Source organism: Ochotona curzoniae, unplaced genomic scaffold (assembly GCF_017591425.1).
Source record: "Ochotona curzoniae isolate NIBS_2020 unplaced genomic scaffold, NIBS_Ocur_1.0 contig_2692, whole genome shotgun sequence".
In the NCBI taxonomy this organism is placed as follows: Eukaryota; Metazoa; Chordata; class Mammalia; order Lagomorpha; family Ochotonidae; genus Ochotona; species Ochotona curzoniae.
This window is the reverse complement of record NW_024465556.1, coordinates 6,377,968-6,450,056: the sequence shown is the minus strand read 5'-3', so window position 1 is coordinate 6,450,056 and position 72,089 is coordinate 6,377,968. Positions and strand designations below refer to the sequence as shown.

The 72,089-nt window shown below is 35.8% G+C and overlaps 2 pseudogenes; one reads left to right on the top strand and one right to left on the bottom strand.

Moving 5' to 3' along the window:
* The first annotated feature begins 29,136 nt into the window (after positions 1 to 29,136).
* LOC121153454 lies at positions 29,137 to 30,497 on the top strand (annotated as a pseudogene).
* A 10,144-nt stretch (positions 30,498 to 40,641) lies between these two features.
* On the bottom strand, positions 40,642 to 58,968 carry LOC121153453 (annotated as a pseudogene).
* Positions 58,969 to 72,089: the final 13,121 nt, after the last annotated feature.

Here is a 72,089-nt window from a genome sequence, read left to right as displayed (position 1 = left end):
CAAATCTCACGGACCTGGCATCCACTGTGCAGTCAGGCTAAGGACACAGGGCAGGCTCCCAGGGTCCCACTGTACCCCCTGTCCCTGGGGCTCATGAACCCAACCTCCACCAAGTAGGTGGGCCAAGGACCCAGTCTAGGAAACCTAGGCCCTAATGGGCCCCTAGCCGCCAGGGTTCACAGACCTGGTCCCTACCAAACAGGTGGTACAAGGATCCAGGCACTGAGACCAGGGCCTTGCCAGACTGTCTACCCTCAAGCCTCATGGAACCAGTACCCATCATGCAGGCAGGCCCAGGGCCCAGATCAGGCAACCTGGACCCTGCCAGACCCCCAACCCTTGGGCTCATGGACGTATCACCCAAACTGCAGCTGGATCAAGGACCTAGGCCAGGTAACTCAGATTCTGCCAGACCTCTCACCCTGGGGGCTCACAGTCCCAACACCTACATCCCTCCAAATAGCTTAGTCTCAGCACACCTGCTTACCTGCTAGAAAACTGGCAATGTCCATGGACGTCCCCTGGAAGTCATTAATCACCTGGACATGAACGCTCAGGTCTCTCATGCCCCTTCCCGTGCCAAACACCTTATAGGCCCACAACCTTAAGTTGCCAGAGCTTATCTCCAGATGGCCAGATGGCAGCTGGTATGGTGGGAGCTCCCATTTGAAAGCCTAGCTTGATCCAAGATGGAGCCATCCGCATTTAAGCAGTTAGTGAAGCGAAATTTCCAGGTCAGGGAACTAAACCACACCCAAACTATGTGCTGCTAGTGGGGTGGAAGCTCCTGTTTGCATGCCCAGCCTGACCCAAGATGGCACCAGCAGCCCAAATATATTTTTATCAAGTAAAATCCTGCTTGATATTTCTGGAGGTTATAATTTGATAGATAAAATAAAATGGTTTAATTAATTTTACTGCTCTTTTATTTGTTCGTTTTTATTATTTATGAAGGAGAGTATTATGAGACATCAAGCATTATGATGTTTGCAGTAGAAGTGGGTAAATAAGGGTTAAAACGGCACAGGGGTTAAAATGCTGTTTCATATGTCTACGTTTTATGTCTCAGCGCCTGGATTTAGATCCCACCTCCTGTTTGATCACAGCTTCCTATCAGTGTACATCCTTTGAGGCAATAGGTGAATTGCTCAAGTACTGAGATCTGTGACACCCACATGGGGCAGCTGGATTACAATCCTGGCTTCTGGCTTCATTCTGGCCAAGCCATAGCTATTAGATGCATTTAGGGAGTGAATCATTTGACGGAAGATCTCCATCTCTGCTTCTGTCTCTGTTTCTGTACCTTTTATGTAAAAATAATTTGAATAGTAATAGTAATAATAGTAATAATAACATTGGCATACTGCTACTATTAATAATAAAACTTAATAACTGCTTGTGAACAAGCAGTTAAGAGCCAGAGTGTTACAGCAAACCTTTAAATCTCTAATCTCATGCATATAATGATGATAGAGAAGGCAAACTTACAAAGCATTATTGCATCTGCTGGAGCCAAAGAAACCTTGCTGCTGCATCTGAGGCTGGAAGCTCCTCCACAAAGCAGCGTATCAGGCCCCTCCCCTTATCTTTCAGCAGGCATTTCTCTTAACACTACTTGTGGCCAATCTTTTAGGATACAACTGGTTTAGAAAAGTCCTTAAAATCACCAGTCACAGGATCTTTCCAAGATGGAAAAATGCCTCATCATTAATGTTAAAAAAAACAAATCAGTTATTTTTATGGCATATGAGAATTAAATTCCTCATGAATTCTGAGAGCTAAATATGGGAACAATCTTCACAAAAGCAAACAATACTTTGTCTTATTGAACACATGCTGCTTTTATTTTCTTCATATATCTGCAAGTTATTTTTCTCTCTGAAATTAGCACCTATAAGCTTTAGGTATAGTGCCCTATATATTACATGGTAGTAGTAGTTCCTGATCCTTTTATTATTGACAATTAATTTGACAGTTACTGGTAACATTGGTATATAAGTAATTTTTTATTTATTAAAGTGGAACCCTCCCCCCCCATGTGCAGTCATGTTGAAGTGGTACTGCATTCCCTTGCTTTGTTTCCTAATGGAGTGATCCACAGGAAAGCAGCTTCTAGTGGATGATACCCTTGACAGTGCTACTGAATGCTACATCCTAACAGGGTCACTCTGAGTGGAGAGGGAAGATGCAAGATATGATGTAGGACTTTCTTGGCTCACTGAACTTAATCAGGATAACTCTCTCAGGTCATTTGCCAAACTACTGATAACATTCAAACTATTTTGCATGGATCGATTCATTTAACTTTCATACCAACCCTAAAGGCTGGCTTTTCTTATTACCTCCCTGCAAACATGATGAAGCAGGAGATGCTAATAAGTGGCCTGAAGTTTCAGGACAGCAGAGCTACCAAATTTCACAGCTAAGATTCAAATGTAGGTATTCTGGCTCCAAGATCTATGCTTTTTAATTGTGATTCTGTAAGAAATCAGTTTCATTATAACCTAAGTTAAAAGCCATTAATGATTTTTAATCTATTTTAATATAAAAAAAGTTGGAAGTCAGTGGAAATACATGGCATATAGAAAGATTGTTTTAAAACATCTTATATAGCCTGCTAGTGAAGAAAAGACCAATTTTTAAACATTTTGGGCTTTTGTCTCATTTAAAATGCCAAATGGTTTTTGAGGTGACCAACTAGAGATAATTTCATTAATAAGTAATTTGTAATTTGCTTAGCAAGTTGCTGAAGCATTGTTTTTGCAGTGACTTTTAAGGAAGTTTCAAGAAAAGTGAACCAGTACACAGAAGCAGTGACTACAAATAGACATAGTGCTTTATTTTGAATTTGTGAGCATTTTCCGGATTCTGGTAATATGCCAGTGTAAACAGTTTCCGTGATCAGTTATTTAGGATGGGGTAAAGGGAGGATATAAAAATTTCTCTATTTTCTATACTCTTTAAGAACAAAAACTAGTTAGAAATATCTCTCAATAAGTTCTCTAATGCTCGTGTCACGTCCAAATCATAATGCATAAAAAATGCACCCAATGGAGTGAAAGGAAAGCCAGAAATACAATTTAAGAATTGGCAGAACTCTGATCTTCTTTTCTTGAGACCCCTGTTATTATAAATTCAAAGGCAGTAGTCTGTTGCACAGTGACTCATTCCTTAGTTTGGAGTTGGCATTGCAATATTCTCATTAGTGTTGCATAAATAGAAATATATTCCTTTTTGCTTTACTGAATCAAATGCTCAATATCTGGAGACTTGAAAAGAGCTAAAGGAATAACATGTAGCTCTCTATAATACATACATAAGAATATTTGAAAGTTAGAATCCTAGCCTATATTTTAAAAAAGTGAAAGAATTATCTTCATTTTACTTGAAAGACAGACATATAATAATCTCCCATACATTTTTTCACTCCGTAAATATCTACACCAGCCCAAAGCAACCAGGATTTCAAACTGAATCCAGGTCTCCATGTGGGTGACAGGGATCGAACTACTTGAGCCCTTGCTGCTGCCTTCCAGGTACATGTCATCAGAAAGCTAGATTGAAAGCAAAAGAGCCAGTACTCAAAGCAAGCACTCCAGGATCACATAGGAGTGTCCCAGTTGGCATCCTAACTGAAGTGCCAATTGCTAGTTATGAATTGGGGCTAACTAGCTCTCCAGCAGTAAGTAACATCTCTTTGATGTTAGCTTTCCATAAGCCTGATTTTGCCCCCCTGAGAGATTTTCTCCTGGAGATCCCTGGCAAAATACAAAGAAGTTTAGATTTTTCTAGGACCACCTACTAGCTTAAGCGAATAACTTTAATATGTCTATTCTATTGTTGGAAACACTGACAGTTATTTATCTAGTTAAGGCATGTATTGTATCTGAATGTAACTTTACATTTATGGCTTTGTAATTTCGAAATTTTGGTTCTTTGAGCACTCACATGTTTTTAACAATTTGGCGAGGCAGTGTCTCTCTTCAGGGTAAAGATAGGTTTATTAACTGTCCTATGTAGTTTAAACAGCATATTCATCTGAAACAAAGTTTATGCAAATTTATTTGTAGATAAGCATAGTTAAATTGCCTAACCTCTGGGTTCTTAAGCTAGATCACAGAGCTGCTACGTATGTAGCCCTATTTTTTTTCTTAATATTATGTTCTTGAGTAATAGGGGCAGCGGAATCTGGCCCAAATGTGAAACTGTTATTTGTTGTTACTTATGTAGGCAGAAGTGATTCTTTATGGCTTTGGAGCATGAGAATTTCTTTCTATCCATGCTTTTTGTTTTTCTGGAGAGGTCAAACTTGGTTATTTAATCTTGTTCCATAAATATAATGACCACCTGTATTAGATTTAGGTTCTCTTCTTATCCATTGTTGCTACTACAGAATGAGTCAAGTTGTATGATTAAAGTATGTTAATACTAGTATGTCTTTATGCATATATTCTAAAGTTTGAACACTGTTTTTTTTGCACATTAAATTCCCTTCAGTTACCTAAGGCAGTAGGACTTCTGTGCATTGATTCTGATGGTCTTCTTATAGTACCAAGCTGTAAGTCAGACATTAATTTCACTTGGATTGAATAGTATATATTGAATATATTATATCTGAGAACATAAATTGTTATTTTTAGTCCCTTCAGAGTCTTTTTTAAAGATTTATTTTAATTTTTATTGGAAAGCCAGATAAACAGAGTGGAGAGACAGAGAGAAAGATCTTCCATCTAATGATTCACTCCCCAAATGACCAGAACAGCTGGAGCTGAGCCAATCAAAAGACAGGAGCCAGGAGCCAGAAGTCAGGAGCTTATTTTGGGTCTCCCACATGCAGGATCCCAAGGCTTTGGATCTTCCTCGACTGCTTTCCCAGGCCATTAGCAGGGAGCTGGATGGAAGCTGAACTGCTGGGATTAGAACCAGCACCCATATGGGGATCTTTGCGCATGCAAGACAAGGACTTTAGTCTCTAAGCCATTGCCTTTTTTTTTTTTTTTTGTATTCCTGGGATAGTATTCATGACATCTATTTTTAAAAATAAATTGTTTGTAGTTATGTTATTTGGTTTAGCTATAAATATTTAATATTTTAATGTTTTGTTACATTCATCTTATGTGAATATTATACACATACATGTATCTATTCTGTTTTTATTGAAAAGAAGGGTATTAATATTACCAAGTGAGGGATTCATAATCTCAGTTATAATGTGTGGGAACAAAGTGCATTTTCTTATGCGTGTTGTATGATCTGGTGGTCAATGTCTTTAGTTGTACACCACATGGTATGACATCAGTGCAATTTCTATATTATCTTTGTATTAACTTCCAGTTGAAGTCAGAGGACAAACACTGCACTCAGTTTTGTCATGCTATGAGTGCTTGGGAAGTGAATAAGCAAACAGAAGATCTCTCTCTCTTACCTAACACTTTGTTAGTATGTCTTTTAAATTAAAAAAATAATAATAAACTGTCCTTAGAAGAGCTATAATAATGCTGAGATAATTGGGAAATATAGACAGCATGGTGCAAAGTAAGGTTCTTAGGAGGGTGATAGGGATAAAATATGTAAATATGCAATGAATCTGGATTTGGTAGGCATTTAATATCATTGCTAATACTTGAATATTATGATTAATGAAAAAATTATTATCCATAGGCTGTGAGAGTTTCTGGTCCACAAGGAGTAACATTATGAACAGCCTCCCAAGTTATAAAATCGCTCAGTTGTCAGTAGAGCTTGTGTACCTCTAACCTTCAAGGGAGCAATTTGGTACCAGCCCCAACTCACATTCAGACATCAAAGTTAACTGCTTATGGATTTGATTGTAGAAACATTTGCCAAAAACACAGACTGAATAAAATTGCTTACTGCAATATGGTGAGTAGCCAAAGCTTAATATAATGTATATAAATAGTTCTAAGCATTTAGTTACCAATATCTCCATGGGAAATGGGAAAAAAGACAAGATAATCAGATGTGCAAAAGACATAAAACATATTCTCAACATTGCTAATGAGTAGCAACTATCTATTGAAATATTACTGGGTATTTTCCTTACTGTATTGTCATTTCTAATCATTTTTATGTTTAATGTAGATGATTATATGTATAAAGGGCAAAAATGATCATTTGCTCATAGTGGGCATTTAGATCCCTGGTAAAGTAGCAAGCACTGGTTAGGGCACCTGCATCGCACAGCTGCTCTGTCTGGGTTCAGCCCCCTCCTCCAGCTCCTGTTTCCAACTCTGTATGGAAGCAGTAGCAGTCAAATACTTGGTTTCCTGCCAGCGATGGGGGAGACATGGATTGTTTCTAGCTCCCAACTTCTTCCATGCAAGCTGTTGAGGGATTCATATAGTAGATCAAAGAGTGTCCCCCACCCCTCTCATTTTCTCCCACTTTCATTATGTATATATAATGTCTATATAGTATACTTTTCTATATACATTTTACATATATATACTTATCTCACTATCTCTCTGTCTGTAAAATAAATTTTTAAACAAATGATTTGTGTGGTCCTAGAGGGCTGCTAGTGAAATAAATATAAAAATGTGTATACTTTGCAAGCCAAGATCACAGTACTCACAATCTATCTTCAGGACATAATAAACAAATAAACAATCACAGCTGTTGAAGCATGTTCACTGCATCATATTATAGATTACAAAACATGCTGAAAATCAGCTAGTGAATAAAATATTAATTTTGTTAAATCAGTTTCAACAAAACCCCAAGCATGTAAAGCATTACATAATTTTATACTGAGACACAAGGGAATTTTGTTTAACAACAAGCAGTTTACAAATACGTACAAGACAGTGTCATTTTTAAAAAAATAATATTTGAACATCCAAGCCTATTGTGGATGATGCTCATCACTCATTGATCTGTTGCTGTGATGTAACAGAGGAAATGCTATGTGATGATTCCAAAGATGGGGATCTGTACACTTACAGTCAGTTCATCTTCAATGGATATGCTTGGGCCCTGTTGTCTTTATATGAGACGGCTGGATATCATTGTGGTTTTTTTTTTAAAGAATATTAATGTTAGCAATTCAAAAGTGTAAATTTCTTGTTTTCGAAAATCAGAGGAGCATGAACAGATTCATTTCTCCGATATTTTCTTACCAATAATTATTTAAAACAGAATAAAATGTTAAGAATAGTAAAGTGAAAGGTGTCTTTATATTAGTTCTTTAAAATCTTTTAGGGCTAATAAACTGGAGATTCATAGGTCTTACCAAATTACAGCTTAAACTGACAACATTAGTAAAAATTACTCAAATTTCTCAGGCCTCAGAGGGTCTTAGCACATCTCTTTCTTCCCAAATTGCATATCCAAGTGGATTACATAGATCCTTTTATACCTCAGAGGATGCTGTCACATTGTTATCTTCGAGGAATAGCTGTTCTTTGCACTAAACATCATGTTGCCTGAATGTACCACTGCCACCTCTCCTGGTGATGTCCAGTTCCAGAATATGCACAATGTGTAAGAGCACAGAGAATGAATTGTGTGTGGTGTGGGAAAATCGAAAGAGCATGCACGTACAGTGAATACTCACTAGGAAAGAAATAGGAAAAAAGAACTCAGGAAATTGCTTAATTGTTCACAGGTATCAACTATCTTGCAAGGATTAGAGAATAGTGCTTCCCTATTGCGTAATCATCAAGCTCATGACATAGACTGTATTCTGCTGGTAAAATAGGAGCATACGTGAGGAGTTTCACTTTCAGACAAAACCTTAGGAGTTAGCTTAACTGTATTGATTTCTTTTTTAAAGAATAACCCTGTCTCAAAGGGAGACTCTGAGCCAGTTCATAAAAGATGTCACAAGCCATAGGACCTCATTGGTTTAACTGACTTGAGGGTGATGAAGGATTATTTATATTTAGAGTAATTTGATCTGTTCTATTACAGTAGGTTTTAGATTCAGTCTGACCTTAATTCAAGTTACATCTCAAATATATGGTTATTGTAATTTTGGAAATGTTGCTTATTTTCTTTCAGCATTAGTTTGCTTTCAATAAAGAGATGATAAATACCTATTTTATAGATATTTCTCTGGGAAAATTTGAAGTACCCATTACATAAATTATGAAATACCCATTAAATAAATTATGCACACTGAATAGTATCTTTCATTTTACTTCACAAAGATACTTACCAAGGATTTCTTTTTGTCTTCCTGTTATTTATTCGAAGAGCAAGAAAAGAAATAGAAAGAGGAAGAAAGAGACAAAAAGATCTGTCATTGCCTGATTCATTCCTGAAATACCTGTAACAACCAGTCCTAGACTAGACCAACACCAGAGGCTAGGGAATCAATTTTGGCAGTACATTCTCTTTTAGATATAGAAAGCATTCAGGATGAATATGTTTTCTAAGTTACAGTAAGTGGGCAGGGTAGAGGAGAGAAAAATATGAACCATGGAACAGTAAAAGTGAGCACATTGTTGACCACTCATTCTGAAGAGCTAAAATTTATATATTCTAATGCATGGCTGTATCCTTTCTTGTGGCCTGGTAGATCATAGAGTCTTGCATAAAATAAAGAAAGTCGTTGGTTCCTAAAGTACTAGTTTTTAGAGTTTTGAGTTGCCAAATGAGAAATTACATCTCTACCATATAGGAGAGACCTTGCAGAGGAATCCCTTGAAATTCCTGTCCTCATCGTCCCCATGAAGGCACCCAATATGTGTATAGTGAAGCCATTTGGTAACTGAACCCTCTGTCCCTCTTTACTGTATCTGACAGAGCTAAATGGCCCAGCCAAACCCTTCCCAAAGCCTTGATCAAAATTGTGATCCAGCATTAAATGGTATTTTAGCCCACTGAGCTTTGAGATAGCTTGTTACATAGCAAAAAATAACCAAGACATGTGCTGAAATATGTTTCTCAGGTAAGAAAGAATCTTAAAATTATCTTGGTTTTCTTTTCATAAAACTCTATCTGCACATTGCTCTTGAAACTATCCCTGCTTTCTACATGTGCATTAGTATGTGCAGCTGTCCTACCCTTAATGCAGTCCTCACATATTCTTTTCTTTGTGGAAGCCTTCTTTTGTTAACATGCAGGGAGAAACAATATAGCTTAAGCATAATAGTTCCATCAATAATAAATGTAATTATATTTAGTTGTGGTATGAGAACTCTATCATAAAGCACCTGAATGTGCTCTGCTTAGTTACCAATAGACACAGTAATTATTCAATAACTATTATAAAGAGATAAAATTATAGAGTGTTTATGTGAATCCTTTATTCCCAATGATAATGTACCACAAAAAAGCAATTAAAACTCTGTAGAATATGAAATTTGTGAACATCATTATATTCAACCAGTATGAAACTATGTAAATTATTCATACATGATTTCTTAACAATTTCTTATCAAAGGAGTTAATCACTCCTTTGGATTTTCCAGAATGGTCAGAACTCTAAAAGTGTTTATTACAGTGAACATTTCAGATCTCCAGATTGTTCCAGCCTGAGAACACAGATTTTATTATCAAGCACTTTCTCATTTTAAGAAAGAAATAATGGTACACTGAGGCACATCATTGCTCTTTGAGTTGTGGAAATTGAAAACCTTGCATTTAAATCTCCCTTGTCTGTTCAAAACAAAGTTTCAGTGGTTCAATCAACAATGACTGTTGAGAATTTCAAATATCCCAGACCAATTTTGTATTCTACTTCATGGTTTCCAAAAATCAACAGTTTGCAAGTCTAAGAAAACAGTCTTTCAAAATCTATTTTTATTATAAATAGAAAATAGCCAAATGAATGTAGAAAGAACTCTAGTTTTTACACAAACAATAAAGAGGCAAGTTAATTTACCTGTGGTCCCTGTACAGGCAGCAGGTTTTGGTTTGCATGTACTATCAAGTATTATTATTAGTTTAAGCATCAAATTTGGTAGTGATAGAATTAGATATAAGTGAAACAATATAATTATTTTCCTTCTTGAATACTCTTTCAGTTACAAGACATTTTATTCTATTAGTATATGCTCTGATTAATTTATGTTGACAACAACTCACACAATGACTTATAACTTAGGTTTGAACTAAGTAGCTCTTGAACTTAAGAATGTTTCTACTCATTCAGCTAGGTTCTATTGTAATAATCTCTGGATTCTTTGCTGTGTTATGTTGTGTGAGGGCCATTGTATGGAAGAAAGAACTTAAGTCAATGTTTTTATTCATATGCCTCTTTTAAAATATAAACTATTATACATGGCTGGATGAAAAGAGATGTTTTAAGCTCACATAAATTATATGGTTGGTAGCAGTTTTATGTTGAGAATCAATCAAGGGGATAAACACTTTACCCAAATAAGTGATGATAAAAATTTAAGGCCAACTTTCTGGTAATATTCACAGAATGTCAAAATAGAAGGAACAACAACAACAAAGAATAAGGGGTAAGACAAGACAGAAGGAAGCAGGGGGAGAGGAGAAGAAGAAAAAAATGAGACAATAGGTCAGGAACAAGGAGGAAGAGGAGAGTTGGGGAAGGAAGCAAAGAAGGGTGTGAGAAGGGAAAAAAATGAGGAAGAGAAAGGGGAATGGGGAAAGGAAAAGATAGAGAGGAGGAGAATAAGAAGATGAGGAGAAGAAAAATGTATAGCACATGGTGGGTGGTATGAGTACTTGGGCACCTGCCACCCACATGGGAGAAGCCAGCTGATCACACCCAGCCTTTGCAGCCAATTAGGGGAGTGAGTCAGTGGGTGGAAGATCTCACTCTTTGTGTTCTGTAACTCTGCCTTTCAAATGAGAAAATACATGTATTTTTATAAAAAGTATTTTCAGCAACTATTTTCCTCTTGATTCCTTAATATTCAGAACTCTTTATTAGTTTTTCCTAATAAAAATGTCTTGCCACTTGTAAAGTACAAGTAAAACTCCTATGAAGTAAAGCGAAGATCTGAGGGATTGTTACAGTGTCTTCAAGAAGCTAAAGATGGATCTGGTACATAGCCTAGTGGCTAACATCCTCACCTTGCATCTGCTCTGCCGTGGTCCCATATGGGCACCGGTTCATATCCTGGCTGCTCCACTTCACTTCCAGCTCCCTGTTTGTGGCCTGAGAAAGTATTATTGGACAATCCAAAGCCTTGGAACCCTGCACCCACATAAAAGATGAGGAAGAAGTTTGGCTGCTGGCTTTGGATCAGCTCAACTTCAGCCATTGTGGTTACTTGGGGGAATGAACCAGTGAATGGGGAACCTTTGTCTCTCCTTTTCTCTGTGAATCTGCCTTTTCAAAATACATACATAAATAAATTTCTTTTAAACAAAGTATACAGGCTTTATAAATATCCAAATGTTTTACTGGTCACCACCTATAGCCTTTTTGTGGTAGAAAACTTCTGCTGTTTTATTTTTCTGTATATGTCATGAGATGTGAAATAAAGGAGCTTAGCACAAACAGTGTCCTTAGGTATTGTAGATACATTTTTTTTTTTGCAAGTCACACTGAAGCAAAAAGTACAGCTTGATTCCAAGAGTGACTAGTTACCAAAAACTGCAAAAAGGGAGTAACTAGTATAATTATGGAAAAAATTAGACATGAAGAAAGAAAAACTTATACAATTTGATGGAAATATTTGTAATTGACCTGGATGATGGAATGCACCATTCTTCTCCAAATTAGTAGCTTCATTCCTTAATTGAATAATGCAGTGTGGAATACATGTCTATAAAAATCATAATGACATTTGTTTCACAACGTCAAGATCCCTGGGGAGAATTGTTAAAAATGACAGTCAGGAAACATTTTCCTGTTTGTTCAGATATAGCTATGATAATGAAGTATCTTTGGAGGTGATCGGGAAAATGATCTTTGATCAAATAGTGATTTGTCATGCTAAGGTTTTTATACATATTGGAAGATTTTGAGTATTAATATGAAGCTCTGAAGATAAAAGAAGGACAGCATAGGATAGTAATGAAGCAGACATGGAGGTAAGGCATGCAGAGGCATTCTGGAAAAGGCAGCAAGGAGGGCATTGTGATTGAAAGGATAAGTGGTTCTGAAGAGTGGGAGATGGAACCTGAGACTCCCAGGATGGCTTTCTAGTTGCTGGCTTTTGTAACTGTGAGACTGATTCACAAAGGAAAGAAATGTAGGCCAAGAAGCAGATTTCGGGGGTGACTGCATGATGAGTTAAATCTGGACATATTTCAATTAACATCACAACAGGACATTTGGAACCCAACCTTCCAGAAGACTTGAATATTTTTAGCAAAGGAGAGGCGTAAATAATCATGTACCAAATGGTTTGCCAAAAGATGTGAATAAATAGACCATGTCATATAAAAAAGGAATGTTTGTTTCAATTTCATGATCATTAGGGGGAGCCCCAGTACCTTTAATGTTTCCTGAGCTTATGTGCAAATCATAAATCTTAGAACAGTCTGAAAAAATAAAATGTCTTACCAACAAAGTTAGCATTTTATAAAAATCAGCTGCATATAAGACTCAAGTGTTCCGGCTGTGTCATGAGATAGGCTCAAAATATGTCTTTTAGCTTGCCAGGTGCACCTACTGTTTCTTTTCCTGGAGTATATAATGAAAGTAAGTGTCCTGACAACATTAAGTACACTACATCTCTTTTGAAATACCCAGGGACTTCTCAAGATATAAATCAAAGAATAAAAAAAAATTCCCTCCAGTGTCACTGCTTCTCTACCTACCTCAGGATGAGGAAGCCTTGCGGAGAGAGAGGGGAAAAAAATGAAGCTGTTGATTGTTCTTTCCATTCTGTTGGCCTAGCATTGTTTAGATATGAGGCCAGCATGAATGGAACACCAATGCTTTACTAATCCTGATAGCCAAATTACAACTTGGATCTGATTTTTTTTTCTTTTTGGCTAATAAAATTATGTAGGAGAATATGCTGTAGTAATTAATATTTGAGTCTTTCACTGTTTATCTCCTGTAGTCAAAAGCAGCAGTTTTGACTTGGATACCTACCAATCCCAATAAATAGAATTGTGTATTGAGGAAATCACGAACTGCTGCATAACCATTTACATTTTAAATGAGCCCTTTGATATGCTGGCAATCCAATCTAATGATTACAACCAAGGACTTGGACAGCCATTAAGTCTGCAAGTAAGATAGAACCATGCATGGGTAGTCAGCTTGGTATCATGATTCTGGGGAGCATGCAAGGCGACACCCCTCAAAAAATTGAGAGGTACACAACAGTTGTAAATGCAGGAGTGTTTATTTAATACAGGCACTGCTTAGGCACTTGGAACCAGGACCAAAGGAGAAGTGGACTCCTGAAAAGTTGATCCCCTTCACAAGTTTTGTTAGATGCAAACTACACAGGCATGTTTCATTATAATAAGTTGCCTTCTGCCTGTTTTTAGAAGCATCTCTGCTTATAGGTAGATAGGTTTGTTTCCTAGAGCTTCCTTAACAAGTATCATAGTAGGGTAAATTAAACAATGGAAATTTACTTCCCCATAATTTTGAAGGCTGGAAGTGTTAGTAGATTTGGTGTCTCTTGAGGTCTCTCTCCTTGGTCCCCACATAGCATGTCCCAGTGACATTTCAACAGGGAGCTGAATCAAAGTGGAGCATCTGGGACACAGACTGGCACCGATGTGGGATGCTGACATTGCAGGTGGCAGCCCATTTCACTCTGCTATAATGCCTTCACTAATTTTTTATTTTTTTACAAAAATGTTACTTTGAGTATGGAGACATTGAAAAATGGGACATCTAGAGAAGGAAAGAAGTGGGATAAATATGTGCAGCATGCATTAATCACTACAAAAGAAATGCCTGAAGTTACATTTTTAAATGGTTAAAGATTTATTTGTTTTTATTCAAAAGGCAGAACTGCAGAGAGAGAGAGAAGAAAATGCAGATGGGCCGTAAGAGCTTTAATTTGCTGGTTCATTTCCCCAGTGTTCACCATGGCTGGGATTGGGAAAGGCTTAACCCAGAACCCAGGAAATGCATCTGAGTCTCCCATGTGGGTGGCAGTTGCCCAAGGACTTGTGTCATCTTCAGCTACTTTCCTAGGCATATTATCAGGGAGCTGCCTTGGAAGTGGAGCAGTTGGTACTTGAACCATGACTCACACGGGAAGCTGCTGTCATAGGAGGCAGCTAAATAGACAGTGCCATAAAGCAGCTCCAGTGTTTGACATTTTAATTGTAGACTCTTGGGATTGTGTCTTCTTTGATAAATGTTAACTGTTTAAAAAGAAATATAATACATTCAGGATCACTGAATTCATTTATATGCCAATTAATTCTAAGGGTTTCATTTATTAATCTATTGCCACAGTTACTATTGAATAAGAAGAGGCATAGGACATCAGTCAATTAATAGAAATTTTGGATAAATTTATACCTGACTCTGACACACTTCATACAAGATTCTTAACTTCTTTAATCCTGATTTCCACTGACCAAAAGGCCAGTGTTAAAAGTATTAAAGATGCCCAGCACTCACAAATATAAGCATTGTGATGACAATTTGATTTTTGTAAGATTCAAGTCACATTTGCCTTATTCCTATCATTAACTTAAAAATTATTCCTTTCTATGACTCTTTTTTGGGTCAGTATATACATTAGCCTAGCCAATATTAAAGGTTCTTTTTTCTTTTTTGCTAAATCAAGGAATATGTACAACTATGAAAATATCATAGCATTTAATTATCAGTTCTGTGTAAAATCATGACTCATCTTAAAACTGCAATTCACAAAATCTCTCCAGGATGCAATGGCCTTGAATGCTAATGTCTTTTCACAAATGTTTTGTTGTAAGAGCTTTAATATTTGAGAACAGGGATAAAATTCTAGATTTATGTGAGGTGTATTACTTTATGGCAAATATCTTCTTTATATATATAGTATGCTTTGCTTTATTTAAGTCTGTGATAATTACCTGTTCACATGAGTACTTTATGTGAGTCTTTTCTACTTTTGATGTGCCAAGTTTTTCTGAATTTCGGCCAAATGGCCTAGGCAGCAGTCTGAATTAGCAAGCTTTATGGCTTTCAACTTTCTTAATATACCCTTTTCTTGATTCACATGAATTATGTCTTGCCTTTTATTTGCTCCAGTATTTCAATAATATCACATGTAGTATAATGTTATATAGTTATATATGTAAAGAAAATTAAATTTGTAGTAGTAAAAATATATAAAAGTAAAATGTACAGGGAATTTAGAGATCAACTTTGCTCAACCTCCTTACTCAGAGGAGGAAAATCTGATCTATTTATTTATTTCTATTGGAAGGGCAGTATTGTGTGTGGGGGGTCTTTTGTCCAGCAGACCCCGAGACCACCGAGACATGAGGCGATAGGGCTCCTGTGCAGCAGAAACACTGGAGACGAAATGGTGGTGAAGGATGCTTGTTTATTTTAGAGAAGTCACAAGCTTATATAGATTAGGAAAAGGGGGCAGACAAAAGGGCAGTCCCAACAGTAATTACACCCAAGAATAACACTGTGACAGGCTAGTAGGTATGTCTATCACTTTGGAAACCTCCAATGAAGTTAAAGGTCAGGAAGCACAGGAAGCTGTGTCTCAGGGCAAACTCCTTGGAAAGCAGGATAAATGTAACATTTGACTTTCTAGAGCTGTTTACAAAGGACGTCCTGGCACAGTTTGTTAAAGGGACGGGGAAGAGAGACTGGGGTGTAGCCCCTTGCTCTTGCTGCATGCCCCATGAACAGGCTATTTGGGGTCTCTGTTAGCTGAGACTCTTGTCAGAGGTTCTCCCAGTCTGTTGTGTGCCCATGGCCTCCCATGTGGGCTAGGCAGGTGGAAATCCAGGGATGATCTTTAGACAAAGAGGAAGAGAGACAGAGAAAAAGTCCATTTGCTGGCTTACTCCCCAAGTGGCCCTAAAGCCTGGAGTTGAGCCAGTCTGAAGCCAGGAGCCAGGAGCGAGGATCCAGGAGCTTCTTTCAGGTCTCCCACACAGGTCCAGGATCCCAAGGCAGGAACCAGCGTCCATATGGGATCCTGGCACATGTATGGTAAGTACTTTAGCCATTAGGCTACCATGTGAGGCCCCCAAAATAAATCTTGTTTTAAGAAATGTTTTAAGAATGATGTTACCTATAATATAAGCCAAATAATAAACAGGAGTTTAGATATAGGATTCCAAATTGAACAGCCCATGTATTCATGAGATTCTCTTGTTAGGAAAATGATGAAGCTGAAAACTCTTTATAGAAAATTCCAACTGTACTTCAAACCTTGACATTAAAATTTCCATTTTGTTTGAATCTCAATTCAGTCTTCTGAATTGTTCCATGTCATGTTTTCTTGAGCTTCATCTCCTATTCAGTTGGAGTACAAAGAAAAGACAATAATGGTGACAAAAATAGCAGCATGGGTATTTTTCATTAAGTTTGCTCTGCTGTGCATTGAAGTATTTTGGTCCTTAAGGGAAGATTCTGTTTTCATATTAGTTTAAATTAATTAAGGCTTAGAAAGTCGAAATGCTTGGCCTATAGTGATATCATTAGTCAAAGATCCAATATCTTCTCCAGTCTATTGAAACACAAAGATTTCTCTGAAGACAACAGTGAAATTGCGGTAAGCCTCTAATACATATTACTCACATCAGAGGATTATAACTGTATTGTGGGACCCATAAAATAAAAATGGATACAAAGTGAGTAAAATTTTCATAGAGTTCTTGAGACCACTTAAAAGAAATGACAAAGGATGATATATTTTCCATAAATTAAAAAAATAATAATTTGAGAGACTTTTTTTTTGTTTGACCAGTAAAGGGATTAAAAAATGGAAATTTACAGGAAACATGCAAGAAGTTTCTACTTCCAATTCCTGAGAGCACATAGAAATGATAACAACTGAATGGCAGTGAAGCCATCATCCATCTGATTCTGAAATTGTTTCTTTTCATATTGAAATCAATCAGTGAACTCAGAATAGCAAACTAAGATTCAGGAGACATGCAGAGGTTTGGGAACAAAAAGTGGCTAAAAATAAAGATGAGTGTAATGTAAAATAAAGGGCATTTCTCTGCGGTACAGTCTGACCTTGCAACAACCATTATCATGCTTATAACATCTGCATTAAATTTTCCTGTGCTTCCTTAAATGTAATTCATTTGACCTTAATTGAGAGGTTTCATGACCTAAAAGAGAAATATTTGATATTAAGTTGTGTCCACGGTTTAGGGAAATACAACTGTCCATTTCCTTTCCATTTTAGTTAATGCTTGATTTAAATATTCTGTTTAATTCAGTGAGGGAAATTAACCATCCAAAACAGTTCTCTCATACATATTAAACTGGTGCCAACCATGTTCCCAAAGCGTGTGTTTGCAGCGTGCCCTTGTATTTATTATTATTTTTAATACAGTCTGACCTTGTGAGAACTGTTTTGTTGTTGTTAATTGAACTTCTCAAAAAGTCCTACTTAGTCTCTCTAACTAGATTGTTAACTGCTTGGGAAAAAGATGTCATTGTGTTTTTATTTTCTATAGTTGTTATTAAAGTCTTAGCATTAGCATTGAGTCACTAAACAAAATTTGTTATATTTATAATGTAAAATGCTAGACACTTACAAATAAATGAATAATTTCGTCTCGGAATATCAAAATACAAAGCACAAAATAATTGGTTCTAAATAATGTAACGCTTACTTTGTGGCTTTCAATCTTATTTTAGATAGGGAAAAAGATAAAGGAAAACAATTTGGATGAGTTTTTGGTTCAGTTTCCTTTGATTCAAAGTTTGTAGATTTTATAGAGAAATATATCAATTGTGCTTATTTTATCAATGACTTTTTGTATAATATTATTTATTTGGAGTTCTAACAAACTCTAATTCAACCTTCACATATCTTGTATCATATTGTGTGTGGTCAGGAGATGGGGACAGAAATTACTTAAAGAATAAAATACATATGTATTTATGTGTGTATATTTATATAATCATATATATGACTATTAATCATGACACATGCCATAAATAAGTAGAATTCTACAGTAGATATTGACAGGGAAAACCAGTGTTAGGCAAGATGGCAAGAGGAGGTGACGCTTGAATTGTTAGTCTGTGGTCATGGCTCTTACAGAGCCATGTGATGAGTAGTGATGCATATTTCACAATTCATTTTGCATTTTATGTAGAGAACAGATTAGTGTGAATTAAAATTAGAAATGTAACTATGGTTTTGGAAATTATCATAAGCTAACAAATCCCTGGTGACCCTAGGTATTAAAATACAATGAGTTTGCAGTAGGTTTGGAGGGAGGGACCTTTGCTGTAGCCTCAAGAGATAAAGGTAACCATGCAGTGATTCTTGTTTTTGATTTCCCAATGTGTTTAAGATCCTTTCTCTGCTATCTAGTCTATGCAAAAATAAGTTTGGGAAATGAAATTTATTAAATTGTAACATATTTTTATTGATGTATGTGTTTATTTTTGGAAAGTCAGATTTATAGAGAGAAGAGAAACAGAGAGAAAAATCTTCCATCTGTTGGCTCACTCCCAAGTGGCTGCAATGGCCGGAGATGAGCTGATCTGAAGCCAGGAGTCTCTTCCAAGTCTTCCACATGGGTGCAGGGTCCCAAGGCTTTAGGCTGTTCTCCACTGCTTTCCCAGGCCATAAGCATAGAGCTGGAAAGAAGTTAGAGTAGCCAGGATGCAAATTGGTACCCATATGGGACTACAATGGATGCACGGCAAGGACTTTAACTTCTATGGTTATGTTTGGCATAAAGTCGTAGTAAACTATGCATTCGTAATCCGAAAATGAATAGTTGGACATCACCAGGTCAAATAATACCGATATTTGGATTCTAATGCCAAAACTGGCTATAACAGCTATTTCCATTTGGATGTCAGTCTTGAACCTCTTTCCTGTCTCTCATTTGTTTTTTAGTCTGTAGCACTTTTGTGTTTTCAATAACTACATAAGATACATTTTTCTATTTCTGACAGTCGATAGATACTATACTGAATAATAGTGCATTGCCCTGAGACTGCAACAGTTCATCCTGGCCTCTTGAACCTGAAATTCTCTTAAAAGGTGTAGAGAAAAACGAGAGGATAGATTGTGTTTACACATGCAGCACCAAGTTTCTTTTCTTTTTCAGACTCAGTTTTTACTTGTCTGATAACCTTTGTCCTCTTTAGTCACATCTTTATTCAATAGTGGGTGACAGGAAGGAAGATATCCCTTAGATCCCATAGTTACTTCGGAAAAGAAGCAGTAACAGTGACATATCAGGTTACTGGAGTTTGTTTTCTTTTTTATGTGCCAAATCAAATAAAGTCAAGCACCTTTTATTGTGTCATGCTACTGGTAACAGAATAAATGTCTACTTAGCTTTCTATTTAAAAAAAAAACATGATAATGCAAGAAAGACAAAGCAAACAAATCACACAAGTATGAGAAAATTGATTTCTCTTCTCTCCAAATTCCAACCCCTAGGGAGATTTTCTTTGCTTCATGTAATAGAACATGAATTAATACACTGCCTTCTTACCTGAACATCTCTTTTGAGACCAGTGACTAGCTTTAAATCAGATTGCCTTAACCCTGAGAACAGAATGTGTGAAATTGCAAGCTGAAGGAAGATTTAATGTTTATATATAAGACTAAATTCCATTCCCTTCTTCTAGGAGTTATATATTATCATAGTAGATCCCACATAGATTGTTTAATATTGCTTTCATCTTTTTAAGAAAGATTTATTTATTTTTATTGAAAAGGAAAACCTACAGTGAGAAAGATCTTCAGTCCGCTGGTTCGCTCCCAAAGTGACTGCAATGGCCAGATCTAAAGACGATCCAAAGCCAGCAGCCAGAAGTTTCTTTCAGGACTCCAATGTGGGTTCCAAGGCATTGGGCCATTTTCTATTGCTTTCCCACCTATAAGCTGGGAGTTGGATGGGAAGTGGAGCAGCTGAGATGAGAAACCAGCATCCATATGGAATCCCAGTGCATGCAAGGTTGTTAAGTCACACAGATTACATAGCTCTCTGTTCAAAAAAGTAACCAAAATAAGAGAATTCTCTATTGGAATGAATAGACAGCATGGAGATAACTTGAGAACTCAGTAATATTTGTAATATTTATTATGCACTGAAGAGTTTCAGTGGCACAACTATTCTATTTCTGTGGAAACAGCCTAGAGCACATGACATGTACTGACTTACGCAGTTTGTCCTAGAGGCATTTAGATAATAGAATATTCTTGATTAATGCTCTGTCCCTCATACTCTACCTATCACTATAAAATATACATGCTATGTCCTGAAGCATATATAAGTTCACTTTATAAAATATGTTTATGTCCAATTGCTAAATGACATTTAAAGCTTTGGTTGAATTTTTGTGATAATTTTAACTATCATGTGCATGTTGCTCCTAAAGCAGCTTATTTTTTTTACATTGTTCAACATTTTGAATTAAAATTTTTGATCATGTAAGAATTAGAAATACTTAGAATTATATTTTCTGCTTAAGCAACATATAGTATATTTTAATGGATCTTTCCACTGTGAAGCATTCAGACAATATACAGAAATTATTTTTTTTTGCTGGCAGATAAAAGATTAAGCTTGGTGCCTGTTTGAACTAAGAAGATTTTTTTTTTTTATGTTTGAAATGTGTGCTAAAGTTTCTTAGGAACATAGAAAATTCTAAGAATTGTTCCTACCAAACTAGTCACAGTTGGTTAATACAGAGGAAAAACATCAGGGCTCACTTGAGAGCTGTGGATTATGTTCTTGTATTCTTGTTTCCAACCCTAGTTTTTCACTATACTAATCACTCTATGTTATGCAGAAGTAAACAATAGGAATGCCCTTGGGTTTTCTCCCCTCTTTTTTACCCTGTTTTCTCTATTCCTGTTTATTGTATTTTTTCTGTTTGTGTGTATGTGTGTCTCTCCTTCAAAAAAATTACAAATTGTAGTCACTAACCAGCACAACCATATGCATTATTTTATGGTTGTGTTGCTTACTAAATGGACACTTGGAACATTATTTATTATCTATACCTGGAGATTCTACTGTAGTATTTTCTGGACATTGAATTTGCATAGTACTGTGAAGTTATGTCAGTGGATACCGTAAATGTATCTCTTATGGCATCTTTTTACTTTAAATCTCTGAGGAAATATTTATTTGAAATTGACATAACTCTTATGGACTTTTTAATAGCTCCTTAAAGGTTAATGTTAAGGGTTTGAAGAAAGGACAAAGGCTCTTGTGTAAAAACTATTGAATTTAAGATAGTATTAGGTAAGTATCCTTTATGTAGTTCTAGAATTTGATTATCCCAAGCAGGTCCAAAATACTCACTGATTTAAAAATGAATAACAGGGCCCAGCATGGTGGCCTAGTGGCTAAAGTCCTCACCTTGAACACGCCTGGGATCACATATGGGCTCTGGTTCTAATCCTGGCAGCCCTGTTTCACATCTAGCTCTCTACTTATGGCCTGGGAAAGCAGTTGAGGACAGCCCAAAGCCTTGGGACCCTGCACCCATGTGGGAGAGCCAGAAGAGCTCCTGGCTCCCAGCTTTGGATTGGCACAGCACTGGCCGTTGCGGTCACTTGGGGAGTGAATCATCGGATGGAAGATCTTCTCTGTCTCTCCTCCTCTCTGTATATCTGTCTTTGCAATAAAAATAAATAAATCATTTACAAAAAAGAAATAGAAATGAATAACAGGATATAATACCCTGAGCATAGGCAAAATCAAAGAAAAAAAAAGAAACAAATAAATTGCATTTCACCAAAGTTAAAAATACTTGTGTATTTAAGAACATTACCAACAATATGCAGAGATAACATAAGTAAGTTTTTGAAAATAAATACTTGATATGTGATGAAGAACTACTATTTAGAAATTATAGAGGACTCTTACAGCTAAACACTGAAACTGAAACAACTCAATTTGAACATAGGCATAGGACATCAGCAAATATTTCTCCAAAGAATAGATATAATGGTCAATCAATGTATAAAAAGTTTCTCAATATCATTAACCACTAGTTACATGTAATTTGAAATCACAGCAAGATACCTCATTATGTTCATTAGGGTAATTGTTATAAAATGAGAATTAATTGGTATTGGCATTATAAAGGGGGATTGGGGCCCTAGTACCCATAGTATATTATTGGTATGCAAAATGGTGTGGCTACTTTGGAAAACTATGGCAGTTTACAGAAAGCTGACCAGAGTTACCATATTACCTAGCACTTTAACATATTCTTGCACACAAATACTTACAGCAGTATTTTTATAACTTATTTTACATTTTGTTAATGAACAAATTTCACAATAGAGATTTAGGAACATAGTGATATATATTCACCCTCTTCGTTCCTTCCTTCTTCAAATTTTTTAAAGATTTATTTTAGTTTTATCTGAAAGACAGTTACAAAGAGAAGAAGAAACAAGGAGAGACAGAGAGAGAGTGAGAGAAAAATATTCCACCCACTGGCTCATTGTCCAAATGGCCGCAATGGCCAGAGCTTGGCTGGTCTGAAGCTAATAGCCTCCCCTGAGTCCAGGGCAAGGGTAAAGTGTTAGAAGACTTTGGACCATCCTCTGATGCTTTGGTAGGCCAGAAGCAGAGAGTTGAATTGGAAATGGAGCAGCTATCATGCCTACATGGATACATGGGGTGCCGACACCTCAGGTGGAAGTTTAGCCAGTAGGCACTGATTCCTATATATATATATATATTAATTTAGAAATACGTGCTTCAATTTTGCTTTGTAATAACTGGCTCAATATTTCAACAAGATTTCAACAAGATTTCAACACATAAAAAGCAAGAAATTACCAATATTATTCCTCAAGAGTATAAACAAAAGCTATAAACCTATAAACGATATTCAACTCTCAATAGCCAATAGTTGGCAACAGTTTAGATGTTCATGCACAGATTTTTGGATAAACAAAGTATGGCATATGCTTCTGGCAAAATGTAATTTAGTTTTAAAAGCACTGAAATTTTTGTTCCCTTTTCAAGAAACAATCTTGAAAATGTGCTCAATGTACTAAGTAAAACACAAAAGGAAAGATGTGTGATTCCACTTTTATGAAGTACTGACAAGGCGCAAACTCATATTTGTTATTTACAGCAACTCATAGGAATAACAGCAGTTCCCAAAGGCTGGGAATGAACAGTTCTTAGCGGGTGTGCAGTTTGTGTTTAGGATGATGGGAGATTTCTGCAAATGGATGGTGATCATGATGCATTGCTGTAAATGTGCAACACTGTCAATGAAGATATGTTTAACAGTGGCAGTGTAGTACATTTTGTTATGCTTTTTTTTTTTCCAACTTTGGTTGCTGTAACACAATATCTGAGACTGGGTAGCTCACACATAGACATTAGTCTCACAGCTGTGAGTCCTGGGAAGCTCAAGGAAAGGTGCCTGCCACTATAATTCTTGTTGAGAGCTCTACCCTGGCCTGCACACAGCTATCTCCTTGCATTGTAGAAAGAGGACTTCTGTCTTTGTTCCTATAAAGGCATGCATCCTGTTATGACATCTGTGTCATCATGATATCATCCAGTTACCAACCAAAGGCCTTATTTCCAGATACTATCACACTGGGCGTTGGGACTCCAGGATGTGAATTCTATGATGACATTTATGTGAGCCCATAGAATGTATATGTTATCACAATCTAAGCTAAAATAGCAGATGTCATATTTTACACTCTTTCCAATATAGATTTTATTAAAAAAGTTTGTCTTCAAGCTCTGTGGAGATACCTTTCAATATTTTATTAAGCATGTAAGAGTTTTTGACTACTGTCTTTCATTAAGTCCTGTTGGTCACCTATTTCAAGTTCAGGTTTTTCGCCTTATATTCAAGGATAGGAACGAACTCTGTCTGAACAATGACAATAAACGTTGTATAAATGAGAACTATCATGTGTTCTATTCCAATTCACACACTCATTATAATCAGCATTGATTTTAGGTTGACTATTCCTAAGAAGATATACAGATGCATGCTTTTGTGCAACTGTTTTTTTGTTTGTGCGTGTGTACTACTTTTTTTGAAGAGATGCTATCTGTACAAGAGAGTTATGATTTTTAATATTAATATTTGTCAGACTGCATGAAGAAAATCAGAATTTGTTTTTTGCAATTTAAAACTCAGGCTTTTTAAGAGGAACACAGATTCTACATAACTTTTCCATTAATTAAAAGAGTACATTTGCTTTCAATTTGGAATACATTGAAAGACTTAAAAATAGAGAAAACTATGGAGTGTTCTAAGTCCTATTTTCTGTCATTGATTTGCCCTGTAGTTTGGAGTTGAAATTGTAACATATCTGGACCATTTCTCTCCTTTAAAAAAAATGTTTAAAAAATTATTTTCCATGAATCATTTTTGTAAGTGTAGGATTCCTCTCCTGCCCTCCCTTTTCTTCCTACCCCCCCCACTGTTCTCAATGTTATTACTTGAATATAGTCCTTTAGTAATGGGTATAAGTTGAAAATGTTGCTATTTGGGTACCTCATGGCATTAAAGAGATAAATACAGAAAATCCAGTAACATTGTCAAAGTATATTTAAATGTTTCACAGGGAATCCTCCTTTTATTAAGGAGTAGAGATGTCTACTGTGACATATCTTTACTTCCATGTAGGCTAGTCTTCATAATACAGTTTATCTGTGAGACCATATGCATGTACTCCTCTGATGGGCATCTGGGTTGTTTCCATCTCTTCCTTATTGTTGATTGTTCTGCTGTAAATATAAGGATGCAGATCACTTTCTCATAGGTAAATTTCATTGCCTTTGAATATATTTTCAGGAATGGGAGAGCTGGGTCATACAATAGATCAATTTTCAGTTCTCTGAGCACTCTCCACACTGACTTCCACAGGTTGCACTGGCCTTCACTTCCACTAACAGTGGAGTAGGCTACTCTTTTCCCCACATCCACCCAGCAGATTTTGTTAGATTTCTGAATGTAGGTAAATCTAATTAGAGTTAGGTGGAATCTCAATATGGTTTTTGTTTGTAGTTCCCTAATAGGTATAGATCCTGAGCATTTTTTTATGTCTATTCATCATTTGATTTTGTTCTTTGGAAAAGTATCTGCTCATTTTCTTACCCCATTTCTTCATAGGGTTGTTTATTTGGCTGTTATTGAGTTTCTGAAGAGCTTTGTAAATACTAGATATTAATTCCTTATTTGGTGTGTAGTGTACAAAGACTTCCCATTCTGTCAGTTGCCTCTGCTCTTTGTTGATTGCTTTCTTTTCTGTACATTGGCTTGTTAGCTTGGTATAATCCCAGTTGCTTGTTTTGGCTTTTACTGCCTGTGCTTTTAGTGATTTTTATAAGACATCTTTAACTGCTGCTATCCAATTGTCCCAACATCATTTGTTGAAAAGATCAACATTTTTCCCTGGGTTACCAATTTTCAGTTCTCTTGCCAAAGGTTAGTTGGCTGTACATGTGTGGGCTTCCTTCTGTGGTTTCTATTCTGCTCTATTGATCTTCTCCATTTCTGTTACAGTACCAGATCACTTTGATTATTACTGCCATATTGTATATCTTGGGATCTGGAATTGTGATTCCTCCAGCTTTATTTTTCTTCTTCAGGATAGCTTTAGCTATTCATGCTTTCTTGTGTCTTCAGAGGAATTTTTGTGTCATCTTTTCTATTTCGGAGAACAGTGTTGTTGGGATTTTGTTTGGAATTTCATTGAATCTGTGGACTGTTTTCTGTCCACAGAAATGTGGACAATTTGATGATGTTGATCCTGTTGATTAGGAATATGCCAAATTTCTCCATCTTTTAATGCCTTCTTTTATTTATTGTTTTAATGTTTTGTGGTTTTCATCATAGAGAGCTTCCATGTCTTTTGTAGGTTTATTGCCCTAAGTGACTTACAAGCTCATCTGAATGACTGGCTATGACACTGTTTCAATAAACCTTTGTTTACAAAGTCCCTACCAGATAATATTTGACCATTATGCTACAGTTTACTAACTCCTGGTTTTGAAAGTAGCTAATAATTTTGAAGTCATTATTATATCTTGGAATCAAAAAGAAAAATAAAATGGATGATATTCTTTATGAAAATAAGAATGTTAAATTACAGAAGAGTAGCACAGTTACATTTGTCTCCCTTATATCCTGAGCTAAAAAATAAATTAGGATCATGATATAATTGCCCATAAAATCCTTGAAAGTCTGTTACATACAAAATTCGGCTGTACAGAGAGGAATATACATAATAATTAAGTTTGCTATTCACACTGGGCAAATTTAAAAACTCATTTCTATTCAGGAGGAACAAATAGAATATTTAAAACATGTAGATTAGCTGGATAAATCAAGGATATTTATGTTCACACTATTTTTTTTTACAACACTTACAGTTCGTTCCTACTACCTAGACACTTCATTACTTTAAGTTGCAGAAGCAAGAGAGGGTATTTACTAGTCCAGACATTTTGTTAATATATTCAATTGCATTGTATTATTTAATTAACACAGTAATAACAGTACAAGGTTCGGGATACTATGTTTGTTTTTGAAATGAGGAGGCCATCTAAATTGGCTCTTAATGCAAATATGTACAAGCAGTTTCAAAAGAAAAATCTTTAATTTCAGTGTCCTCCGGATCCTTATAATGCTCTGTGGGGGATTGGTTGCCGTCTGAATTACTGTGTTGTAGTACAGACATTGTGGTCAAGGCTGCCTTGTTCATTAAAGCCCACACTGGCTCCTGCTTTCATTTCCTCTCTCCCTCACCATTTTTTTCAAACTTGCATCCAAATAAGCTATTGGTACACAAGTGTTTGTCGCCTTTTTCAAACTTGCATCCAAATAAGCTATTGGTACACACGTGTTTGTCGCAGGGTGCACTCTAAGCAAAGATACTCTAAATAAGATACACAGCTTCTAAGTAGCTTATCTGTAAACTCTCCCAGACTCCTTACCAAAATGTCCTAGAAGTCCCCCGAAGTGCTTCTTTAATAAAGTTTACAATTCAACATCCATTGCTTAAACTTACCTGCTAATTATCCTTCTAAGATATTTTGAAACCATTTTGTTGATTTTCCCTTTTCTGCCCTACTGTAAACATAAACGACATAATACATTTGAGTATTCCACATATACTCACACATATACATATATTCATATGTACCCTGTCAGTCATTCATCTGTCCTTTTGTCATTCTCCTTCATAACAGCCATGGAGCGGCTGGGGACACTGTATCTGATACAAGTCAGTTCATGTCAGTGGAGATTTAACTCAGTGGTATTGCATGAATCAAGGGAGCTTTCTTCTCCTTGATAGTGGAGCATACATTTTAACCTCAGTTAAAACAAAGTTTCTTTTCTGCTTTTTTTAAAGATGAAGTTTTAATAGAACTGTGTAGTTCATATTTAAACTATTTATAGAAAAGTAAACAAAAAAATTGTAAGAGAAAATTACGTATGTATCCCATGTTTTAAATATGTAGTCATGAATGCTGCTTTAGAACAACTCTGCGTTGTGATTAAAGAGTATATTCTGCCAGATCATTTGCTGATAAAGTTCTGACTTTAATCATCTTGAGTAAAATATAAAATTTGGAAGAATTTAATGTAACAAATAAAGACAAAACTACTTAAACTTGAAAGCAAATGTAACTCAGTAAATTTTCTCAGTAAATTTTCCAATTTTCTATGTTAAAAGCAAAGTTTCCAGGCAGCACAACTTGATAGGCAATTACTTGCCAAACTGAAGACTCAAAGTACTAGATCAGCCTGAAAGAAACCTGAAGCTTTTCTAAGTTCCCAGCCCTCTCAGACCTCACACCTGCTCTAGGATTCTTATTATCACTTTAGTTGTTTGGTTGTTATTTTGTTTTGTTTTTAATTTAGGCAATAGTGAATTAAACACAGAAACAAATTAGAAGTTGAGTAATGGAATGTAGCAGTTTGGGAAAAGCTTGTCTCAAGAAAATGCAGGTTAAAGCTGAGGAAGTGACAAGCAGTTGCCAGGCAGTGAAGACACCAGTGAAGATGCCTGGCTTACACGTGACTGCCTGGGTTCTAGGCCTGGCTCCAGCCTTCTGCTCTACCTTCCTACTAATGCAAACGCTGGAAGGTAGCAGGTGATCACTCAAGGAATTTGGATTCTCCTGCCTTTGTGAGAGACCAAGACTGAATTCCCAACACCTTTGGCCTGGCCCAGCTCTAGATGATATTGGACATTTTGGGAGTTAATGAGTAAATAGGAATTCGATATCTCAGTCCCTCTCTTTTCCTCTCAAATAAATTAATTAAAAAGAATTGGAGCATGAGGCTTTTTTTCTTTGTTTGCATTCTGTCTCTTAGAAGCAGTGTAGCTTCTGTCCCTTTTAGAGAGAATTATCAAAATATCATCTGCACTGAAGCATAAGAAATGAGGAAGAGTTTTAATAGCTGTTTGAAATTTTTTTTTTAAATTCCATGGTGTGTTCCATTTTATTTCACTAATGTCAGATGTTCCCATTTTAAAATTAAATTGGTGCCATGTTTTTTACCTTAGCTTTCAGTTTTGAAGAAAGTTTTTGCTCAATAAAAAGTTCCCAAAAGGTATAGTTAGAACCTAAAGAATTCAAACTTATTAGAAGTAGAGTAGTCTTCTTGCAGAAGCAATTGAGGCATCTTTGCTTAAGAGACTTGCTTTTGGGAATCAGTCAAAATTGTGTTTGAAAATTACAAATGTAAGAAATAGAAAAGCTTTTTAAAGCCTTAATTCCATTACATGTATGGTACATATGGTAAAAAAAACAGTCCCATGAGCAAGGCACACCCATGAGTATTAACAAATTTTGTCCTGATTTATATATTTATATATAATATATAATATATTTATATATAACATATATATAACATATATATATAATATATTTATATATAACATATATAAATACAGACACACATATATGTGTGTGTATACATACATACATACACATTCTGCTCTGGAAGCCAGAGAAGCAGAAGCAGAGTTCCCATTTGTTGATGTACTCTTCAAATATCCATTATGTGTGGGACTGGGCCAGCCTAAACTGGGGAACTGGGAACTTCCTCAGTGTCTCCAACATGCATGACACCGCCTCATGTACTTGAGTGATCACCTGCCCCCTGGGATACACGAGGGCAGAAAAGCTGAACCCAGGAGCAGATCCAGAGGGCTCAACCATAGACACTCTGATGTTACAGGCAAGTTAAGTGACATTTTAATTGCCACAGAAAATGCCCATTGAGTTGAAGGTTGGGGAGGGAGGAGGGTGACAAGAAGGTGGTGGAAAGAACTATGGTTTGTGGTTTGCGTGGACAATAGCAAGTACATGCAGAATTAGGACTTCCTGGCCACCTGACTGTAGGCCCAGCAGGACACCATCAACATCTTGTGCCATTCATAGACCTGCAGCAAGCCAGAGAACAGCGTGAGCCTCAACATGCTGGCCAATGACTATGGTGTGCTGACCACGCTCATCACTGACATCTGTCTTGTCCTCTCCAAGCTCCACACCTTGCATCCCAAGGGCAAGATCACCTTCTGTACTGGCAACCCCATGTCCCTCCTGGCCCTGAAGCACCAGCACTGGCAGGACAAGAATCATAAGATGCACATTGGGAGCTCGGTAGAGGATAAGGAGAAGGATCTGGTGAAGCTGACTAAGCACCTCAAGAAGGTAAAAGTCAGTGTTGACACTGTCAATTTTCATTAAGATGAAGTGAACACAGAAAAGCTGACAGCCTTTGTAAACACACTGAATGGCAAAGATGGAACTGATTCTCACCTGGTGACAATGCAACCTGGACCCAGCCTGGACTACAGGCTCATCATCTCTCCGTTCTTGGTTGGGGAAGGTGACGTCATGCTGGGCCTGGAAGCCGGTGATTTTGAGTGTGGAGTGGATCTCAGTGCTGACCCTGAGCTGGCACTGGCCCTGCACGTCTCTATGGAAGAAAAAGAGGCCCAGTGGGCAGTGCCTGCCTATAATGTAGAGGCTGGTATAGCCATGGCTGGGGCTGAAGACTCGGATAACGCCCTGCTGAAGATGACCATAAGCCAGCAGGAGTTCAGCTGCTCCGGCTCCTGGACCAGAGCAACATGACAGAAGAGGAGCAGATCACGTACGCCATGCAGATGTCTCTGCAGGGCACAGAGTTTGGCCAGGCCGAGTCAGCGGACCTGGATGCCAGCTCAGCCATGGACACGTCTGATCTGGCTAAGGAGAAGGATGATTACGACGTGATGCATGGCCCCGAGTTCCTTCCGAGCATCCTGGAGAACCTTCCAGGAGTGGATCCTAACAGTGAAGCCATTCGAAATGTCATGGGCTCCCTAGCCTCCCAGGCCACCAAGAGTGGCAAGAAAGACAAGAAGGAGGACAAGAAGTGAGACTCAAGGAGCAGGGTGGCCAGTTTCCCAGGTTGGGATAGGATATAGCGCTAAAAAGATTGTAGCCTTAATAAAACTCATCATATTAAAAGAAAAAAATAGCTACCCATCACTGATGCAAATTTTAACTGAATCAGTATTGAGCAGTGACCATGACCTTTATCACAGGCAAGCTAATCTTAAACATTTTATTTACATTGAAAAAGGCACATAAGATTGGGAACAAGGACCATAGACAATTGTGTATATTATGTTTAGCATTGTTAACTTATTCTGCTTTCATCTTATGTACTCCCCTCTTTTGTAATTCAATAATTATATAAAAGGAAAATGGTTTTCTAAGAGAAAACTTGGGAATTTTTCTATCACTTATTGATTTCATACAATGCCAGCCTTCTCACTATGTATTCTTCATATGTTATATTCTTTGCTATTAAAATTTCCAGGGAACAAGTAAATAATGTGTAAAGGAAAACAGTCAATGGAGATGCTGTGGGTTTGAACAAGGCACCACATACTGTTTTGAACTGCAAAATCATATATCTGGTTCAGCCTATCAATCAAGGCGTTTGTTTTAATTTTGTTTTGTTTTGTTTTCCCCGAAGGAGCTAGGAAAAGTGAATTGACCAAGGTAAAGAAAAGTTAGAATATACATCAGATAAAATGGTAAAAGAGATCTCTGCTATCTATTCACAGGCTATTTAATATATGCTTTTCAGTTCACTCTTACTTTAAGATTAGATGTGGCAAGAAAATCTAATTGAATCCCCATATATTCAAGAGATGGTTTTCTGTTAAAGTATAAGGGAAATTTCATGTATGCCTAGACCAAAAATGTTCCCTTAATGATATTTTTACCAGAGATATTTTGACATTGATGTGGGATCCCTAATTAAAGGGTCAGTTCTTGCAAATCTATTTGTTTCTCAATTGTAGAAGAAATTTTATTAACGATAAAGGCATAACAGTAAATTTTTCATGAAGTATAATTAAGAACCCAAGGAAAATTATAGAATTATTAATGCCATTTAATGTTTGTTGATGCCAACTATGATTAAACTTAGTGGGAATTCTATTACAGGCCTGGATATTAATTACTGGTCTGTTGCACAGGGGTGAGAGTGGGGCTATCTATAGAATTATCATATGATCTGGCATGGGAGTGGTATCTGTACTCCCTTCAAGCATGTAACACTAGATCCTAACTAGGAAATGTGGGTCACTCTCTCAGGCCCATGAATCTTTGTGGGGAATTTATGAAGTTCAGTCTTGCCCCCAAACGAGTGCCCAATTCTGTGTTTAGTGTCTTAATGTTAGAAAAGCAGATCAGCCTACACTGAGAATTTAACTTTCTCCTGAGTTGTGTTGTGTTTGTGATAAAACAGATTGGCCTGACATACAACTTTATTTGTCCATGCACTACTGAATGTGAGAGACTTAATTCCAGAAAAGAGGCATTGTCTGTGTGCACACAGATTTTGATGGATGATTTACCAGTCCTAGCCTTTCACCATATTTCCCTAGAGCCTTGTTTGACCCTACAGCTATCCAAGCTCATTGCCCTTACAGTTTTTGTCTGCCTTGTGATCCTCAAATTCCTCCTGCCAGTTAGTTGTGTTTCTTTTTCCCCATGAGTGCACTAGTGCATTCATCACCAGATAAAGTCTAAAGTTATACTATAACATTGCGCCAAAAGTTATCCATGTTCTGCCTACTGCTAATATGGAGTTCTTTATTATCAGCCAACAAACTGGTAGTCCAGCTCAGCTTCAGAATCTCGTCTTAGTATTTGCTTTCATTATCTATCCCTGGTACAAATGCAGAGACTTTGTAGAAGAGTTCTAGTAAAGTGTCAGCTAATGCCATGGAATCATGTGAAGTTAGGCATGTCCAATAGCTTGTCCATGGTGGAGTAGTGAACTGGATGTTTATGTAGTCCCACATGACCCAACAATCACCATGGCTGAAAATACAGTTTATTAGGAGAAACAAATTATGTCATATCTTTTTATCTACCCTCTTTATTTGCACATTTAACTTTCAAATTTCTGATGATTAACGTTCTATGTTTCTAGACAGTGAAAAGCAGTACTAATTGATGGCAGAACAACATGGCTATAAATATTCACTTAACAAAGTGTTTAACATATTTTCAGAATTTCTGAAGTAATCTATCGGTAAGAGAATGTCAGTGTTTTCTCTGTTCTAAAACAACCCAAATTGCCTTGAAAATTTTTCTTAAGCTACAAATGTATAATTATGTGATTATAAATAATTAGTAAAAAGTGCATGGAAGGATAAGTGAGATTAGAAGTATTTAGGAATAGTTCATTAATTGCAACTTGTTTTATTTGAAGATTGATAGAAGGCAAAAACTATATTAATCTATAAATGATACACTTGAAAAAAGTGCTAAAAGGATCTTATTTTTACATTGAATCTTGATAGCCCTATATTTTAGGTTTTTAAATGGAAAGTTTCATTATGGATAATTTTATGAAAATACAATTACCAGAAGAGTTATTATTCTGATTTAATTTCTAATAGCAAACATTTTGTTCGACTTAAAAGAAACTGAATTTCTAACACAAGCATATTTGGTGAGAGCAACATGAATGTCTCCAGTTAAGTGATTGCCTAAGTGTTAAGTGCCTATCCTTTTTTTTTTTCCTTATTTATTTTTATTGGAAAGACAGATTTACAGAGAGGAAGAGAGACAGAAAGTTTTTCCATCTATTGGTTCACTCCCCCAATGGTCACAATGACCAAAGCTGAGCTGATCTAAAGTCAGAAACCAGTAGCTTCTTTCAGGTCTTACAAGTGGTATAGATGCCCAAGGGTTTGGGCCATCCTCCACTGTTTTCCCAGGCCACAAGCAGGGAGATGGATGGGAAACAGAACAGCTGGTACACAAACTGGTGACCATATGGGATCTGGGCACTTGCAGGGGAAGGATTAGCCACCATGCTGGGGCTGCTATTTTTTTTTCTAAAGTATCCTGACAATATACCTAAATTATCATCCTAGTAATTATTTTGTTTTTTCATAGTTTTTCTATACAACATTGGTAATATTTTGACAAGTCTTTTTATAATTTGCAAAGTTAAATATCAGAATTTTGAATTTGGACACATTATTTTCAAGATTTTATAGCAGTTGCCACGGCATTGCAGTGTTATTACATTTACTATACACATACATATATGTGAAGATTTGTTTGAAAGATAGAGTTACACCAAGAGATATGGTGAGACAGAAAGGGAGAGAGAGGAAGAGTTAGAGATCTTTTATCTAGAGAGAGAGAGATCTTCAACATGCTTATACACACTCCACAAGCTTGGCCTGGGCCAATCCAAAGCCCAGATCCAGAAACTTTCTTCCATATGGGTATAGGGGCCCAACACTTGGACCACCTTCTGTTGCTTCTCTAGCAAATTAGCAAACATTTGAACCAGGCTTGATGCAGCCTGGATTCTAACCATCAGAGCATCCAGATGGGATGCTAATGCTGCATGCAGCAGCTTCACCCACTGTGGCACAAGCTGGTCCCTCACATTTTTGTAGCAGAACTGTCATTTACCAGAAAGTTTTACAGAGGAGTCAAGCTTAAAAAAATTATCTTAAAAAAATTATCTTAAAACTTGAAGATACTTTCGATGTAGAAAACATTATGTTTATGACATGGTAAAACCACTCACTATATGGGAGACAGTTCTATGCACTGAGAACATTTAGCAGGATCCTTGTCATCTACCTACTAAGTGTCAGAATGATATTCTGGGTCTGTCAATGTTGCATGCTGGATGAAACTGAAACCTGCAATGCTGACATTCCATAAAGGTTCTGGTTCTTGTTCTCATTCATCCACCTATGTGCTTATGGCTTGGGATGAACACCCAGAGGTGGTCCACATGTTTGGACCATGCCACCCATGTGGGAGAAACTCGGCTTCAGCTTGGCACAGTCCTGGCCATTGTGATCACTTAGGGAGTGAGTGAACCAATGGATGAAAGATCTTTATTTCCCTGTAATTCTGAATTTCATAATGTGTAAATCTGCCAAAACAACAAGAAAAATTTGTCCCATTGTTTGCATTTCTGAGAAAGTTCCTTCAGTTAGCAGAAATGTGTGAGAGCTGTGAAGTGTTGAACCTTTAGGCAAATTTCTGATGTTGCACAGTGTACAGGGGTTACAGGGCCTATAGGGCGAGGGTCACATAAGGGATTAGTCACAAAGTGGCCCACACAAAGTACATCATGAAAAGGTAGAGAAGATGCTGTAATTTAAACTAGGAGTAATAAAATCATGCATTTTATGAAATTGTCCTACTCAAATTATTTCCTCATTGAGAATTATAGCAAAATTGCCTCAAAGTGGTAACACTTAAAGTAATAACAAAAAAGTCATTTTTTCTTTCTTTTCTATAAAACTCCAGAAAAAGATGTATTTATCTCCAAATATAAAACTCTCTGCCATTGTGCATGCTGCAATGATGGACATATGACTGTGTATGAAGAACTATATGTTAGTAATGATATAGAGGATCTGGGGGGGAGGAGGAATTGGGGAGGGGATAAGAGAATATGGAGCTGTATCATAAAATGATAATAATAATAATAATAAAATGTAAAAAAATGAAACTGTCAGAGAAAGTCTTTGAGGAAATTATTTTTTTATAAGGCACATGGCGTCTTTTGGCTGTTAAGGATATCATCATTTGCATGGGCTTTAACTTATAATTTTCTCACCATTGTTGGCTTAAAAATTGAAACAAGCTAACCTCATTTGCTTAAAAGTATATAAGAATATTGATTCCAATGTATAAATTTAGCCTCAACAGAGGCATATGCTTTCTCTTTTTTGTTCAAAATTTCAATATGATTCAGATTCACTACTTGAGGGAAACAGTTGCCTACTGTATGTTCTGTTTCTTTCACCCTCTTTTATAAGGATGGGCTAATAGCAGGTGGCATAATCTGATTATTAGCGTTTCATGGCAAGGAGGAAATTTTAAGGGTTATTAAGCACAGGGGACAATTTTCATCTCTGCATTTGGGAAATTAGAGTGTAGCACCATTAACTTTAATGGGAGGTGCATGGCAAAATCTGGAAATTTTCACAATGGATCAGCACAAAGTTATGTAGTACAGGTGTTTAATTGTTAACAGAACTAAAATCTGAGCTGAATTAATTTTTAAAAAATCAATGAGTAAAGCCTTAATGGCTGCAATGGTAGAAAATTCTGGAAACAAATTGTGAGTTACATCTGGTACAGAGGAACATTTTATTGAAAGAACCAGGGGAATGATGAAATAAATCATAGTTATATCCAATGTATTCAACTTGCCTATGAATATGACTTTAGTTTTCACTAATACAGGAGAACTTTCGGAAAGCATGTTATCTGTTTCACTATGGAATTTGTAATTCAATTTTCACAAGAACTCATTTCTATTTTTGAAAATTCTGTGGAGTATTTGTAACAGAGTATTCCAAATCTCATTTCAGGTACCTATGTACTAAGACTTTTAAATGTATCTTTGTAATAAAATGTATCCAGAATCCTTAGCAATGTAATTCTGTGAAAGATGGAAATACAAGAGTTACTGCCATTAAACATAATCTAACTGAAATCATCTATGTTCAGATATGACTTTCCCATGTAGACTTGTATTCTGTTGCCATTTTCTTATTTGTTTCCATATGGTGATGCAAGGTGGATATTGATTCTTTTTTATATCAGATTATGTAATGTGAACAAATAATAGATTTCCTAAAACAAAAATATGCCATAGTATTTAGCATTTTTAGAAGGGGTGTTTATTGATCATTCAAAACTCACCAGGATAAGTAATTTGAATTGATGGGACAGAACTAATGTTGTCATTTATTCAACTGTCTTGACATTGAAACTTTCTTTTAAGTGCATTGAGTAGAAAATAATTTATGTAGTAGTAGATTACAATTAACCTTAACTATCCCTAAGTTCTACATCTATGGCTTCAACTATGTATCAGGAATATTTTAAAAAAAAATTAGTTAACTTATGGAGTCATTTTTTTTCTTGGTACTATTCCCTACACAATACAACAAAATGCTTACATAGTGGTTACTTTGTATTAGATGCAAGTAATCTTGGAATGAGTTAAAGTTCATAGGAGAATGTGAGAAGGGTATACACAAATACTGCATCATTTAATGTAAGGAATTTGGACTTTCAGTATTTTGGTGTTTGGAATTTCATCAACCAGTCCTCCAAAGACACTGAAAGTCAGCCATAGTTGCAGGTTTATTTGTTTGTTTGTGTATTTATTTAGTGTTTATTTGAAGAGGAGAGTTATATAAAGGTAGAGACCAAAAGAAGTACTTCCATCAATTTGGTTCACTTCCCAAATGGTCACGATGACCAGGACCAGGCAGTGTCAGAATCAGTATCCTGGAGCTTCTACTTGGTCTCTCATCTGGAGCAAGGGACACAAAGACTTGGGTTATGGTCCACTGTTTTCTCAGGAACATTATCTTGGAACTGGATCAGATGCAGAGCAGGTCAACCATTTGTTGAAACAGTGTACATTTGGGATTCTGTCACCAAGTTGTCAGCTTAAACTGCTCCACTCCATTGCTGGCCCTAGCACTATGTGTGTATATATACACATATATACGGATTAGAATGAAAGAAACAGGGCCCAGCACAAAGGCCTAACAGCTAAAGTCCTCACCTTAAATGCTTCTGGATCCCATATGGGCGCCAGTTCTAATCCCTGCAGCCTTGCTTCCCATCTAGCTCCCTGCTTGTAGCCCAAGAAAGCAGTAGAGGATGTTCCAAGACCTTGAGACCCTGCACCCATGTGGGTGACCTAGAAGAGGCTCCAGGGTCCAGGATCCTGGCTTCGGATTGGTGCAGCTCCAGCTGTTTTGGTCACTTGGGGATCTTCCTCTCTGTCTCTCCTCCTCCCTGTGTATCTGACTTTGCAATAAAATAAATACATCTTTAAGAAAAAGAATTAAAATAATAGTACAAGCTTGATTTGTCATTAAACAAATCAGCAATGTTGGGCAAACTTTTTTTCTATGTGTGTTAATAGAACAATGATCCACTAAGATGATCATAACATGAAGAGTTGTGAAACATAAATTGTTTATGCCTCAAACATGGACATTGTGATTTGCAGATTTGGACTTATGTATATGACCTTTGTAGCACATATTGAGAAATATATTGGAAATTAGGTTCTGTTTATATTTTAAAATACATTGGAAAACTACTTCTATATAACAGTGCTGAAGATCAACAAAAGTGTAACAATTTGGTATTTTTTTATATGAGAGGCCAATAGTTAAAATCTATAAATGCCCATTGTTTTAGGAAACATTCTCCACTTTGCTCATACTTGCTTGACTCATTTTCATTTTTTAAAGAATATTTTGTTTCTTGCAACACTTCAAGTTTAACCAAATCAGTATTATATGTCATTTTATACATACCAAAGACAGTTTTTTAAAAGTTAACTCAATATTAAAAATATATATTGCTCCTATATTCTTATATAGGTCCAATTTTTTATTGTTCAATCATTTAGATAAATGATATATTTACTTCTTTCCTCCTTAGAATACCTTTTAATTATTCAAAGAATAATGCAAAGAAATGTATCTACTAAATATTGCTAAATAAACCAGGCAAAAATCTTCATTTGCCTTGCTTGTTCACATCACAGAACTAAATTTCTCAGGAAAATAGAAGGAATTTCATGTGCTATATTTGGGTTTGATTTAGTGGTAATATCAAGGATTGTAGAGTCAATAAGATTACTGCCTTCCTAGCTGCATTAGTAAGGAGTTGGATCACAAGTGCAGCAGCCAAAATTTTAATCAGTGCTTGTATGGGATCTTGGCATCACAGTTGGAGATGGGATAAATCTACTCTATCATGCAACCATCCTATGATTTTCGCATGAAGTTAGCCTATGGAGAGACATTTCAGATGTCTTAACTACCCTCAGCTGAGAGTAGCTAAGACATGTAATCAACCTGGAGGCCTACCAGTGGATAGCAGGATAAGCAAAATGTGATGCATATATATGCTACAATATGGAATCATACTGGGCCATAAAAATTGAAATCCTAAATCCTATCTTTTGCAACAAAGTGGAATAAATGGAAATCATTAGGCTCAGTGAAATAAACTAGCCCCACAAAGACAAATATCATATGATTCTCCTGGTCTTTAATAATTAATTCACAAAGAATCAAAAATATAATCTATAGATGTGAGACTGACATTCTTGGATTATATTATTGTGTACAATCTTTGTTTATACTCCTGAGGAGCAGTAGGTTTGGGTTTTTTGTTGTTATTTTTTGTTTTTTTCTGTGTTCCTAGTTATCATTAATATTTTCATCTCGTCCTGATATCTTTACCTAATGCAATGTTACACCTGTGATTGCAAAGTGAAATGAAAGCATGCTGTTGTAAAGACTAGAAACAGACAGACATAAGAAAGGGGAGCATGGGTGCAAAATAGGAGCAGTAAGGAAGATAGGACTTGGGAGCATCACCAAGTTCCTAAATCTGTATTGCAATATAGGTGAAGTTTGTCACTTCATATAAATAATTTAAAAAAACTAAAATGCCGTCCCATAGTGTATAGAGCTCCTTTTTCTACACATCTGTGTTAGCATTTGTTATTTCTTGTCTTTTTGCCACTCTAACTGGAATGAGATGATACTAAATTGTGGTTTGGGATTTTAATTCTGATTGCTAAGTATATTAAGTGGTCTTTACATAAAATTCCTAACCATTTATGTTTCTTCTTTTGAGAAAAGTCTACTCATAACTTAGCCTATTTCAAGAAGACATTTCCTCATTATAAAGTCCCTGAACAAAGTAATATATAAGGAGTATGCTATAATAGTAACAGTTTTACTTTAGAAGATTTAAAATCATATATATTCAGTGAATGATTAATATTCCAAATATGCTGAGAAAACCTGAAAGTCAACAATACAGGCACCAATATTATTGAAAAAAAAATGAGTGAAGAACCTGAACAGACATCCTGCCAAAGATGATTGATAAATGGCCAGTAAGCATATAAAAATTCCTCAACATCACTCATCAATAAAGACAGCTCTTAACTCTAATATTATACCTCATGCCACCTATTAGGATTGCTTCTATTATTAAAAAAAGAAGCAAAACAGAAAATACTGTAAGGATATGACAAATTGGAATCCTTGTATACTGTTTATGGGAATGGAAAATGGAAAACATTGGTTATTCTGCAATGCATTAAAAACTCTTATATGACCCAGAAGTTATACTCCTGGTTTTCAGCTTGACAAACTGAAAGCCATGGCTTGAACTGACATTTGTGTGCCCACATTCATAGCAGCATTTTCACAATAACTAAAACAAAGTAGCAACCCACATTTGTATGGGCTGATGAATGGATAAGCAAACGTAGCATGCAGATACAATGAAACGTAATTCAGCCTTAAAATGGAATGAGATTCTGACATAAGCTACAATGTGGTTGAACCTAGAGGACATCTGAAATTATCCAGTAGAATAAGCCTGTCACAAAGTGAGAAATAATGGGTGATTCGACTTAAATTAGATAGTTAAAGTAGTCACAATTTTAGAAACCGAAAATTGAATAGACATTGTGTGTATCTGGGGAAGAAAAAAAAATGGAGCACTATTGTCTGAAATTCAGTCCTTTCAATTGAGATGAGTTGTGGAAATGGACAGCAGGTAACATACCTCTATGAATATATATGAATTGTTACACTTAAAATGATTGAAATAGTACATCTTTTACTAGCAAATCATTCAGAATGTCACCAAAACAGCTGCAACATTTTGCAATTACACAGTGATATTCAGTTAACAGAACAAGAATTATTTTGTATAAGCTGCATCAGAGACAACTGAGGATGAAAAACTATCATCCCCACATAGAACTAAATTGTGCTGTGTACCAACAAGAACCTGCTTTAAGTTTCCATTCCAATTTGTAACCCCCATACTATACCAGGCAAGCTTAATGGCTATTGAAAATATCACCAGGACAGGGCTTTCTAAAGACACATTCAGTAGTGTGTTAACTATGCAAGAAATGCAAGAAAGACTATGCAGTTTAAAAACATATCTTACACAGCCTTACATTTCAGTTTTTTCTTCAAAAGGAGCAAGTTGTGTACAGGGTGGTTAAATGCTATATAGACAAGAAAAAAAAAACCTGCTAGAACCAAATTTTTCATCATCATCTTCTTCTTTATCCTCTTCACCTTCCTCCTCTTCCTTTTTCTTGCTCTTTCTGCCTTGACAATCCCATTTGGACTTTATCAGGTTTTTTTTTTTTTTTAGCTCGGTATGTGGCAATCTCCTTTTCCTACTTCTTCAGCTTGGCAGCCTTCTTCTAGCAAGGTTGCTTGTCATTGGGGGCAGTGTTTTTCGTCATCACTCCCAGTTTCTTTGCAGCATCACCAGTGGTGTTGCCAGGATGGTCCTCTTTGATTTTTTTGGACAGTAGTCGGAATAGAGCAAAAGGCCCAAGGAGGCCTCTTGGGTGCCATGGGATCCTTGAACATATTTTTCTCTCCCTTTTAGAAAGGATATAGCTTTTCACTTCTCTCTCATAACGAGACTTGACGGCCTTTGCCATGACCTCAAATTTTCCCTTCTTCTTAGCAGGCATGGTCTTCCACCTCTGAGCACTTGGAAAACTCTGAGATGTTGACGGAGCATCTTGATCTCCTCCCAGCAGTTTGCACATGATACTCTTTTGCCTATTCATTTTTATTGGAAAGCTAGATATACAGAGAGAAGGATATCCGGTTCGGTGGTCTACTCCACAAGCAGCCTTGGGCTGGAGCTGCACTTATCTGAAGCGAGGCACCCAAAGCCATGAGCTTCTTCCGGGTCTCCCATATGGGTACAAGGTCCCAAGTGCTTTCTCAGGCCACAAACAGAGAGCTGGATGGGAAGTGGGGCTGCCAGGGAATAAACCTGCAACCATTTGGAATCCTGGAGCATTCAAGACAATCACTTTAGCCGCTAGGCAGCTGCGCCGGGTGCTGTCTTTAGGCAGGATCTCATTTCCCCTTGGTTAGTTATTTTTCCTCTGCCAGATACAGGGTCGCCCAGTGCCCATTCAGCTCTCATTTGCCCTGGCACTGTGTCTTAGGAGTTCAATGTACTGCAATGATTGTGAGAGAGGGAGTCAAATGTGGAATAATATGTTTCTTACACAGATGTTAACACAAGTAAAAATGATTTTGAAACTACATACCTGATGAAAGAGAGAAAGAGAGAAAGAAAGAGAGAAAAAGAGAGAGAGAGAGAGAAAGAAAGAAAGAAAGGAAGAAAGAAAGAAAGAAAGAAAGAAAGAAAGAAAGAAAGAAAAAGAGAAAGAGAGAAAGAGAGAAAGAGAGAAAGAAAGAAAGAAAAAGAGAGAAAGAGAGAAAGAGAGAAAGAGAGAAAGAACTGTGCCAGGGCTGGCATTGTGGTTCAGTAGGTTACTATAGTGGTTGTGATTCTGAGACTCCATATCCAAGCAATGGGTACAATTCTAGTTGCTTTCAGAGTAGTTTCTTGCTAATTTGACTGGAAAGCAGTGGATGGTGATCCAAATGCTTGGACCCTTGCCATCCATAAGGAAGAACTAAATGAAGCTGGTATTTGTGTGTGTGTGTGTGTGTGTGTGTGTGTGTGTGTTATTTTGGGGGGCTTTGATCTGGTCCAGACCTGAATGTTGCAGCCCATTTGGGGAATGAACCAGCAAATGAAAGATTTTTCCCCTTCTCTGCATGTCCTTCTACATTACAAGAAAATCTTACAAAATGAAGATAAATTATATCTAAGTTTTTGCTAGCATACCTGATACTTTTCAAGATATTAATGTCAGGTTATGCAATTAGTATCAAACCTGCTATAAATGTTTTAGTTATAGTCCATACAGAGTCAATAGCATCACAAAGAGCATCAGAGGTATTGGCTACTTAATCAAATACCTCACTTGCTTGTTTACTGAAAGACAGATACAGAGGTCTTCTCTTTGCTAGGTAACTCCCCAAATGCCCATACCAGATATTTGGGGCAAAGTGAAGCTCAATGCCTGGAATTCATATCTAGGTCTCCCACATGTGTGGCAGAGACCCAAATATTTGAGCCACTAGAGGGTTTTTATTAATTCCCTAGTTTAGTTCTGCTGACATGACAGAAACTTCGATGTGTGAATTAACGTCAGAACTCAGTTAAATAACACTGGCAACCACATAGTTAATGAACTGAGAGAAATAAGGTGCAAAAGAGAATAATGGCAGCATTTCCAATCACACAAAATGCATTCAATTAGCATAGTCTCTGATTGCAGCTATCAAAATAAATATTGTAAAAATTTTAAAAACCTATAATTATTTTTAAGCATATATTATTTAATTCTGCTTTTGTATTATGCCAATTTTAATTCATTTTTGTCCCTGATTCATGAGAGGCAATCTAATAGTTCTTAGAATCAATCTAATGGTACCATTATTATTTGTGGTGAGACCCGCTGAACCAAGTCTGAGTTTATGCTTAGGAGCTCTCAAGTAGGATTACACTGTTATTCACAGAAAACGAACCAGAGAGGGAGATAAGAGAGATCTTCCCTCAGCTAGTTCACTCCCAAATGGCTGCTGCAACCAGAGGTACTCTAGAAACTCCTGGTTTCCCCTATGGATGACAGGAGATGAATTTCTTTGGTTCATTTTCTACTTCCATTTCCAGTCACATTAATAGGAAGCTGGATCAGAATTAGAGCAATTGAGAATTGAACCAGCACTCGAAAATGAGATGGCAGAGTTAACAAATTTGTTAACTTGTTTACTTGGTTGTTACACAATACCAGCCCTCAAAAATTCGGGGTAACTTTCAGAATTTATTTTAATGATTCTCTTGCTGAGAGTAGTTGTATAACCCAAAAATGTCTATATCAATAGCTTGAAACAAAGTCTAAATTAATAAGATTTTTTTCAGAATAAAATTTGAGTATGAAAAATTAAAATATATGTAAGCCAACTGAAAGCTTTGAAGAACTGAATATCAATTGGCTGGATAGATGGTTAATTTGCCAAAGAATTTCTAACTTTCTAACCCAGTTAGAATTTACTAGTAATGATAAGTATTAGGCTATGTCAAGCTGAATATTTACTGTTTTATAAGTATAAGATTTAGAAGTTTGCTTGCATGTCTTTTTCATTTTGTCTAGAAGACATATTTTGGTGTATAAGATATAAGATTTTATTCTTTTATTTTTCTCCTTGAATCCAATATTCTGTAACATGAATTTTTCTTATACCAAAGAAGTCTCCTAAGGAAACTTAGCTTATTTTTTAGAGGCTTACAGATCTAGCCAAGATGGTTATCAATTGACAGAATTTCTATATCATGTAACATCTAATTTAATTTAGGGGTTATGGATACTATCTATGAGTGAAATTGTTATATAAATAATAATTGGTCAACAACCTGCATTAAAATGTTAACAAAGAGCTATTTGTGAGATCTATGGACCTTCATGGAGTCATGCAATTTTTATGGAGACTAATGCTGCTAATTTACTTGTTTTGTAATTTGAAAGGAGGTAAATTACTTCTGTTGTAATTTGAAAGGTAGTAAATAGTTAATTTGGTAATAAACAACATAAGTAAAATTCCAGAAAGCATCACTTGTCAACTAAAGGCACAAAGAAGGGAGGGTGGTTGGCGATCATAGTCACGTCTTGAACAAGTGGAAGTTAGGGTCTCACTGATGTTCAGGCACTCTTCCTGTCCCCGGGAACACAGATACCTAAATATAGAACCACATGAGGTCCAGCTAATTCTGTGTTGGAAGTTGGTCTAGGATAAAGCTGTAAGGCGTTCGTGAACAAACAAGAAGAAAAATCAGTATGAGGAGACATAAGATAGATAGCTTAGAAAAGTAGAGAAGAAAATGAAGCATATTGCTTAAGAGTGTCTTGTTTTTTCTACAGTTAATTTTAGGTCAGATACACATTCATGCCAGTTATAAACCTTATATCAGCTGCTAATCATGTTGCTGTACATGTATATTGTTCTCTGTTTATGTGACCAACTATGCATGTACAGGCTTATTTTATATGAATTTTGGAGGCTCACTTTCCTGGCTCTACCCATGATGGCCTCCAGGCATCCTGCTGATTTGCTTACTCTTCTTCCCCACCTCCACTCACACCCTGCCCTCATTTAAAACAAACAAGCAAAAGAAAAACCATAGAACTGTAAGTAGAAAATGGAAGAGTTTTAGGACTTAGAAAATTTGAGATTTATGTAACATAGCACAGAGTAAATTTTGTATTATGTAATAGCAGTGGCTGAGTCTAGGAAAACATCCTGTAATGAAATCCATGGTAGTTTCTACGAAAGTAGATAAACATTCAAATTAAGTAGGAAAAATTGTTACTGTGATTTTTTAGGTTTGTTTACACTCTGAGGGATTCTGGGGTATAAGCAAGTGAAGGATCTGGTTTTCAAGCTTCACCTCAAAAATAATCAGAACTACAGGTTTTGAAATCAGTGCCAGTCACTTCTTTTGTATGTGTTTGTTTGTTTGTTTGTTTGTTTTTCCAAATCTACAGCTGTGAAAACTGGGATGAGAAGATAAGTGCCAGACTCTGGTTCATTTTGTCATATATAATCTTGAAACTGAAATTATGATTAAAAACTATGTTTGAATAGGGTACAGAGCTATTGACAATAACTTTGGAACTGATCATTTTAGCCAAATACTACAAATTGAAGTGCTTAATGATCTGATCAAAGGAAAAGAACTAACACCTTTTTTTTTTTCTGTTTGCACTAGACAGTGCTATCCACTGAACTGATAAAGTGGTCCCTAATGAGAATTTTGTAAACAACGTTCAGATAAATTGAAGAAATAAATGATGAAATCTAGAAGAAAGTGAATATTTTAATGAAAGTAGGATTAGGAGAATCAGATAAGGCATTCTGCACTTCAGGCCTCAATACTTTTTCTGCTCTTAATCAGGGACATGCCTGATAGAATACTGTGCTGATTGAATGGCCTCCGAGCCACAGTGTTTCTAAACCTAGTGCTTCACATCTCTTTCCTTCTCTGTTAAGGTCACTATAGACAATTGTCCTAAATATATACATACAAATCTTATACCTTGTACCAATTTGAAATATCTTTTTAGTTTATATTATCACCATAGTGTAGTTCTCTGGCCAAGCTAGGCCAACACACACAAATAAAATGTATCTACATATCTAGTTACATATTTGTATGCAGTAATCGGATGCTAGACACACAGGTACTAACCAAATTAGTGAACTAAAATATAGCACATGGACAACATATAAGATAAAGCTAAGTGCAGAAACAGCTTATGTTTTCTACCTAATTTAGATAGAAATTTCTTTTAATGCCTCTACCATAATTATTATGTTCTGCAACTTAGAAGTTTCTTTTATTCCTGTTGAGGTTGCTGCAAATGAAAGTGTATATAAAGAAGTGAAATCAAATGGGTTTGTAAAGAAATGAAAGTACCTTATAAATATAAACAAACATTGTTTCCTGATAGAAATTGCACTGAAACGTATGGCTTAGGTGTGTAGTGCATATGGAGTCAACATGAAATTTTGTTGGTCTCTTAAAAAATTAATTATTTATTTGAAAGAATTACAGAGCAAGAAGGAAAGAAATTTCATTTCTAAGTAGCCTCAATGACTAAGGCAGAGCCAGGAGAAAGCCAGAATCCAGGAACTACATCCAGGTGTCCAATGTGGATGGCACAGATCCAAGTACTTGGGACATATTCTGCTGTGTTGTTTTTTTTTTAAATAATTAACCAATTTTTGGCCATTAACAGGAAGCCGGATCAGAATTAGGAGAGGTAGGACTCCAATCAGTGACTTTATGGGATGCTAGCACTGTTGTCACAAGTATCAGCTTTACCTGATACACCACAGCATCATTCCCTGCTCTTTTATTTTAAATTGAAGGCGTATTTGCACTGAGAGCTCACTTGAGCTCTTTCTTTAGGTAGAGTAGCTGGGGGGTAGGCAGAACAACACACAGAGACACTGTTGCACTCCATGGTAGGTTTTTCTACCTTAACAGATATTCGAAAAGAGTCTACAGAAGCAGTGTTTGGCAGAGGAGCAAGTGGACAGAGAAATCAACTCTAAACAGAGTTTCATGTTATTAAGCAAAATAACACCAGTTTTAATAAAAGATGTCTTAATAAATGTCTAGAGATAATTATTCTACTTCCTTGAATATAAAATAGAAATTAGGAATATTCTTTGCAAGTTCTATCCCCTATTCTATTGGCATAGGACATTGGCGTATAGTGACTATTTTTCATAAAAGCCATAAGGCTTTATTGCATATCTATCCTTTAAATAATATTACTGTGTAATTATATTTATCCAAAACACAAGAGAGAAACTTATATGAAGCAGAGGTCTTTAGAGGATTAGTTTTCAAAGTATTTTGAAAAGAGCCCCCATATTAAACTAATTATTTACATGCAAATAACAAATAATTAAATTTGATGATCTCTTGAGAAAGGTTATACCAAATGTGTTGGTTGAAAAAACACAAAGAAAATTTGATGGCTAATATTTTTTTTTCTTTACCAAATACGGTATTTAAACAATATAAGGGAGGAAAATTCATGTTAATTCTAAAGGCAAATGTGTTAATTATTTATTTTCATTTCACTGTAAAACAGAAATGCAAAGAGTGAGATGCCCAATCACTCCTCAGATATATAAGAAAAGTTAGAACTCCATCCAGATGGCCCACATGGGTGTCAGTGACCCACGTTGTTGAGTCATCATCTGCTTGCTTCAAGGGTACAGACTAGCAGGAAGCAGAGGGGCTGGAACTCAGACCTGCAGGTATCCTAGCCTCCTACTGCACTGCATGCCCACTTCTAGCACTATCTTTTTAGACAGCAACTAATGTTAACAAGAGATTCTACGTCTCTGTGTAAATTCTTTATGTTAGAAACCATTCTATGCATAAATAAGTAGAGCAAGGTTTTGTATTTCATGGTGTCCTATAATGAAATCTTAATTGCAATGCTTAAAGAACAAATCTTAGGAAAATTTTATAAAACAGGTGTTATTTCTCAGATTATTCTACTACATAGTTTTAACAACTGTATTGTGGTACAATTGATATCCCACAAACTAAGCAGTTTAAAAATGTTAAATTTGGCAATTTGGGCCTTAAGTATAGTTATAATTTGATCATCACAGTGAAGATAATGAATACACATATCGACCCTAAATATTTCCTCATGTTGTCCAGATCTCGACCTTATTTCTAGGTAGCCGTGGTTCACTATAGATTGATTTTTATTTTCTATGCTTTTATGTAAATAGAATAGTACAGTATGCAATATCTTTATTTTCTAACTGTATCATTAATTACTTGATAGAATGATCACATTTCTACTATAAGTAGTCTATTCTTTTTAATTTGATGAGTATTGGTGCAATGTCTGGCTGTAGTAAAATATATTTAACTACTCACAGATGGTGTGTATTGGGTTGTTCATAGCCTTTTAACTGTTATACAGAAAGCTGCTATGAACGTACAAGTTATTACACTGTTGATCACTCTATATTGGTGATTTTGGTTTAATGTATTTTTCACCTGTGAGGGGATATACATGAGATATTTTGTGTTCTTATTTTGTCAGGTTTTGACATCATAGAAATTCTGAACATATTGGATCTATTAATAGGGATTGTCTTTTAAGTCCATAGAAATTTGTGCAGATCTGGCATTATTTCTTCAATAAATGTGTACTAGACTTAGTGAAGGCACTTAGGCCTGGAATTTTTTTTTCTGAAAAATTTTAAATTACAAATTAAGCTTTTTATTAGATATAATCTACTCAACATGTACACTTCTTTTTGAGTTGGCATGAATCCTTTTATCTTTATAAATTTATTCATTTATCTTATCATGTTTGTGGGCATAAAATTATTATGTTCTGTTTTTCTTTTAGCTTTTGTTGGATATTTGGTTATATCATCTTAATATAGCTTTAGTCTTCTCATTCTATTTAAGGAAATTTCTGCTGTCATCTTCCTCTTCCTCTCTACTTTTGTTCTCTGGCTACTGTCAAGCATTTTTTTTTCTTAATTATTATTTTTTCTGTTATTTGATATGTTTTGTGGTTTTATTTCTGTTTCTCTGGATTCTGGTTTGTTGAAACTTTAGGTTCCATAAATGCATAGCTTTATTTTTTGAAAATTTTCAAGCATTATTTCTCAAATTACTTTGTATATGCATCATCTCCTCAGAGATGGAGACTTGAATTACATGAATATCTGACTTCTAGAAGTATATCAGAGTTCACTTTTCTTCTTTTCATTTATTAGATTATTTTGTCTTCCATTTTATATTTTTATTGCTATTTTCTAGCATGTCCAGTTTCAATATGTAATGTAGTACCCAATCCTGTGCATACTTCATGCGATTTGTTTAAATTTTTACTTCTAGAAATCTGATTTGTCTTTCTGTATGTTTTATATCTCATCTCAACAGATCCCATCATCCTATAACTTTATGAGCATATCATGGCTTTCATAAATACTTCATGTACTAATAAATAATGTGCCAGTTCACTAATTGATGATTTTATATTACTGTACAAATTTAGTGTACTGAATGATTTTGACAACTTTGTTGGTTTTGAGTCAGTTTGTATTTAGTTCACTTTTGGTTCTGCAATCTGCTGATTTTCATGTCTGCTAATTAACAACTTGTTGATAGATTTTTCTTAAAAATTCTTTTGTAATTGAGCAGTAACATGTAATCATTTTGGTTTTCAAGTGTTATTTTTAAGATTTGCAGGATTTAATTTGAGCACCATTCTATAGTTAAGTCCATCCCATTCTGAATACCAATTCAACTCTATATAAATTATATTCTCCAAGCTGAATAGTGGAAATATGTTATTTTTAAAATACCTGGTGGGTCCCACTATTTGTTCCTTTTCTTCTTTCTGATGTATGGTGGTTTCCTAACACACATACTGTTTAACATTTTTTCTCATTGTTAAGGGAGGTTTTATATTTCAAGAATTTTGTTTTTATTCAGTTTTTCTCTGCCATGTCCTATGACCTTTAACTTTCTGTTGCTAAAACCCTTTCAATTTCATCTCATTAATTTAAGATACTCACAAAGTTTTGTCTGAATGTTTCCTTCTTATATCAAGCCATGGAACTACTTTTGAAGCAATAGGCTCCAGTGAATTTTTAATTAATCTGTTTCTTTCTCTTAAGAATTACTTCCCCATATTTCCTGATGTTCTGTTTCTTGCTAGCTATGTTTTCATATATTTCTCTATTTTTTTTAATTCAGGAAAGATATAACTACTAATGTACCGTCCTGATTTGTTCTATTACTCAAGGGCTTTCACACATGCATATATTTCTTTGCCTTTATATTGGATATAAATTTTCTTTTTATGTATTTATAATTATATCACTATGATATAATTATATTTAGAATTTATGTAATTATAAATTTATAATGCAGAAGTCTTCATATATTTATTATTACATGTCTAATTAATGTATATTTTTATTTTGCAATAATATATAATACTTTATATGATATATAAAAATGTGGAAAAGCTTTTGAAGAACTCATAAATATAACCCAAATATGTGTATGTGAATTTAAACAATGTTCTCAAAAATAAATTTGCAGTTCTATTCCATTTTTACATTTTAGAAGTACTCTTATATAACTTCATATTTTTAGTGTTTCGTTTTCTTTTCTGTTATTTTTAAAGTTGTGTTCATTTTTGTTTCTTTGTTTCTTTGCAGAGACAATGGGGACATTTTCATCTTAATCTCTTGTGTAGGGTGTGTATTTGGCATATAGGTTAAGATGCTGCTAGAAAGATGCCTTTCCCAGGCTACAGTTTCAGGAATCAAATCTTGGCCAAATTCTGACTCCTGCTGTTGCACACATGGGAAAGCAACAGGTGGAAGCTCAGATACTAGGGTGTGTGCTATTCACACGGAGCCTGCATTGCATTCTGAGCTCCGGGCTTTGTCCTAACCCGATCTGTGTGTTGCACTCATCAGTTTCAAACTCTCACACCTTCTTTCTCTCAAAATAAATATAAATATCTTGTGCATTTTGAATTTCCATACTAATGATTATCTCTTTAACTCCCTCCCTCCCTTTTCTCAAAATTCTTGCTATCCCCCCCTGACGATTTCTAAATATCTTTAGAATTTCCTTTTTATCTCTTAACTGCCTATACTGCTTAATATTTCTTAATATTTGCCTTGAGTCATTTGCTGCTCTCTGTGACTGAATAATATAAAATCCTACTGCTTATTGAATAATCTGTGCTATTGGTTCAGATTTTTCTTCAGTCAGATTTCAATACTAAAATGGAAATTGTGCACACATGTGTATGTGTGTGCATATACATGGGGAATATTTGTTGACTATTTACCATATGCTAGAAATCGTGCTAATTCTCTGAATATATGATTTCTTATACAGAGATTTCTTTTACCCTCTCTTGAGTGATTAGCAACTACTTGACTTTTACTACTCAGCATGGAACACAGCACTTCACTAAAATAGTCCTTGTATTTCCAAATCCAATTGAGTTGCTTTTACTCTTATGTTTCTAAAGAGGCCTATTCATTTTGCAATTTCCTCTCTACTAAACCTTCTGAGGGTGAGGACTGAATCATGTACAACTTTGTACCTGTCTTATAATATTTCTTCAGCTAACAAAATACAAATTTTCACAGAATATTAAAATATGATTTTCTCACATATTATTAATTTTTAAATTGCTTTTTTGCCCGAAAGTTATCATTACAGTTCATTTAAGTTATTGGCTGTGCCCACAAGCTCAGAAAGAGGGCATATAACTCTGAAATTATGAGTAAACATATTAGACAAAATATGCGTTTAATGTTAATTTGAATATGTTGGGCCATTTTCTCTTGTAAAACTGAAGGTCTTTACAAGAGCCTTGTGGAAGTCCTAAATTATTTATCCTTAGCTTCATTTCTTATAATGTTTATACTCAGCTATTTTGTAAAGCACATTGGAGATATATTTTTCCTAAAGTATGGTGCTTGAATCTCTGATTTTGGATAATATCAGTATCACCATGCTGAATCGTAATCCTGGCTTCTGACTTAGCAAATAAGAGGTAGGTGTCAAAAGGCTCAGAAATGCTGGAGACACTGCCAGTGGGAGGACCCAACGTGATAATCCCTGGTCCAACATGTAAAACTACTTTGCATTTCAAGTCTTTCTTTTTAAAAAATGTTATTGTTTTCCCTGATAAGTTTTTGGTGTTTTCTATTTTTACTTATTTTTAATTTTATTTCAAGTTATTATATTCCATTGTATGGTTTTGTAGGGATAGGGCTTCTGCCCTTTCCTTCTCTTTCCTCCCTGAAACTCTTTTTAATCCTGTGTATTAGTCCACTATAGGTTGTGTAGTGAGCAGCAATTTCTTTCCATTTTGTTGGCTCCTTCTTCATTTTGTTGTTTGCTTTGATGTATAGAAGCTTCTTAGTTTGATGTGTTCCCATGTGCTTATTTTGGCTTTGACTGCCTGTGCTTTTAGTGAGTTTTCTAAGAAATCTTTAACAATGCCTGCATCTTGCAGAGAGCTTCCTATGTTTTCCTCTAACAGTTATGATTTTTGAGTGCAGATTTAGGTTCTTGAACCATTTAGTGCTGATTTTTATGTAAGGTAACAGGTGGGGGGTTTGCTTCTTACTTGTGCCAGCTACTGTACAATCATCCCAACAGCAATTACTAAAGAGACCACTTTTTCCCCTGGATTGCTTTCAGTTGTGCTGTTAAAGATTAGTTGGCTGCACATGGGTGGGCTCGCTTCTGTGGTTTCTATTCTGTTCCTTTGATCTCTGTTTCTGTACCAGTACCAGTATTTTTGTTTAACCACTACCCTATAGTATGACTTGATATCTGGCATTGTGCTTCCTCCAGCTTTAATTTTATTATTCAGGATAGCTTTGACTATTCATGGTCTCTTGTGAATCCAGATAAATTTTTGTATCATCGTCTATTTCTGAGTAAAATGTTGTTGGGATTTTGTTTGGGATTGCATTAAATTTGTGTACTCCTTTTTGTATTATGGACACTTTTTTTATTATGTCAGTCCTGCTGATCTGTGAACTATGGTAACTTCTGTATTTTTAATTGGGCTTTTCTATTTCTTTTTTTTTTTAATGTTTTGTAATTTTCATGATAGAGATCTTCCTTGTGTTTGGTTAGGTTTATTCCAAGGTATTCAAGATTCTGTGCTATTTTAAAAGGGGACTGTAATTATGAGTTCTTTTTCAACCATGGAGTTATCATCATTGATTTTGTATACAAATTAATGTAGCAGTATACTGCTACCCTGCCAGACTCTCTTATAAGTTCCAGTAGTCTCTTGATTGAGTCTGGCAATTGATGTGTACACATTTATTATGGTGATTTATTCTTGCTGAATCCTTGGTCATTATGTGGTGTCCATTTTCATCTCTTTCAATACTTTTCATATTGATGTTTATATCGTCTGATATTAGAATGTAAACCAGCTTGCTTTCCTTTCCATTTGTGTGAAATCTCCTTTTTCATCCTGTCACTTTCAGTTTCCGTGTATCTTTGGTGAGGCTGCTTTCTGCAGTCCTCTTAGAAGATTCCAAGTTGGGGCAATGAAAGCACAGAAAACCACCAGAGAAAGAAGACCAGGAGTCAACCAACCAATCCATTTATTGAGTCTAGTCGTGAAGCTTGTATACCGGGTGATAACAGTAAGCCCAGAGCATTAGCAGCAACCTGATTAGTTTCTCTCCCCACCCCCATAGCCACCAATCAACTTAAGGTCAGTTTTAGATACAATCCTTTCTGACAAGAGCGAGCTACAAGCCTGACCTGATCATAGTGGCCTGTAATTGGTTCTTCATTTCTTCACTGCAAGGTGGGGGCTTTCCAAGCAGAGGAAAGCAGGATATCTACATCCAGTCCTAGGTAGTTTGTCAACCTTCAGATCAAAGCAGGGTCTCACTTTGCCAGATCCGCTGCTGGTTTCCTGAGGGTGCAGTGTGCTGTGTCCTCATGACTTTTGCCATCGGCCAGGAAGGCCAGGATCCAGGGACAACTGCTCACACTTTGATGGTGAGTTGTGTTTTTTTGCAGGTAGCAGATAAATGGATCCTGTTTTTTGATCCAGTCTGCTACTGTGTGTCTTTGACTGTTGAGTTTAAGACATTTCTGTTCAGGGTTAATATCTAACTATTTTTTGGGGAGTTCATCTTTGGTTCAGAAGTAGAGATGCATACTGTATTGCAACTTTACAAATGGTTATAGCTTCTATTACAGTTACTATACTTCCCCTTAAGTGAAAAGGCATAAGACAAAATCCACAACAGGAACAATAATAAAAAGCTTACAGCAGCATGAAGTTAAATAACATGATTCTGATGGTATAATATTGGGAAAGAATAGATACTATGTGGAAGAAAATTTCCAGGTAACACACGTATCAATGTATACTTTTACTTATTTGAATTATACCAAAGTTTACTTTCAGTTCATTATGAGTGTTCTTCCATTATCTCAAACCAGAGCAGTTCAATAGTGAGGGATATTACAGTGAGAATTAATGACATTTCTTGTGTTATCCGCTGCTTCCACTGGAAGTGCTTTTCTTTTAGTTTTTGGTTATTTTTATTGTATGGAGATATATTCTATTCTTCTAAAAATTAAACAAATTTCTAGAATAATGCCTAAAATGGTTGTGAGAATGAGTTCTCAAGCCAGAGTGTATGGAATTAGATGATTGTAACCATGGGAGGGTTCTTTAACTCCTCTTGTATATGCTTGCACTCATACATTATGGAGACAGCATCTATTTCAGATAAGTGTGGGCGAATATTACGTAAATTGAAAAAAGTTAACACAGTATTCATTTAATGAAAGTTTAACTATTACAGTTATTATTTCAGAAAATTTCTTTATTTGGGTCTTCTATCTAAAACTTAAGCGTTTCAATCAGCTCTCCAGACCAACACTCCTTCAGCCCTTCAAATGCCTTTGACAGCTGGCAAAGCCCATTGTCATTCAGACAAAATTGGCTCATTGTAGTTTCTTACTTTGGCAGAAAGGTGTTGACCTCCCAAAATGTCTGTATCCCAGTCTCTAGACCCTGTGAACATGTTGCACAACAAAAAAGGAACAGCATTATAGATGGAATTAAGGCTGAGTTTCATGTTGCTTCAAATTTACAATGGCTGTTAACTCATAATGGATTACCTCAGTGGACCCAATGCAGCCAAAATGGTTATTGCAAGCTGGAGAGAGGAAGTCAGTATTTAAAGAATGATAATGGTGAAAAAAAAATCTCAATTCTTGCTCACAAGCTTTTAAAAGAAAGATTGTCAAGAATTGTGGCAGTTTCTAGAAACTGTGAAGAACAAGAATATATAATCTCCTGAGAGGCCTCTGGGAAAGCATTCAACTCTTTTGATATCTTCATTTTTTTCAACTCAGTGATATATCCTTTTAGGATTTCTTGCTTCTAGAACTGTAAGAGAATAAGTTTGTGCTGACTTAAGCCACCAAACTTATGGTGACAGCGGAGATTAGTAGAGATTTCTTTGCTGTTGAGTCATCAGATCCTTATTTTCAAAGCTATTTGCTTTATTGACTCTTTAGGATTGTAATCACATGCGTTTGCATAAAGCTTGGGACAGAAATCTCTCATTGCTTCGGTAGCTTTTGAAAGATGACACATTAGAAATACACGTGTATGTTTCTAAGTCATTTTTTTATTTGAGTTATATGGTGAATTTTATACTTTATGTTGTGGTGTATGATGATTTAATGGAGATGAATGAGGAGCGGTGATAAAAGTCAATTCCATGTTTATTAGCTTGTATAAATCCGGGCCAATGATCACCATTAATTAGATGTAGTATAAGTAATCTTAATTTTACATAGTTTATTAACAAAAATTAAGAAAAAAGAAACTAAAATGTGTCATTCCTCAAACTTTTTCAACCTTTTAAGTCAAAATTGCATTAGCATACTCTAGCAAAATATCAAATAATATGCTTAATTGTATTAACAAATATAAACCACATTTTTTTAAAGATTTATTTATTTTTATTGGAAAAACAGATGTACAAAGAGAAGGAGATGCAGAGAGAAAGATTTTCTCTCTGTTGCATTATTCACCAAGTGGATGCAACAGCTGGAGCTGAGCCAATCCAAAACCAGGAGCCAGAAGTTTCTTCTGAGTCTCCCATGCAGGTGCAGAGTCTCCAGGCTTTGGGCCGTCCTCTACTGATTTTCAAGGCTACAACCAGGGAGCTGGATGAGATGTGGAGCAACCTGGACGCAAACTGGCACCCATACAGGATCCTGGCTCTTGTAAGACATGGATTAAACCACTGAGCCATTGTGTTGGGGCCCTGGGTAAGCCAGACTGTAAAAATGAGATAATAAATTAGAGTTATCACATATATCTTAAAGAATGTAGCTTCCAGTGAGGAAATCAGATGAAGAAAAAAGCAATGACAGTACATTGATTTTAAGAACATTATATATATGAACAGAGGTAGGAAAACCAACCAGAGATATGATTATTACTGACAAAAATAACATGGTTCCTCATTTTACTCTAACTGCGTCATATGTTCATCTGCAACACATACTAGTCATTACCTCTTCAATGTTAGGAAGATAATTATCATTACAATTAAAGGTAAATCTCATGAGTCTTTACTCTTATGAGAAATATTGCCTCTATTATTATCTTTTTTTTAAATGGTATTATTTGTAGTTGCTAAAAAATAACTGATTAGAGATTTCAATGAGAAATACCTTTTCCCTATCAGAAGGTGGCTCATTATTGTGACAAGTTTCTGCATCAGAGCTTTCTACCTTTCTACACTTCTGGCTTCCCAGGTTAGTAATGACCAGGACAATAAAAAAATCATTTAGAGTTCTGTGCTCAGCAAGAGGAGAGGGGGAATCATTTCAGCAACGTTACTGGCTTGTATAGGCACTCTTGAGACTAGGCTCTGAATTTCAGTAGCTTTCTTAAGTAGGTAGAAATCATGTCTTTACCTGCACAACTTAGTCCCAAATCAGGAGTAAGCCCAGGTTATGAGTGTCTTAGAAATGTAACTGCAGTGCTATATCACTAGCAAATGCTGATTTATTCAAAATGCAAGTGTTATCCAATAACTGACTTGCATTTGATATCTAATACCAGCTAAATTGGTGTTTGAATTACACCTCTGTGTTACACAAACTTTATGAACTTGAGCAAGTTACAGAAATATTTGGAATCTACATTTTCCTAATTACATGTGATATTTCTTCCTTTTCCTTGATTCATTTTGAAGCTTAATATATAAACTAAATAAACAAATATTTATTGAGGAATTATTTAGTATTGGGACTATTTATGAAAATTATTGGGTTTCAATGAAGATTATACTTTATGGTCCATAAATAAATACATACAGAGCTTACTTTTAAATCAGTATATTTATTTTTGTGGAATATAGTGATCAAAAAATAGGCAGTAAAAAAGAAAATAATTGTAGACAGATTGGCCAAGGAAATGTGTCGCCAATATTTTATGATAGGGAAAAAGAGATGAAATGCTATTAAGTACATATGAAGGATTTGGCTTCTTGGTACATGCTTATTGCTTACAGCCATTATCCATATGCCTGTTGAACACTTGTTCTTTTATGAATTTGTTGATATCTTCATTTAGTGGAACATTAGACCTATGATTATAAAGTAAATTAAAAATCATGGTAAAAGTAAGAAAACAATGGGTGAGGAATCACTTTTTTCATTAGTGTTATACTTTTGGACAACTTGTAATCGGTTCTCTTCATATTAATAAAGCAGCTTTAAAACTAAAATTCTGACTCTGAATAAAATATTCCAGAGTTTACGAAAGCTTTGGGATATTCATGAACTTGAAGAAAATGTATCTAGCAAAATAAAAAATAAATGCTATTCTGTGATACACACGAAAAGTTCTGCATGGCACAGAAAATGTGGTAAGAAACAAATTATGAATAGATAAAGAGAGTGTGGTAAATAGTTAATAGAACATAAGTAAGGTAATCAGCCCTTCAATCTTTGTGTGTTCTACGTGACCACATATTTGTCTGAGACAGAAATCACCTGGTAGGTGATTCATATCCACATATTCATATCCACATATTCATCCATACACTAAGTCTACCATTTTTGCTCTTTGAGCTTGCCTCCTATTTCCTTGAGTATAATTTTTTTTCTATTTCAGTTGTAAAATTATTTTCTTGGATTATGTAATATTTGGGCTTTAATCCATTAGCAGAGGCCCTTCTGATTCTCAGAAACCAACGGAATATTCAACAGTCTCCCCTTTTCACATTCTATTGGAAATTTGTCATCATTCACAAAAATTGTCAGAATTTGTGATGGGATGCTGGTGCTGCAGGTGACACTTGGTTCTGTTATGCCACGAATCCATTCCAGAGACTTCTGTTTCTAAAGAGCAGGCGGCACATTGTATCCCAAAGGCCTGTAGAAGTATGCATCTCATTTTTGGCACATTTATTCATACTTGTTGAGTATGTGAAATTATTGCAGCAGTACGCTTAAGGGTAGTCTGTGGCTCCAATCCCTTGGGTCTGTGTCTCCTTCCCAAGAAATATGACAGACTCTTTCTCAGATGCCTTTAGAAACAGAGCTCTGGTGTTCCGGTTCTTTCTCTGGTGTTGTTCCTTGTGTTGCATGGCTCTATGATAGTTTCTGCATTGCAGTCTGTCCTCTTCCTTTGGAGTACAGCTTCTCCTCTCTGCTTATTTCCACAGAGGGCTAACACCTTTTGTGTTGCAGCTTCTCTGCTCTGCCTGGTTGTCTCATCACCATGAGAATGAGTCACATGCATGAGGAACTATGACCAATTCAAAGGAGCTCTATTTAAAAAGCAAAGTAAGCTCCAGGCATTTAGAGGACCCCCACCCGCCCCACTGCCAAAGAGTTGCTGGTGAAAGCCTGTTGCAAGGGGTTTCTATGTGTTTCTATGTGTTTCTAAGGAGGAAGCTCACCTGATTGGTTGAGTTGTGTACTAATGAAGCATTCAAAGTGAGTCAATCAGGGGTAGGATTTCAGGATGCCCAGAAATGGGCAAGATGTATACTACAGATGCAACATCTGAAGATGACCTTGCTTGTGTAACTCTCTCCCTTCTCTCCAGGGAGAACACTTCTGCTCTATAATCCATACTCTTGCTCCTGATTTATCCAAGATCTGAAGGACTTGCCTTTCTTACGTCAAACTTCTGTAATGCTTATGCATCATGAACTTCTCTGTGTATCCGCCACTCTTACTTCCTATATCTTTATAATTCATGGCTTCGCTGTTGACCATCATAGCAATTTTCCTCTTCTCTTTTAAGTGAACCATAGTACTATAAAGTTGATAGGGACATAAATCATTGTTAAATCTTGCTTGCTATGTGATATTCTTGAATCACTGTGAAAAACACATCAACATGAACAAGACTAAGGTAGGAAACTGACATGAAGATTCCCTAAGGAGATGAACAAGAGAAGGAATCTTTCTCAAGACTTATTTTAGGAAGACAGAAATCTTATAAGCAGCAGGTGTGTTTGCTAATAGAATGGCTCTTTTAATTAAACAACATTTTCCTAAAGAGTTAATTACATATACTGTTTACTCAACATTTCTTATTTGTGAACACATGTCTAATCTTTCATCCTAGTCTTTTAACTTGGTTGCATTTAAAAAGCTTGTGCTCATTAAGAAAGATCCCACATTAAGCAGGCAAGCCTATGACAAGATTTATATTCTTTGTACACAATCCAGCTAAGAACTCAAGGAAACATGCTCATAGTCTTTCATGTGTATCTTTAATCTGAGTTAATGCAGTTTATCAGGATATTCTTACATAAAAAGTATGGCTTAAATAAAATATCTCTATGTATTGCCAACTGAGAATAACCAAAGAAAACTTCTACAGTTGCAAGTAGCTCTAAGAACGAGATTGTCATGTGTTAAGTGTTAAATCTTTATCTAATACAGTATGTTACATCTTGAACTAAATGACAGTCAGTTAAATTTGAACTTCACATATACAAAAACAAAGCAGAATCACTTTATTTTTACAGAATAATATGGAGAGACTCTACTGGTCCACCATATGAACTGTGAAAATTGTGTGCATTATAATGGTCTGAGAAAGTTTGCTAAAATGATTATTACATTTTATGTTTATTTATGTGCTTATTTAGTCTTAGAATGTAAAAAAAACATGTAGGATTTTGTAGCAGTATATGTAAGAATTGTTCTTAAGAGAAAGCTCACTTATAAGAGAAAACCAACCAATTTGGTCATTTGAGAGAAATAATTTCAAAAGTCTCAGGACTGTAAAAAACTTATTCTGTTTCAAAATGTTGAAATGTTGGTCTCTAAATGGCCAACTCCAAAATGTTTGATGGTTTCAGTTAGGTTTTTCTATGTTGGCATACTGGCATAAAAAAATTGCCAAATACATTTCCACTACTGTCCAGAAATCTTAATCTTAAATAAAGTATTTTAAAGTTCTTAAACTAAACTAATAAAAAAAGAAAACTCCTGCTTGTTTTCCCAGTCATTTCAGTGCCTATCCAAGTATTAGCATCTCTTCAGAAGTATGTAACAGTTCACGACTGTGGTACTATAATAAAATCTCTTTCCTCTATTAACAAAAATGAGTGTGCAAAAGAGACTGCATCAAAGTATACATGCAGTTTTAATAACATGTCAAGTATTGAATTCATGGCAGACACACATGTTTTTTCTGTCTCGCTGAAAACGAATGCTACCTATGTAAATGAGAGAATTGGAAACATATTTTGAAGATTAGTATATCTGCTGTATTGACAAACCAAGATGATAAGATTTACAACAAAATAATGTGTGTAGTTTTTTTGTTCTTCTGGTAATTTTCCCACATTATATGGTACAATGTGTTTCTCTAATACCATCTGTGAAAATTATTTTAATCTATATGAATATGAATTCTTTCCATTTATTGGAACAAAACTACACAATCCAGGGTTGATATTTGGCAGCTATCAACCTTACTCTTGGATAAAATGGGTGAAATGCCAGATAGATTTTCTCAACCATCCTCACAGGCATTGTGCCACAACAGGTTAAACATTCTATATCGGAGTTCTGGGTTCAAAGCCTGCCTCCACTTCTGATCCAGCTTTATGCTAGCGCACATCCTGGAAGTCAGCTGATGATGTCAAAAACTCTTTGGTCCATGTTATCTGCGTGAGTTGCTCAGATGAAATTCTGGACTCCCGATTTCAGCCTGAACCAACCCAGGATTATTGTGGATGTTCAGTGACCCACCAGATGGAAAAATTCCTCTCTCTCAAACAAAACCAAACAAAAATTTAAAAATTAATTTAAAAATTAAAAATTTCAAAAATATAGAGTTATCATTGTATTTTATAGCCCCCAAATTTCCCAATTTTCAATAAAGAATAAATCACTATTATTCATTCATTCATTCATTCATCAACTAATTTTAGTGGAGACTTGAAAGCTATGCAAACATAAAAGCAAAATGTGTTTCTGTGAAAAGGAATCCCATATAAACTTTTTCATGATACTCTAATTTGTGTTGTTTCTGTTGCAACATCATAATTTTAAGAAAATAAGATTTCACCCATCAAGCCTCAAAAACCAAATATAAAAATATATGCAAAAATTCATATCCAGACTTTTGAAGTTTATTTTACTTAGCTTTGAAAGGCAGAGTTACAGAGAGGAAAGATGTAGAGATCTTCCATCCCCTGGTTCACTCCACCTCATTGCTCTTCCCCTGACTTCTGTATTGACACGTAATTGTACTTCTGGTCTATATTGATTGTCATGATTTTCCCATTCAAGTTAGAAAGAATGAAACAGGAAAGCACATGGTCTTGTCATTTCTTCTTATATTGCCTTTCTTTAAGAAACGTGAGAGTTGGGCTTGGTGCGATAGCCTAGCGGCTATAGTCCTTGCCTTGAATATGCTGGGACTGAAGTATTTCTTGGTTTATGACTGATTATAATACAATTTTGAAAAACAATGTAAACAGGAGCATTAGCATAATTGGTTACAATTTTAGTATATTTTTATTTTAATGGTTGTGTAACTGCATTTATTTCATTCCCTTTTAGTCTAATTAATATTTCTGTTTGCTGATGTCGCAAGCCAGTGAAAAAATTAATAATGATTATTCTATGTATGTTTCATTATTTTAAAAGAGTTTAATTGCTTGTGACGTAGAACCTAAGCCAGGTTTCCCTATCTAGGCAGTTAATTAATTGGATAATCTAGTTTTATTTAAAAAGAGGTTTGAATTATCATCTAAATGTTTTCTTAAAGATAATGAAATGAAAAAAATCTGATATGATAAACTGCATTTAAAATGTGTGACCAAAAATATTGCAATTGAAAATAATAATTTTGGAACTCAATTCTTAACTGAATAAGGGGTTTCTGGATGTAAGCTTCATAGAATATTTTTAAAGTTCTGTTATGTGTCAAAACATTGATACATTAATTTCCTTTTTTATATTTTTTAAATTGTCACGTACAGATTTTCTTAAGATATAATGCAATGTTTTGATACGTACATAGTTGTTGCAATAACCAAATTATAGTTAGCATATCCCTCACTGTAAATATTATCATTTTGGGGGTTGTAAACATTCAGCAACTTCTCTGTTCTAAAATGTGTGATAAGTTATAATTAACTGGAATCATGTTGCACAAGAAAAAAAAATCAGAATTTATTGTTCCTGTCTGCTTGTAACTTTGAACCCACAACCCTTGTCCTTTTCTTCTCTCCCTAGTTTTTAGTAATGAGCATTTTAGGCTACATTTCTAAAACTTCAACAGAAGAGTGGGATCATATGATATTTTTCTCTATCTGTATCATTCAGTTGACTAAATATGTTGTCTTCCAATTTACCCATGTTGTGGCAAATACAGGATTTCATCATTTTTGTGACTGCATAATATTTCAATGTGATATTGTGTATCTCTCGGCTGTAACAATCCCACATTTCTAGGAGTAAAAACAATTGTCTATGTTTCATGAAGTCTGGATGAAGTGTCTCTGTTAGGAAAGATTCTACCCCCTGCAGTCATTCCCTGGGACAACTTCTTGCTCCAGTGTGAGGAGACAGGATGATGGAATGCCATGCTTGATGATGTTATCGTATAAGACTATAACAAAGCTGAAAGGAAACTGTGGACTGAGCTACCTTCTCAGATCAGTTCACTTCAAATGAATTCTGAGTAGACTTACCTAGTGAGGTGAATTCTTAAAAGTGACCAGGCTGTTCTTGAAGTGATTACAAAACTGTGAAATTTCAGATCTCCACAAAGCACACTGGGGGATTGGGTCTATGAAAAACCTACGAGACTTGAGGCCAAACTGAATGAGAAAGAGCAAAAGAATTAACAGTTCAATTGTATAGACACAGGAACATATTTTGTCAATGAAAGCATCCACTCAGATTATTTAAGCTTTCTTGAAAACAACATTAATTTCCATTGAGAGACATGTTCCATGCTGATTTGAAAAATGTTCCTGAGAGTTAAACACTTACTTTTTTTGCATTACTTGCTGTTTGCAGATTCCTGTTTGTAATATAATAAACTCATGAAATAATTGGGTGTTTGTGATTTAGTATATACATTGAGAAACATGAAATATTCTATTTGTAACTGGAAATTAAGCACTCCCTTGAAACTGAGATTGAAATTCTCCTGTATAGTTAGTTATTTTACCCTGAGAGAAACAATGCAAGGAAGGAGAATTGAAAGGAGTATAATTTTTACCTCAAATTTCATCATTATAGTTAGTAGCCTTTTAGCATTTGTGGGTAATTACTTGTTATAGAAAAAATATATATATAGACTCACTTTCAAAGAGCCCGAAGTATCTGAGTAACTTCTAGAAATATAGAAATGTATATATAAATCCTTTATAAAGTTGAAAAGAAGACAATAGAATCTAGGTACTGTAGGAGCTCATGTTTGCACTGTAATGATGGCACGTCTTGGGACTCCTGCATATTCTTAGAGTGTGTTGGTTGGAGTCCTGGTTTGGTTCCTAGTTCTGCTTTTCTACTCATGCACATCCTGGGATGCAACAGATGATGTCTCAAGAGCTTGAGTTCTGCCACCCTTATGGGCAACTTGTTTCTTCATCCCGGCCTGACTTTGACTGGTAACAGATACACAAGGCATAAACTAGCTGATGTATGATCGTAGTCCCTGTCATTCTCTGCCTTTCAAGTAAAAGGAAAATAAATGGTAAATAAGAAGGCTTTTTTTTTTTTTTAAGAAAATAGGTACTGTATTTCTGGTCAACCCACACCAGAATGCTCTTTGAAGAATTCATATGTAAGTGCTATTAAGAGAGCAATATATATATATATATATACACTTTACCATATATGTATATACTTTACCATATTTTCTATTGTGATTTAGTAGCATTCACTCTGTCATGTTATATTTATTGGAATACCTATATTATACAGGACTCTGACATTGTATAATATCGACAGGGTTCATTGTACAGCGATCTTAATTCACTAATTAATTAAGAAACTTTTTATTATCAATATTATTCAGTAGGTAAAGTTACAAATTGACATAGAAGACTTGGTAGTTGATAAGAAAAGATAAACATACAAGTACAGAATGGTGAAGCTCTTCTATCATAAGTTTATAAACTTGGGTGGCAAACTGGAAAGAATGATAATCTGTAAAAGTGAAAGCGTGATTTCTGTTTTCGATACTGACCTGGTCTAAAAACTTTCCATTCTTTCTGTCTGTATTTCATCTATTATTTTGAGCTGTAATGTGATAAATCTGACATTAATAATTTGTTTCATCAATGCTATGATTATTCAGCCAGGGCACTCAACAGCAAAAACATAAAAAAAAAAAATACTTTAGAGAATACAACTTGTTGTTGAATCTGGGTATTGAGAAAGGATTCAGTAAAGATAATTGGGATAGAAAGGAAGCATGATCATCAAAATAACTGGGGAATCTTTTACAGAAGTGTCAAAACTGGTAAAGCAAGGAACAAAAGATGGTTTTACAACGGGCAGGAGGTTAAAAGCAGGAGGATGGTGTTATGACTTAAGAACCCTCTGGGTTAGTTCATTGGCCTTAGGAAACAAAAGTAAACTTTCTCTTATTTTTTCGACAGAAGGCAATTTTATACCTTAGAGCAATGCACCTGACAAAGTTTAGCCCCTATTCTCCCACAGAGGCTGGGAAAAAGGGACATGAACTTTCTTGACAATTATACTTCAGGAATGGTTCTCAGGTCATTGAGAAGACATTTTCTCTCATAGAAAATTAGCAAGAATTTTAAAAAAGATTTACATCTCAAAAATTTTGAGGAATAATGAGCAATTATAAAATTTCTAAAGTAAATATTCTTTGAAAAAGCAGGTTAGGAACTTGATTTCACCAGGGGAGGGAGACTACCTAAAGGTTAATTAAGCCAAGAAAAACGTTAAAAATATCTTGCCATTTATAATGTGAAACTACACACATAAGCACAAATAAGTACAGTGACAGGGTTAGAAGGCGAGACTCACAAGGACAATCTCCATGTGGAACAGTCACAGAACACTGAGGATACAACGTGTTAGTGCATTAGGTGTGTTTAGGGGACATGAGAGCTTTTTTTTTTTTAAAGTCATCCTCATCATTATACTCACTGTAATGTACTTTTAAGAGTCTGGTAAACTGTTTCTATATAAATGTACATAATTACTTTAATCTACAGTATTTTTATCCTAAATCTTTAGATATCTCTGTAGTTTCTGTATACTTGGAGAGTGTCATCTTTTGAGAGCCTAGCTCACGTTTCAGCTAAAGATGTTTTGGTAGGGGTTATGTTATAAGTGTGTCTTAGCAACAAATACTTCAGGGACAAACTACACCGTGTATGTGGATAATAGGTAATGGGCAGGAATAGATGGTAGTAGAGCCATGTCTGTTATCTCAAAAATTCATAAACATGACCCAAAGATGAATTAACAGTAGTCAGAATTCCCACTTGGAAATGACAGGAAACTCTACCTACTCCTGGCACCCTTTGTAGCAAGGATTCTGAGACCATAAACAGCTTCTCTCAGATGACCAGTTATCCCGAGCCTTCACAGGCTCAAAAATATATTCCCCTTTCTCCTGTTTGTCCCTCTCTATTTTCATTAGTGGCGAGTATTTTAAGTGTAAAATCAGACAAAGTTTGTTCATGCTCTCTGTGAGCAGTCATGATGAGAACACCTGTTGAAATTTGTGTAATCAACAGTGCTGGGCACCAGGGAAGCACAGGCACAGTGACAGAGAACGTGAACAGTCTACTTGATGGAATATACTATTCGGAAGATACTGCAGCACATGCTGTCTTTATACAAAGTACGCTCAGGGGACCAAATCTTTACAGGCAAGGAAAGCAACAGAGCAGTCCCAGTCAGCTTGTTGAATGAAGACATATGCTGCTGGAGTAGGAAAAGAGCTCTCATGTCCCCTTTTCTACATCCTGGACACACATTGTAAACAAGAAAAGATCCTTTGACTCAACTTTTCTACACCTGAAATACTTCCCTAACCATGCTAAAAAAATGTAGTTCCTTTAGCAAGCTGTAATTTCTTATTATGTATGTATATATTTAGCTTTCTTGTTGCAAGTTATACACCTTTCATCAGAGCAAATCTCTCTCGAGACTGATTATCTGGTGACACATGGAGTGCCTGCCTACAGTTGTCAAGCACACGGAGCAGAACCCCCAGCTCCCTTCTGGACATTTGTTTTCATTGTATTTTATATTAGGAAGTACAAAATATATGAAAGCAATACATTCAGATAAACCACTAGCTACTGATTTTACTATAGCCAGAAGAACAAAGAAAAATTTAGACTAGGTCTCTAAAAAGCTAGAACTAAAATGGAAAGCTATCTAAGCAAAATGCCTTGAGGAAATTAAATTAAACCATGAAGCTAATTCCCATCTATGCTTACATGCACAGAATTAATGCACAAGTTTCATTACCAAAGAGACTTAAACTGAATTTGAATAGGGGAAACTATTTCCATATGGGGATTTTAGTTTAATATTAGAGCAAGAGACAGCAAATAGTTAACTGGAGAATCTGAGAAAAACACATTCTGTAGCATGCCTGTTTTTCTTGTCTCTGACTTCCTCATCCATGACCTTAAGGCAGGGAGCAAAAAAAAAAATGGCTAATTGGAGAAGCAGAAAAAGAAATTATAGTCTTTAAAGAAAGTTTATTTTAGAAGCTGTAGATAGATAGCATAATGACTATACAGATCAACTCCTATAAAATATCAGTTCACTCACTTTTGAAACCTGAGCAGAAAATAGAATCCTTGTTTGAGTGCTCAAGTCTCAGCTTCCTGTAGTAAAGCTTTGTCGTTGATCTTACTATCTGTGTAAGCTGCATCCAGTTGACTGAGGCTCTTAAGGACCTGTACCTAGTCCTCCCCTTCCTACTGTCTGCTTGTGTCCTTCTGCATAATACTCTGTCAAATGTAAATGTTTTGATTTACTTACTATTAAATATGTTAAAGTTCAAAGATTATTACTACATTTTTTTTTTAAAAAAAGGGTATTTATTTGTTTGGAAAGTCAAAGTTACACAGAAAATTAGGAGGGAGAGAGACAAAGACTGAAAGAGAGATCTTTCATCTGTTGGTTCACTCTCCAAAAGGCTGCAATGACCAGTACCGCCCTTGGCCAAAGTCAGGAACCAGGAGTTTCATCCAAGTCTCCCACAGGGTGGCAGGGGTCCAAATTTCTGTGTTATCTTTTACTGTTTCTGCCAGGTCATTAGGAGGGTGCTAGATCAGAAGTAGAGCAGCTAAGATACCACCAAATTCCACATGGAATGCAGGCATGGCAGGTGACAGCTTTGCCTGCTAAGTCACAATACTTGCCTCCCCCCCTGCAAAAGGCACTTCTATAGGGAAAAACTCTACTTTTTTTTTTTTTCATTTTTTAAATTATATTTTTGACAATCTTCACATAGTTAATTAGGGTAAAAAGGTCCAAGGGCTACAGGAAAGTGGGTAAGACTATTATTTCCATATTGTTTCCTTCATGTATCTGAGGTAAAGGGGGATTTTAAGGGAGAAGCCCCACCCAGTCTCCCACCCACCCCAGGTCCCAGATGTGGGGCATACTCCAAGGTTCTTGCTCAAATGGTTCTGATAGTTCACCAGTTATGAATTGCTGCCAATTTCACCACTCCACACACGATGAAGTTGAAGAATCCACTGATTGACATAGTCCATCTTAGGAGTCTCCATTTGCCCAGTTTTTCACTGCCAACATATAGCTGAGGTGGTTGATTGACTTGTTCTGTCTTCTGTGTTTTCATGGTTAGGGTTCTGAGTTCAGCAGTTTGATTGGGGAGATCCCCAAAGAGACTTTGTCTGAGGTGTTCCCAGACCAGATTCTTGTGTGTGCATGCCAGTACAGGGCCCAGCACAGTCCATCGTCCCAATCGACTAGTGGTTGCAATTGCTGAGTTGGTTCTGATTCAGCCCTGACTTTGCCTGGAACCAATGGGTGTTGCAGTCCAGCCTGGTTCTGCCAAGCACACACTTGACCCTCACATAAACCAGTGGGAGCTGCAGCCTAGTCAGAACGACCTGCAATAACCCCCACCAGGCCCGCCCCCTACCCTGGTTTGCCAGTATGTAGCAGACTAGTCCAGTCTGTCCCACATCCCATTCGGCTCTCCTACATGTCAATGGGTATTGAAGCCTAGTTCCATCTAACCAGTTCAACTATCTATCCCTCACGGATTTTGTTGGGTGTCTCTCTGTCTAGCCACCCCAGCCCCTGTCCTAGTTTTCTTGCCCTCCTGTGGGAGTGGTAACCCAAGAGGGAAGAGCCCACTATTTCCCTCCCAGGCCTTTCCCACTCCCGGATTATGCACTCTTCAGGTGGTTCTGTGGTTTGACTTGTCAGAATTAGCCCCCAGTGCCAGCTTATGCAGGCTGATGCTGTGGGTAAGCCCAAACAACCCTCACCAACTCTAATTTTTGTTTGTACCAGTAGGAATAATCAGCCCAGCCTGGCTTTTCCCTGATCTAGTCCACATGAGGCGCACAGGTATTGTAGCCCTGCTTAGTCTGGTCTGCCCCCATCCCAGCTCACGCTCTCCAGTGGGAGTAGCCATTCAGCAGGGGAACCCCCCTTCCATATTCCCCCTGCCAGCTCCACCCCCTCCCTTCCTGGTTCTCATGTGTGCTGGTTGGGCACTGAGGTTACATCCGGTACAGGCAATCTTACCTTGGCATTCCGTACTGTGCACTGGGTAAAAACTCGACTGTGTTCCTCATACTAACAGAAGAGGCTTCACTGACCAATACCAAGCTATAATCTTTATTTTGTTTTTCTCATAATGAATGAAATTTATCAGTATTTGAATGTGGACCTCATTCTGATCTTCTAAAAGTTTGCCAGTGTGTCTCGTAGGTATTCCTTTTGGGCTATAAAGCTGTAACATCTGTAAAAGCAGAAGGATGTTATTGAACATTAAGGCATGGAAGGATTTTTAAAAATATATCAGGCCCTCACCTGAACTCACCCTTAGAAGGAAAGAGTGTCTGATATTTTTGATTACTTTGAACATGGGGATCATAGATTCCCTCTACATCTTGTCTGAGATAGTGCTGGGAATTATCTGTAAGAGACTCTCATTTGCTTTTCATGTTGAATAAGAAAGCCACTTTTTCTTTTAATCGCTAAGAAAGGATTTTGAAGTCTTTATCTGGTATCATACTTAGAATTTTTAAAAATGCATAGATAAAATCACGTCACTCAAAGTCCTTATCTAGATGTTTTTGTCTAGTTTCAGGTAATGCATGTAAATACACAATAGCCATTTTAGAAAAAATATTTCTTGAAGTAATTATTTCCAATATTCCATAAAAATGTCCTATCACTCTAAAATGTGTAAGGTAAAGTCTTGATCTAAAAGGCATATTTGGTTCAAGCCCTCGGGCTTTCTTTTGAATATTAACTACAATCAAAGAGATTAAAATGAGTGTGGGTATTATTCTAAGTGCTTTTAAGTCACTGCTGGGGATGCACGCATGCTAGCTCAGAGCGTGTAGTTTAAGTTCCCACTACTCTGCTTCCTGTTCACCTTCCTGCTAATGCAGCAAAGAGGCAGCAGATGATGGTTCAGGCACCGAAGTCCTCACCACCCTCATGAGAGACCGAGTTCTGTGTTTCTACATTAAATGTACATTGACAGATAGATGAATAAGGAGATTGTGACATATACATGCAGTTGTGAAAAATGCATTGAGCAGGCTAGAATGACAGTTTCTAGGGACAGAAGTGGAAATCTGGACATGCTAATGAGTCAATATAGTTTTCCTTACATAAGGAAACTAATTTTTAGACAGATATAGTGCAACAGGGAACTAATCCTACATATTCCAACAACAAATAAAACCTTGGGGAACACTCAAACTATGAAGTCACCATCAAAGACAATGCCATAAACTTACCAACTGCAATATCCCTTGTCATGCAGTGCACCATGCCAGCAGGACGACCATCACCAGATGTGAATCCTTGAAACACCACAACTGTGAACTAAAGGAACATCTTTTCTGTGTATAGTTTGTCTGTCTCAGTTTTTTTAATATTGGCAAGGTGATTAATACAGTCTATGAATATTTAGCTCCAGATACAGTCAATAAAATCAGATACATTCAATATCCCCTACCTCTGTATGTTATTCATATTTCAATATTTCAACAAATGTGACCACATATAATTTCTCATTATTTCTAGAATAATCTTTTTTATTAGATATATATTGCATTTATTACTGTAATAAAATAATAAATATGAAGGCTAAAATTTGTGTAGGATAAAATTATCCTCTCTGAATAGCTTATTCATCTTGTATAGTTGAAGAGTTTTTTAAATTGATTAGGAGTTCCCATTCCAACCACCCTCTGTCCAAGCTCCACTCCCAACCATTGACCTGTTCTTCAGATTTATGAGTATAACTATGTTAGCTAGTTTGTGTAAGTACAATCATGAAGTATTTGTTCTGTGACTAGCATGCAAAATATGTGTGTAGCTTGTTAAATTATACCTCGGTAAGCAAGTCTGTTTTTCTAGAAAATAATCTTACCATAATGTACATTTTTGCTATATTACCTATTTCTTCTTAAAAATGATGCTTAAAAATTTATCTGAGTGATAGTCATGGTAAAAATCAGCATATAGATATCTCAGATAGTGAAGTGAAAGACATAAAAAACAAATGAACATTTAATCACTTCATTTAAATGTTTAGGTGACAGAACATTGTTGAGTTGGTCCCTTTGCAAAGGTTTTCAATCATTAAATCATTAAACTGCTCCAGTTTATGGGCTCTTAGGTTGTTGGAGCCCTGCATCCCCAAATTTAGTGTGCTGACACACAGCATACACTGCCACTATATGACCAACTTGTTAAATAAATTGGTCCCCAACCATTAAGACACCTTGGGGAATGTAAGTCCTTAAATCTTTACTCAGTCATGTGCAACATAAAAAGCATGTAAAACCCCTCAAGGCTTAATATATAGCTTTAAATATAATCTTCTTAGGTATTTACTTTATACAAGCATTGCTTCTAGTATTTCCCTGTCAATAACTTTACCTTCTGCTGTTATGCATGTTCACATTAAACTAAAATACACAAGAATTCAAGTAGTTTTTCATCCATTCTATTTAAACTTAGTTCTTTATCTAATTTAGTAGTACCTTGTGTTTAAGAGAATGTGCATAAGGAGCACAATGGATCTCTTTATCATGTTAATCAGATATATTTGTCCATATAATTGTATCTTCTGTCAGATTGATAAAATCAGAATGGTCATGATGTATAAAGCAGAGAGTAATAGTGATTTCTCTCTGTACAAATGTTTTCACTTTACACATAAAACATTTTTACTCTTTTATATTTTTTAATTGTATCGTTTTATTGACTATAGAAATAATGTTAGATGAAAGGAGTTAGTTTTTCCTAACTAAAGATAATGTTGTGATTATTATTCTTTATTAATCCATGGAACTGTTCAAGTTATTTGTAATTGTGCCTACTATAAAGAAACTCATTATCAATTAATTCCTGCTAATCTATGATATATAGCATTGAACAAGGGTCTGCTCTGGGAAACATACTGCTAGTTGATTCATTGTTGTGGGAGTGTGCTTACACTTACATCTAGCAGCAAAGGAATAATCATTGACAGGATCTTTTGCTTCAACTTGAAAGTTGATAAAGTTGAGGTACATAAGGTTGCTGCGGGTTTAGTAAATGCTACTGTTTCAGAGTAAGCACCTTTAAAAGCAAACGGAATACACTAAAAACAACAAGTGTAGTACAGTACATAAAACAGTAAGATGGTTGTTTATTGTCATTATCAAACATTACATGCT